At 45.6% G+C, this 63,707-nt stretch overlaps 2 protein-coding genes across 3 annotated transcripts; both read right to left on the reverse strand.

Annotated features, from left to right (window-relative positions):
• Positions 1-4,899: 4,899 nt before the first annotated feature.
• Positions 4,900-20,522, reverse strand: Tvp23c (trans-golgi network vesicle protein 23 homolog C). 2 transcript variants are annotated; one of them, XM_052196091.1, is made up of 7 exons: positions 20,378-20,518; positions 18,186-18,268; positions 16,407-16,551; positions 14,850-14,939; positions 13,702-13,833; positions 8,285-8,413; positions 4,900-5,984 (listed from the first exon to the last, which is right to left on the reverse strand). In XM_052196091.1, exons 1-7 carry the CDS (start codon positions 20,387-20,389, stop codon positions 5,958-5,960), a joined length of 618 nt encoding a protein of 205 aa, XP_052052051.1. In that variant the 5' UTR covers positions 20,390-20,518; the 3' UTR covers positions 4,900-5,957. The 2 variants fall into 2 exon arrangements, with proteins under 2 accessions (XP_052052051.1, XP_052052052.1); XM_052196092.1 differs by lacking the exon at positions 8,285-8,413 and having other exon boundaries at positions 20,378-20,522.
• A 1,877-nt stretch (positions 20,523-22,399) lies between these two features.
• Positions 22,400-58,137, reverse strand: Fbxw10b (F-box and WD repeat domain containing 10B). The gene is made up of 13 exons (XM_052196800.1): positions 57,453-58,137; positions 54,357-54,527; positions 51,918-52,118; positions 51,687-51,814; positions 49,642-49,764; positions 44,266-44,375; positions 41,985-42,185; positions 39,514-39,635; positions 34,472-34,620; positions 32,926-33,068; positions 27,227-27,385; positions 25,826-26,073; positions 22,400-23,426 (listed from the first exon to the last, which is right to left on the reverse strand). The coding sequence occupies exons 1-13, from the start codon at positions 57,964-57,966 to the stop codon at positions 22,633-22,635; spliced, it is 3,063 nt and encodes a 1,020-aa protein (XP_052052760.1). The 5' UTR covers positions 57,967-58,137; the 3' UTR covers positions 22,400-22,632.
• Between the last annotated feature and the right edge of the window lie 5,570 nt (positions 58,138-63,707).

Consider the following 63,707-nt stretch of genomic DNA (forward strand, 5'->3'; position numbering starts at 1 on the left):
AGCTGAAGGCCTTAAAGGCAAGAGAGTTCTTTTCCTGAGGTCCTTGAGGCTGCATCAGCCTACCACCTGCCCTACAGGTTTGGAAGTTGCCAACTGCCATTATCACTAAAGTCAAACCCTTGATCTAAACCTCTTTGTGTTTGCACTTCTCTCTGGGAAACTCTAATGTGAGGAGATTGCACGGGCAGGTCCTGGGTGCTATAGGTTAAGGAGACCTTGTATGTAGTGCTTAACGGTGTTACCCTAGATGGTTTAGATCCGAATCTTAGATCGTCTAGCCTAGCTGTTCCAAGACCTTGGATCTATCACTGCCTTCTCTAAGCCTATGGATGTAAATAGCTGTCTCCCTCCTGGAGTCACTGTGCTCATGAACAGGCAGCTGGTAAATAGGAAGCCCGCATTTAACCTCAGCTCTGTCCACTCATCTTGCCCCTTAGCACTTGAAACCTTTAACACTTTTGCTACAGACACCACAGGGTGTTATATTTTCTGTCTGGATAACTGAGACGTCCTGAACTCTGTAGCCTCGGCTCAGTCAGTCCCAGGGCTACATTCTGCTTGGTGGCGGCCCACTGGCCTCCATGCCGGCTCTTCCGAAACTTCCGGTGCACCTTTCGTGGGAGTCCCAACTTCACCTGTCTCTACTTTACATGACCCTGGGAAAGCTGCAGACCCTCCAGTCAGTCTTCTCACTTTCCAACTGAGATCTTGACAATATCATGGAAAGCACAAGCCATATGGGGTTCCCGCGTTTCTGTCTGAAGCACCTCACTAGGCATGCGCAACTCAATAGTTGCTTTGCTATACTTACTCAAGCGGGTACGTTGTCACCACACTGGTCACTCAGCAGCTATCCATCCATTAACAATGATTTCAATTAGCTGAGCAAAACAGGAGGAACGAATTTAGCCCTGCATCATTTGAAGGCAAACTAGAAAGAACTCCACCATTTCCCACTTAGACCTAGCAATCGGCTGCTAAAGTACCCAGCAATTCTATGTACAGCATACATTGGTATACTGCCACCTAGTGGACCAAATGCGAGTTACACAGAGAGACCAACCCGCTGTGAAAGGAATCATCCTAGAGCTACCTAAAACTGCAAAGACAAGATTGTGCGCATTCAGGGTGATATGGCCATACACGGAATGTAAATAATTAATTTATTAATAATAAAAAAAACTGCAAAGACGTTACCAAGCTTCAACTCCTGTTGGGGAACAGGACAGAAATCAGGATGTGTTTCAACTATAAAAATAATTAGGAACAAACAAGTGTAATGAAGTACCAGTTCATATCTTAGATCTCTCAAAACCTTCACAGGGTTTTGGACTGAGCTCTCCGCTAAAGTTTAAAAAAAAAAAAAATCAAGTCAGAGTGCCTTCTGCCAGCTGTCCACACCAAGCCACACATACCTCTGACCCTCTGTGAAATCAGGGGAGGGTTAAGCGATGCCTCGAGTCAGCAGGTGTAAGCGTCACAGCCAGTCTTTCTTCCTGTTTTCTTCAGCGTTTCCCTTCTACCGAGTCCTTGTGTTAACAGCAGGGCACGCCGGACCTCTTCTCATCCCGAAGGCTGCCCCACTTCATAACTTCTGTGTTTCACCCACTTTTTACCATCCCTAGCCTGTTTTAAGCAAACTAAGAACTAAGGTCCACATCCTTTCCCATAACTGACTGTTTGGCTCCATTCAGAGCCTCAGAGCATTGTCCTGGGTTAGAATTAGAACCTAAGATCAGCCGCTCACCGTGGGGTTGGACTTCCTGAGCTCTGGCCTTTAGCCACCTAAGGAAAAGTTTCCCATTCTGTTTACACGACCACCAACAGAGATCACTATAGGCTTCGGACTACTCTGAACATTTTACAGAGATCCTCTGGTTCAATCCTCAGGAACTATTCCTCTGTGGGGTGGAATCATGCATGACCTAACCTCCTGCCTCATGGTCAGCGCTCTGATAATTTGCAGTCTCACCCAGATGGAGATGTGAATCCAGTCATGATTACATTTTGCTTAATACGACAGCCCCTGCTTGCTAATGATGCTGAGTGGAGGGACCAATTCACCGGACATGGACTGAGGAAAGCACTAGGTCAGTCACCAGTCAGGGTAACACCCGGGCAGACACCAGTGCTCCACGCTCCATCCAGATGTGCTTCGTACTATCAGCAGGGACATCCTGTTGTTTCTAACTCCAATCGTAGTCTTCCCTCTTATAAAGACTCTGTTGATCCATTCAGCTGGGTTCGATTGTTTTGACTGTTTCTTCCTCTTTCACTCACGCACACTGGCTACTGATTTCCGCAGGTCTTGGTATTCTATGGCTCCTTTTTAAAGTCTCGGGTGACCATCAGCATCTTCAGGATAGACGCTGATTTTTCTCCCCTTCCAAGAAATCCAAGAAGCTGTTTGAAAACTGGTGGAGAGGGCTGACAGGGTCCCAGAAGGTCCAAGCAACCTTCACAGTAACCTGTCTGCTTTACTAGGGCCACCAGGCTTTGACACAGGGGAGTGCCACTAGCGCGAAGATCATTACACTATCCCAAAGCTAGCTTGGCTGTGTCTAACCTGAGAGTATATTTAATTTGGTTCCATATGCTGTTTTCTCCCTTTTAAATTGAACTTATATTTCATATAGATCAGATTTCATATTAATTCTCCATTTCTCTTGAGAACCTGAAAGTCCTGGTGGCATGGTCCCACATCTGTGACCATAGGCTGGAGGTCAAAGCTTGTCAACTCAGAAGGGACAGACTTGGCAGCTCTCACCCAGCAAAGTCTTTATGGCCCTACCTGAACAGTGACACAGTGACCTCGCAGTAAGGGACAAGGAATCCAACTTCTTTGGAACAGGAAATGGCATCAAACAATGAAAAGTCGCTGAGCTGAGACTTTAGGAAATGTTTTCTCGGGCCAGTGAGTCAGCTCAGTGGATAAAGGTGCCAAGTCTGATGGTCTGAGTGTGATCCACAATATCCACTGGGTGCAAGTTGTCCTGTGACCTCCACCGGTGCACATGCAAACACCAAACACATACAACAAATACTAACTAAGGTCTATTGGTCGTGCAATTATGCTAAGCCGACCGTTCTGCCGTGCAGTGTTTGCTGTGCTATATAACCAATTCACCAGGAGGCCACTGGGTTCATTCTACACAGGTTTTTTGTTTTGTTTTGTTTTTTTGTTTTCCTTGCTAGCAGTCTGGCCCCATTGTACGAGGCAGAGGGACTCTGTTGTCCAGTCTCCACATGGTACATAACGGTCCTTTCCTTCCTCCCTCCTGAGGTTATAGGGGACTATCTTAGTGTTCAGTCCCCTCCCCTCCTCTTTAAAGAAGGAGGGCCCCTCTTGGCTACCACCCTGGGGCATCTAGTCCCAGCAGGACTAGGCACATCCCCTCCCACTGAGGCCCAACCAGGCAGTCCAGGTAGGCAAATGGGACACAAGGTTAAAAGGCAGGGCATACATACACTGTGATAGTCAGTGTTCCTTCTCTTCTGTGCACTCCTCTGTTCACATGTGAGTCGGGAGCAGACACTGGGGGCTGAGGGATACAGCCGTGCTCTCATTCCTGCGGGGGCAGCCACTCCAGCCATCGGATGCAGGCTGATGGGGACCGGAAGAAACCAGCACTTACCAGCAACCTCTCTCCGACCCTTTCTCAACTGGGACTAAGCACGGCAGCTTGTTTAGCACGCGGTGTAGGGAAGCCAAGAAATGCACTCTGGTTCACCACCCGGACTCTGATGACATCACCCTTAGTTTGCCACGGGGCTTTCTAAGGAGGGAGTAGACACCTGCTTCCATCTCCCCAGAGAAGCAATTCTCAAAACACCAGACAGAAAGATGGAAATGAGTTGGGGATGAAGATGTCCAAGCTGTTTCCTGGAAGTGTATCCACTGGCCAGAACCTGAACCTGGTCACAGGGCCACACCGAGTCTCACTGATGACACCCAGGAATCAGTTGCATATATTCCAGCCAGGAAGGAAAAAACTCAGAGGGGGAAACTAAATAGTGGGGGAGGGGGGCTGGGGGGAGTCTCTGGTAACTAACTGGAGGCCTGGAACAGGGGAGGATATAGGCAGTCCATGGAGTTGATTATAGCTGAGATTCCTACCAGAGGGGGATAAAGAGACTCAAGTGGCCACCTCCTGTAGCCAGGGAGTCTTGTGGAAGAGTGGAGGACAGATGTGAGCAAGGAGGGGTCAAGGACACCCTGAGAAACCCACAGTCAGCTAACCCAGAACATGGGGGCTCACGAGCCTGGGCCACCAACCAGGGAGCAGCAGGAGCTGGACCTAGGCCCCCACACATCTGTAGCAAAGGTGCAGCTTTGTCTTCATGTGGGTCCCTAACAAGTGGAGTGGAGGCTGTCTTGGTTCCTTCCCATTGGATCCCTTCCCCCTACCTGGACTGCCTAGTTGGGCCTCAGTGGGAGAGGATGTGCCTAGTACTGCTGGGACTAGATACCCCATGGTGATACCCAAGAAGGGCTCCTCTTCTCTAGAGAGAAGGGGATCCTGCATGGTCCAAAAGCAAATCCACACTGGTTTAGAATTTCAGGCTCAAAAACATGGTTACTCCCAATGGATGCTAGTTAGCCTCCCAATCCCCAAGATTTAGATCTTTCTGATCAAATGAAAACCAATCTTTAGTAAGTATAGCCATCCTTGTCAGGTGGATCGGTGGATGGAGGTAAGTTTGACTGCAAACAAGCACTTAATAAACTCATCCAAAGGAAGAGAAGGCCTTTGGAGTACATTTTTCCTCCCCAGCCTCGTCCCGCTTTAGATTCTACAGATGTTCCTGTGATTGTGTCTCCTTGAGTAAGTCAACAGTCACAGGTCAGTCTCCTCAAAGGTGTCGCAGCGCCATGACTAAATGGGACCACACATCTAATGCCCTGTAAACTGCAGTTTTATATAAATATAAAGTTACACACCTGCCAAGCTACACTCTAATAAAGACCCTTATTCAATAAGCAAGACATTTGAAATGTGCCAACAATGGACAAATGTATTCACAACATAATCTAAAGATTCCAACAAAATTTTCAGTAGCTACAAAAAGAATTCAGCTGCCTACAATAATTTACATTTGGTTTAGTCTATAGTATATTGCTTTGTCTTAGGAAATAACCTTAATACAAACATGTAATTTACAATATCCTCATTATAAAAGAAAAAATAAATTCATACAATGTTTTATAGGCATTTATTTATGCCAAGTACTTAAGCAATTACTCTCATTATTACATAAGAATAATATCCTTATTAACAGGTAATATTTCATTAACTTAATGCAAAGACCACTAAGAGATTTCAGACAGTTCCAGAGTGATCTATGGCCACAAAACACAGCAACAGCAGCCCCTGTATATCCACCACAGCTACAAAAGACCTTGAGCGAATGACTTATTACCAACTAAAAAAATTTTAGAAATCAGTTAACATTAGTGCCCAAATTTAGCTTTTACTTGCTTATACAAGTCTAAGAGAAGTAACTTTACCATAAAGAACAAGTTAAAATTAATAACTATTTCTAATTCATACATAAACCAGCATGTTCACCCTTACCACTGAATCAAAACTTACCTCAAAAGGCAATGTACAGAATGCTATGCAAACACAGACGTGTGAGACAGACTGAACACCTTTCCTACGTTCTATGGATCAAAATGCACAGGGCCATTCACACGTGCAAAGGACACACGCATTTGGGACTTGTTGCTGTTACAGGACTGTCTATACAGACATACACCCAACACACACTCTGACACTGTTTCCAGAAAACACATACTTTCTAGCCCCACGTGGTTTCCTTCCTTTAAGTAAGCTTTAAGTAACAAGCACACTCCCCACTCTGCAACAGCCTGAGCTCTAAACACCAAGACTCTTGTCCGTCGCCCAGAATCCAAGACACAGTCTTCATCTGTATGAGGCAGTCTTCGGCTCTACTCATGAAGTCTGACCATCTCCAGTGTTCTGCAACAGAAACTTAATATCAGCATTATTTCACTTCACATACCATGGAGCTCACAGTACCACACCAAGGAAAACTGCATTTATCCCTGTGCCTGCTCCTTCATTACATTATTTTCAACACCTTATTATCATAATTTCCATGCTTAAAAAGTAGACACAATGTAAAAGAAAACCTGTAGATCCCATCACCCACTCAGATGTCCAGATTGGCATACTAAAGTGTTGCCAGATTTCATGAGAAAAAACATCAATATTTTACCAAGGTTCAATAGCCAAGTCATTCCCGTCTAAAATCACTACAGTCAGATGTGCTGACGCACACCTCTAATCCTAGCTGGCACTCAGAAAATAAAAGCAGGTGGATCTCCATGAGGTTCAAGGCCGGCCTGATCTACATAGCAAGGTCCAGGCCATCCAAGGTTGCATAGTGAGGCAATGTCTCCTAAGTCCCAAACCAAATAAACAAAAAGAAAATCTTACAATACTGAAAGCATACGCCAGGCAGTGGTGGTGCACACCTTTAATCCCAGCACTTGGGAGGCAGAGGCAGGCGGATTTCTGAGTTCGAGGCCAGCTTGGTCTACAGAGTGAGTTCCAGGACAGCCAGGGCTACACAGAGAAACCCTGTCTCAGAAAAAAACAAAACAAACAACAACAACAAAAAAACTGAAGCATACACAACAAGTGGACCATAGCAATAATGATGTAAAAATCCAACAGTAAATATCATGTCCCTCTGAGGGTTCGGCATGTAAAGGTGCCTCATACAATCCCAAACTGGATGATCTAGGCTTGGTGTCCATGCACCATATGGGGGAAGGAGAGAACTGAATTTGTCCTCTGACCTTCACATGTATGCTCTTGTACCCACAGGCTCACACACATACCCCTACATACATGTGTATGTATATGTATTTACACACATATGGGCATTATGTATATATACACATAAACACACACAGATACACACCAATAAACAAGTGTAATTTTAAAAGACTATCTGTTCTCCCTACTCCTTAACGTCTATAACAGGAAACTGCGATGTAGAATGAGAAGAATGACTCTCAGAGCACAGGGGGCCACAGGCTCTGCACTCCTGAGCAAGGCACCTCACCTCTCAGAAATCCTGTCTGTTACTCAGAGTAATGCTCAGACATCAGTTTATTAGACATGCTAACCACGACACCATGCCCACATCTGCTGAGTAAGAAGCCTCATGGGTGGAATCTGAGACCCACTCTCCTTCCTAACACTGACACTACCCTAAACCTCACTGAGGATATTCACATAAAAACCCAGTGCCTATTCCCTAGACATTTAACCAAACCTGTAACCATAACTACTTCATTATCCCACAGAAAACCTCAATTTCAACCATCAAATTGGAGAACTATAAAATAAATGATCTTAGAGGGAGCTGGAAAGATGACTCAATGGCTTAAAACGCGGCTGCTCTTACAGAGGACCAGGGTTCAATTCCTACCACCCACATGGTTGTTCACAACCATCTAGAGCTCTACTCTCAGAGGATTCTTCTGGATGACCACACCTAGCTTCTGTGGTCAACAGGCACAGGTGTGGTGCACAGACATGCTAGGCACAGCACTCATACACACCCAAAATAAGTATAAACAAACAAACAAACAAGCCTTGTGTTGGGGGCGGGAGGGTGGAGTACTTTAAAGCAGCACTAACGATAAGGTCCCTCCCTTTTTAATCTATTTGTGCTTATAAAGCCTGACACCATGCAATATACATTCTTCAAGACCTTTCATTTAAAACAACCTTCATTAGTGAAATGTAACTGAGCTTGAGATAATCTATGAAAATGAGTGATTGTCAATGATAGTTTATTTCTCTTGGTTTCAAAATAATTTTAAGAACTAATGATACATTTCTGGAATGTCCTAAAAGCATCTAAAAATGGAATAAACTATCCCTGCTGTTAACTCATGCTAAAATAATTGTGAAACTTAAAGAGCTACAAAGCAGTCGGTGGACTGGACAGACAGCTCAGCAGTTAAGAGTACCAGTCGCCCTTCCAAAGGACACAGAGTTTGATTCCCAGCACCCACATGGCAGCTCACAACTGTCCGCAAGGCCAGTTCCAGGGCATCCAAATAATGCTCTCTTCCAGCCTCTGCAGGCACTGAGCACGTGCGGTTTACAGACACACAGACAAAACGCCCATACATGAAAAAAGATTAAAATGATTTAAAACAACCATTTGAAAAAAAGTAAACTCTACAAGAGTCAGACATCATTCTATCAGTCAGAGATCACAGCCAGAGAACACCTACTTGTCTTAGAAACTGCTTTCCAAGATACGACGTAGCCATGCTGGTTAAGTTCTTCTTGCTGCCCACTTTACACCGGATATAACCATATAAGTTGGCACCCTGCAGCACCACACCCATGATCACCACAGCCTAGGAGAGGCGGAACAAGCGACAGTTAGTGGCCCCAAACCGACTTTTCCTACACTTTTAAATGAGACCTAGTAGACTGGTGATAAAAGGAAGTATTGTAGGTCAGAGGTTGAACTGATGAGAGCCCTCAGCCTGCAGAAAGCACCTCACTGCCACTGCCACTGCCACTGCCGCTGCTCTGCACACGGCACCCATCTTCCCCGGGAGTCGCCATTTTCATCTGAACTTGTAGCAGCGTTTCTGTTGCCTTGATAAAACACAATAGTGAAGACAGCAGACAGAAAGAAGTCTTCACCTTGGCTGATGGCTCCAGAGGTTGGAGTTGGTGACGGTGAGGCAGCTCAGGCAGGCATGGTGGCTGTAGCACAAGCTGAGGGCTCACACCCCAAAGCACACGCTCAAAGCCGAGAACAAACAGGAGTAGGGTGACGCCTTAGAGCTCTCCAAGCCTGTACCCAGTGACACACTTATTCACAAGGCCACAACTCTGAAGCCTTGCCAAACAGCGCCACCAACTGGCGACCATGTGTTCTAACTCCTGAAACTACACTATCCACAACCACTACACTATCCACAGTGAGCCTCCTCTTCCCTCTCAGGTTGAGCACACTGGGCAGGTCAGGGAGATCTATGCAGCACACTGACTGAGCACATGTCAGCTGGTTCATGAGAAAACTCCAGGCTGCTCTCCCACAGCAGGAGGAACGTACTATGTAAAGCTGCCTGGCCCTGGGACCACCCCGGACACCTAGAACTGAGAGGAGACAGGAGACGCAAGCCTGCTCTTAACCAGGATTTAAAAAGAATCAACTGATAAGTGATGTCCTACAATGAAAAACACTACAAAAATCAGCAAACAACTTCTGTCAACAACAGAACAGTTCAGATCTCATGGGCCAAAAATCAAGGTCTGTTACTCAATTCTATTGTTTCTCAGTTCTACCACCTTTAGTCCCAAAGCCGCCGCAGGCAACATGCAAACAGACCAAGCTGCGCTTCAATAGCAGTGTGCAAGAACAGATGTGTGCTGGACAGGCCTGAAATCCACAGCGTGCGTGCTCCTGCTCTACAGTCCTACAAGTCCACGCAGGAAACGCCTCCGTGAAAAACAAAACAGCTAGACAGGATCTTGATTCCCAGATCATCTCTCCTTGACCCATGGCAAGCTGAATGACTAGTTTTAAGCAAAATTTAAATTACTAAATAACTAAAAGAATTGGTTAAAATTCTAGTAAAGGGGTAAAAAGAAGGAGGGAGGCATCCAAGAAGGGTTGAGGAGAGAACCTCTCAAATACAAGAAGAGTTCAATTAAAGTATCTTTATGAAACTTATTGCTATACAATCAACATAAGCCAGTAACTTAAAAAAAAGAAAAAAGAAAACAAGTATATATAAACATGTATATATAAACCTAATCAGCCAAGTTGGGAAACACTGGAAAAGACCTAACTAGCTTATATATTTTAAGGGTAATCTGAAAGAACTTTATTAAAAATGAAAACCAAAAAGAAGCAGAACTTATACTCTCTGTTCTAACCTTACATCTCCTGGAAACACACAGAAGAGTAAAGACTTGCCAGATGCCTAAGTAAATGTAAAACCCCGTGTCCCCTTCAGTGACCTCCCCAGTGCACACCGGGATGCTCTTGAGCATCACATGCCAGCATGCCATGGGGCGGATCCACTTGCAGACGCAGCATGGGTCCTGCTGAAGCACTGTAGTAAATGAATTGCTAAGTTGAAGATGGACACTGAAGTTACACATCATAACCTCCCTCTCCCTGAAAGGCAAGTAGGCTTTTAAAATGATTCTATTTGTGTATGTGCGTACATGTGTATGTGCACGTGTATGTGTAGTGCATATATGTACATGTTCATGTGTCCGTATGCATGTGTGTGGGTACACATGCATGTAAAGGCTCAGGTCAGCAATGGGTATTTTCCTACTCATTCTCCACCTGATTCCACAGAGCCTCTCCCTGAATCCAGAATTTGCCAAGTCGTCTAGCCCGGCTGGGCACTAAGGCTGAGGGGCCGACTGAGATCACAGACACACGGCTGCTCCAGCCTTTATGGGGAAGCTCAGGGCTGAGCTCACGTCCTCCTGCTTGAGCAGCCAGCACCTCACCACCTGAGCTGTGATCCCGCCCTCAAGCAGAATTTTAGGAAAAACCAGTGTGGTGGCTTGAATATGCTTGGCCCAGGGAGTGGCCCTCTTAGGAGGTGTGGCCTTGCTGGAGGAAGTCTGACACTTTGGACTTGGAGACCCTCCTCCTAGCTTCCTGGAAGACAGAAAGTAGTTTTCTCCTGGCTGCCTCTAGATCAGGATGTAGAACTCTCAGCTACTCCAGCACCATGCCTGCCTGGAGGCTGCCATGCTTCCCACCATGATGATAAAGGACTGAACCTCTAAACCTGTAAGCCAACTAAATGTTGTCCTTTATAAAAGTTGCCTTGGTTGTGGTGTCTCTTCACAGCAATAAAACCCTAACTAACTAAGACAGCCAGGAAACACAGAGAAGAGCTGCTGGTCAGAGAAAGGGCCAGCCTGTGCCACTCTGCAAGAAGCTCCACAAGAAATAAACTAAAAAAGAAGCACAAAGCCAAAGGACATGCACAGCTGTAAGAGAAAAAAATGCAGAAATGCAAGACTGGACCGACTCTCCTTTAGCTGAGGCCGTGGCAGAAGCAGAGGCTCAGACAAGTGTCCACAGCCAACCGGAAGACAGAAATGGCACTCCCTAGGAGGTAAGCGACACACAGCTAGTCAAGGGAGCAGGCCTCCTCCCACCTGGGTGTGCTGACCATTAGCTGGAGCAATGCAATTCAGATAATGGCAGTGGCCGCAAGCCCAGGTAAACACATGGAAGACATCAAGATCCCCTACAGGACAACAGCATGGACAAGATGGTCACAGAAGAACTGCCACTGTGAGTGTCAGCAAAATGGACAGAGTACAAGGAAAGCCACTCCACAAAACCCCAGCAGCACACAACAAAGCAGCACGCTGCCAAAGACACGGCAGAATCCATGCTGGAAGGGCTGGAGCTTCCGGTCTACAGAAGCTAAGCTGAAGGTGAGCGTCATGCCACGTGAAGGTTAGCATAGAGCAAGACATGAAGCTGCCAGGCAGGAGGCACAGCAGTCTCAGCCCCCCACCCCACACCAGCAGGTTGCAGCTACCAGGCTCTGGCACCGCCCACCACTCCTGACGTCATCACGACGTCCCAATTCTACTTTTTAGTGCCTGTCAATCATTCCTCTAGAACAGGAGTTCTGCAAGACTACCTTGCTTGTCTAGTGGTTACATCCCACTCCCCAAGCAGCTGACAGATGGAGAACTCCTAAAACCTTTGCTGACCAAATAGAAAATAATGAAAGAGTAGAGCAAGTAGAGAGTGGGGAAAGCACATAGGAATGACCACGGCAGACAGACAAGCAGTGCTCAGTTACACAAGCAAAAACACAGAACAAGAGCTAAAGCTTAACTGATGCCAATTTTCCTGTTCAAGCAAAATATAAGCTCGCACAGTGAATGGGCACAGGGTATCGGAATGGTTGGTACCAAATAAATGTAGACATGTCCTGTCTGTGACACTTTTAGCATTGGGAGAGAAGGAGGGAAGGAGTGAAGGAGGGAGAGAGGGAGAAGGAAGGAGGAGGGAGGACAGGAGGGAGAGAAAGATCATCAAGGAGAAAAAGAATGACTCATTGAATACTCACATGGACATTTAAGTTTTTTCCCTTGAAAACTCAGTAGCTGAAACCAAACTGAAGTAACATAAGCAAGTTATCCTTCAAGAGGAGTCAGAGACATACACTTTGGCATAAAGAGCTACAGGTTACTTTTAAAAATCTCATCCCACAGGAGAATGCAACACAAGAAATTGCAATAAAAGGACGTGCGGATTGATGCCCGTAAAAGCAGATCCAGTCAGCATAGCCCTGGCCAAGCACACAGGCACTGAGCTCCAACTCCTACAGTGGCACACTCCTGTAATCCGAGCGTCCAGGCAGAGCCTGGGGCCAGCTGGTGAAAATCAAAGCAGCCACCTGAGGTTGTGCTCTGTCTTCCACAAAGCACATGTGCACACACCCATGTGCTGCCTTCACACAAACACAGGAGCACATGCATACCCACAAGCAGATCAAGACCAAAGAATCAAAAAGTACTTTAAAGGGTAATTGTTCTCAATTGTAACAAACAACATAACACAGGAACAAAAATGGAAAAAAGACAGGGACAGAAGAGTGTTTCTTTTCATCTACATCAAGTCTTTAAGTAAGTGGTTCTCAACCTTTGGGTCTCAACCCCTTTGGGGTTGCATATTAGATATTTGCATTATGATTCATAACAGTAGCAAAATTCTGGTTATGAAGTAGCAATGGAAATAATTTTAAAAGTTGGGGCTCACCACAATATGAGGAACTGTATGAAAGGGTTACAGCATTGGCAAGGTTGAGAACCATCACTTTTCAGTAAAAACATCCAAGTTTAGTACTTGGAGTGCTAAAGAAAAGTACTATGCCTAAATTAAAACCACAAGTCAAGACCCACAAGTGAGAAACCATAATGCTGTCTCCACTATACTGCAAAAAATCCAAAAACTGAAGACATGGCCTAATTTGCAAAAGATACAAATATATAGAGATGACTACAACATAAAAATGAAACTATGAGTATACACACACAAAACCAAGTTGCCACAGCAAAACAGGGACCGAAGACACTCTCGCCTGGGGAGCAGGAATCTACTTAGGGCACAGGGCACGAAGCCTGTGCCTGTCAAATGCAGCAAGCTCGCAGCTTGGCTCAGGGGACAGACTGCAAGTTTCAAACACAGCAGGAATATTTGTCTCATATGCTCTTCCACATCCTCCTAAGTCCAGAAGAGAGAACCCAATGTCCACTCCCTTGACCACAGTGAGTGGCACAACAGTGACAACGAGTTCACACAGCGACTCAGCCAGTGAGCTGGACGCCCCAAGGGTTGCCCTGACCCAATCACTGTGAGGCCAGCACACAGTTGACAGTTGCTCTAAGCTCCTGGGGTGATCTACTAGCCAAAATAAGTAAGCAGAAGAGGTTACCATCCAGTTTCCTTATAAGACCACAACAACCACTGATCCCAGGGAAGGTGGCACATGGCTGCACCCAGTACTTGGGGAGAAAACAGAGTTGAGGACCGGAACTCAGAAATACAAGCCCAAGCTGCCCAGTCAGGGCGGGCCTGCTGGGAGGGTGAGATGATGGCTGACTGATGTCATCCCTGAACGCTGATACTCACCAGCCACTTCACTCTGAAGGAAAAGAGGGCACTAAAGGCAAAGATCACCCACAGGACTGGACAGGCGATGAGTCCCAACCAGAAGATTCTTGACTCGGCCTCAGAAATGGTTTTGTTGTCTTGAGGAGTTGACTGCAAAAGCAAACAATACAAACATCATTTCAACCGCAGATGTCGGGTTTATCAGTAAAAAAGGTGCTTTTTAAACAGAGAGCACATTGCACTCAAATTCAAAGTTTAATAGAGGTGATCCAAGTCCACAGTTAAAACCAAATGCACAAGTCAGTGGCTCTGACACTAAACGACCTTAATAAATGAATTATTAGACTTTGCTTTGGCTCAGGAATTTTGCGTGTTCAGGACAGAATAGGAAGACATGGCCTTTCACAGCCATGAAACTCAATCCTCTTGCACTTGTGCCGTTCACTCATAAAAAAAGCTTTTCAAGAGTTAAGGAAATCCAAGAGTCATCTCGGAGACTGCATGTCCCAGCGAAACCCAGGAACTAACGAGGAACTGAGTTATTTCCAAGGCAGACTTATGTCAGGAACACAAGCTCACTGGACACACTGCTGCTTTCTGAAAAGTAGTACTTCTTCTAAGCAGTGGACAAACAATTAACTGGTAGTATTGTCAAGATTCTTATTCTGTGTCTCCAAAACAAATTTCCACAAGAAAGTGAAATGTTCACTATTTGGAAGAAGCAGGATGATCCAAAACAAACAGGTTCCCCACAGTTACGAGGGCACTAAAGAATAGGTGGCTTAAAGAATAGACCAATCGTTCTGACCCTGCACCCAGATGCAATCTTCTTCCTGACAAACAGGAAAAGACCATGGAGGCAAAGACAGAACAAACAACGGGAGGAAGTGTCTGCTGAACACTGAAAGATGCCAGGTGATGCCTGGGAAGGCAACAAAGCTGAGGGCAACAGGAAGAGTCACCAGCAGGCTGACAGGCAGCCTGCCCTGCTTTCAGGATCCTGGCCTGTGTCTGCCTCGTTTCTAGACAGAAGCAGCAAAAGCACTGTGCTCTGGCGGCTGCCTGACTTCGTACCAACAGGGCAAGTGATATGCACCGTGCTCTCAGCCCTGACTCCTCCTCCCTTCGGTACCCAGAAGGAAACTGCACACACTTTATTAATTTACCTTTCTGGACTCAAACACCCAGTGGCTCTTTCCATCCTCATCGATGTGATTCCACCAACGTAGGCCGACCATTAGTCTACCCGTGACATTCTGGGAAAGATGTATAAGAACAGACATTTTTTATGTGATTATTTAAAGCATTATAAATCCTGTTAGTATACTGTTTCGCTAATTCAGTTCTCCCCAGAATAGCCAGTTAACCCCTACATTCCAAGCCCCACTAAGGACTAAACCAAAATGGCCAAGAGCAGGGTGCATGCAGCTTACAGGATAAGCAACAGCATACCCAGAGCAGCACCCTTTCTCCTCCCTGTCCCTTTCTTCCTCCACATCCCAATTTCCTTCCTTCTTTCTAGTTTTAATTTTAAGATGGGGTCTGTCTTAGTTAGGAGTTACCATTGCTGTGATGAGACACCATGGCCTAAGCAACTTGGAGAAGAAAGGGTTTATTCTGCTTACACTTCCAGGTCATAGTTCATCATCAAAGGCAGCCAGGCAGAAACTCAAGCAGGGCGGGAACCTGGCAGCAGGAGCTGATACAGAGGCCATGGAGGGGTGCTGCCTACTGGCTTGCTCAGCCTGCCTTCTTAAAGAACCAGGGACTATCTGCCCAGAGAAGGCAACAACCATAAGGGTTGGGTCCTCCCTGATAAATTACTAATTAAGAAAATGCCCTACAGGCTTGCCTACAGACCAATACTTTGGAGGCATTTTCTCAACTGAGATTCCCTCCTCTCTGATAACTCTAGCTTGTGTCAAGCTGGCATAAAATTAGCCAGTACAGAGTCTCATATCATAGCCCTAGCTGACCTAGAACTCACTATGTAGACCATGCTAGCCTTGAGTTGTGGTCCTTCTGCTCCGGCCTCCCAAGTGCAAAGATCACAGGCACACAGCACAAAGCCCATCCTAGGTCCTAGTTCTTCTCACCTTTCAGTGCCAAGTTTCTTTGAGTTTGAATTGGTCTGATATTATCTAATGTCACTGTTTCCATTGACTCTTTTTGGTCAGAGTTTGATTTTGACTCAATCTCAGACTTCTTATCTTCAGAATAGGATTTTAACCAATATATATTTTCTTAAGAATATAATTTTTACTACTAAAACAAATGTGCCCTTACTTCCAACCCCATTTGTAAGCATCAAAAATGTTTCAGATATTGAAAAATATCCTATGGAGGCAAACCTGCCCTTGGCTGTGAAGACTGATCCCAAGTCCCAAGTACCTGGAGCTTTTACAAAATAAAAAAAGAAAAGGATACTTCTTAAACATTTGCAAACTATACTGGAACTTTACATAGAAACTATACCCAGAATACTCATAAATTGCATCAGAATAAAGTATGTAGACCCTGCAGCTGACAGTGCTATTCTGTAGCTCGCAGGGCACTACAACTGAGCAATGCTCATGTGATCCGGCACACCTGGCACTTTACACACTTAAGGACTAAAGTAACAGACGAACTAACATCAGTCCACAACGCTGTCCTGATCCTTTCAGTTTATTCGTTATTTGAATTCATATTAAATACAATTTTAAAATAAAAACAGAACCTACCTTCACTGCCCAAAAGTCGCAGGACAGCAGCAAGATAATTGTCACCATGCAGGCGATAAAGCTGCTGCTGAGCAGCTCGCAGAGGAGATAGACCACAACCGCACTGACCCGGAAGAACAAGTGGAAGAAGGAAGCCACCGGGTGTCTGAAAGCCAAGGCACAGGAACGCCGTCACGCGTCACCGCAAGAGCCAGCAGAGCCGTGACCATGAGATAAGGGGAGGAGAAAGCCAGCAGCTTTCCCTCAAGTCCCCACCGCTAAACTAGGTTCTATTGTCACAAGAAAAGGTCTTACCTGAGCTGACTCTGACACCTCATTGAGTAAAAATTATCAAAGCCCCCATCCAGACCTTACCAGCTTAGATTATCAAGTCACAAGAGCACCAGAGTGAGAAATCACTGCAAGCATCAAGACAAAGTCACCGTACAGTTTTGTCTCTTCCTTTTCCTCCCCCTGCCCCTTTGTGACAAATAAGGTCTCACTAGGTAGCTCAGGCTGCCCTCAACTTCATCTTCTCCCAATCCTTACCTCCAAGAGTGCATGCATGCATCATCATATATGCATGCATGGTTTTTTTGTACCTTAAATTTTTTTAATATATTCAGTTGTGTGACTATCACTACAATCTAACGATATTTTATTACTCCAAAAAGTAAACCTGTCCCCACTGGCAATCATCCCTCTCTTCTTCCCAATCCCCTCAGCCTAAGCAACCAACCATCTTCTGTCTCTATAGATTCACCATGTGGATCACTCCATGTAAGTAAAATCATGCGATATTTTGTCTCCTGTGACCAGCACCTTCACTTAGCACAGTGTTTCCAAGATTCAAGTAGAATTTTTACTTAAGTTCATTTCTTTACAGGAAATACATTTAGATGTACATTTAATTTTGTTCTACTTATACAAGATGTAGTTCTAAAATTTACAAAAGAAATCAAAATGTACCGACAGAAATTATAGTCTCTCTATTTTTATGATTTTTATCTTTTTTTTAAGCTGAGAACTGAACCCAGGACCTACCCTGGGTTCTCTACCCACTGAGCTCTACCACTGAGCTAAACCCCATCCCTTACAGAAATCACATAAAAAAAAAATGGGGCATCTTCAGAAAACAGCAGTCAGCACAGACTTTAGAACATCAGTGTTCAAATAACTGATTTCCAAGTTTGCTAATTTGAAAGCTCAGTGCTGAACAAAATCTGCATGCCAACTACTAATCTCAAGTTTCCCTACGTCAAGTCAACAGCATAGAATTCACACACATGCCTAACCTACTCTGCCTTGTTTTGAAGTTCAGCCCCCACCATCACCCCCTAGAGTGTAATACCGGTGGGTGATAGAGGTGTGGGAAACCCTAAGAGGCGGGCCTAACTAGAAGGAGTGGGTCACCTCAGGCAGATTACGGTTCTTTCTATTTCTAGACTGCCATGAAGTGAACTGAACGGTGTTGCTCCAAGACACCCTCTGACACAATGTCCTGCATCACCAAGGGCCCAGGAGCAGAGCCAAGCAGAAGGCAACCATGCACTGAAGCTTCCCAACACCCACCCCCCTCATTTTGTCAGATGTTTTTTCATATCAAAAAGAGAGACAGGGAACTAAGGAGGCAGAGACAGGCAGATCTCTTTGGATTCCGACCTAGCCAAATCTACACAGTAGGACTATGTCAAAACAAAACAAAAACAAAAATACAAAAAATGTCAGCACAAACCCCATCAGCTAGCAACAACATCTGGACAGAATAGCCAGTAAAATATCTCCAACTCAACCTTGTACCTGATTTTGGATTTTCTTGGTCTACTGGTTGTCTCCTCTTCTGCATCAAACAGTGAGACATCTTCAGTGTCATCATTACTGTCCTAATAGGAAATTAAATATCTATGAGAAAAAGGAAAGTCAGTGCTTGTATGCCTACTACACACAAAGAGAACCCCCTGTGAAGAAAAACACCAGCCTGAGCCTTGAAAGAACAAAGAGGAGCAGATGGTGCTCCCCAACACCGACATCAAAACTGAAGCTCCTGGGGGTACACTTACATGGTTTTTGGCTCCTTCACAAAACCACGTGACTGTATCCTGTTTCCATGACTCCTCACAATGCTTTCTCTTCCTACCTGAGGCTAAATAACCACCATCATGCCTCTAGGACTTGTTCCATAGCTTTCTTCCTATTCTTTCAAGTAGCTCTTTCTATTAATATATAAAACCTCTCACACCAAATTAGTGACCTTGGAAGAGGTATAAAGGGCTCCCAGGAGGATTCCAACACCTGCAGAATGCTGCTCCTAAGATGACTCCTAAAAGACTGCTGGGTTTCTTCTAACATTCTTCTTGAACTCCTAAGAGCAGGTCGGACTGTAAAGTGAATGAAGTAATGGAAAAAAAGCAAGAACAGATACAGGAGGGAACGGAGAAGAACTTCCAACTAGAACTGATGAGACAGAATTCCAAGTATGCACATGGGTTTCAAGAACAATGAACGGGGTGACATCCAAGATGTTACTTGGGCTGTTTTTACTTTAAGATTATAGAAAGTTCAAGTGTGCTGCAATGCAGCACTTGAAAGACTGAGTCAAGACAGTTATAATCAAATCAGTTGGAGACAGGTGAAAAAGAAACAGAAGAAATTAAAGCATGTCTTTGAGCTAACACACACAAGCTTTTACAGATGGGGGTGGGGCATGGAAGGCTATCAGCAGTGCAACCCGGAAAACATGGGTAAATCAGCTGCAACCCAAGAATGGAGCACCACAGGATCCACAAAACAAACAAAAACAAACAAACAAAAAGAACACCACAAGAGTATATATGTTTAAGTCTGCAGAGAAGTTTTAATGCACTAGTTGCCTGGGGAAGAGAAGGTAACAACTAAAGAAATGTCAAATGCCCAGCAGGACGACTTCCCAGGCAGACTTAAGAGTAGGAAGAAGAGGCCCGGTTGTCTTTCCCCAGCCTCCTTCCATCTGATCTGAGTGCACCTTCAGAGAGCTGAGTTAAAACCACCAGTGGATTTTCTCTATTCCACATTTCCACCAAGTAAACTTTTCTTATCTCAAATTCTAGTTGGCCCATCCTCAGACACTCAGTGAGTCACCGTGTCTTTGTTATTATGATCCGAAAATATGTTGTTCCCTAACCTAACCTCTCCCCCACCCCCTATCTATCCTGCTCTTTGCGGATACCATCTCCTCGAACAGCCTGACAATGCAGGACAAGAAACCTGTGTGATACAATCTACATAGGAGTTCACAGTAAAATTTTAAGGGAAGAAAATATATTATGTGTACTAATCTTTGGCCAAAAGCCAGCTGGCTACACTGATCTCTACGGGTACAAATGCAATGACCAGCCGGGGGGTGGTGGTGGTGCACGCCTGTAATCACAGCACTCTGGGAGGCAGAGGCAGGCAGATTTCTGACTTCGAGGCCAGCCTGGTCTACATAGTGAGTTCCAGAACAGCTAGGGCTATACAGAGAAACCCTGTCTCAAAAAACCAAATCCAAAAAACGAAACAAATGCAATGACCATCTTGAGTATCTGTGTTCAGCGTGATAACAGCTGCTGGAAACCAGGCTCTGGCAATCTCTCCCTACAGAACCTCCCTGCACTTGAGTGTCAGGGCCCTACAGGCCATTCCCCTCATCCGGTTAGGCTATGGATGGAGAGAGGGGTTACCCCGACCTCATACCCAGAGATCCCTGCAGCCAGTGTGCTTCACTCCCGCTGACGACCCGCCTCTACATAACAGGAGGCCCCTGTGCCTCCGGGTCACTGCAGCACCCTATCCCTCAGAGCCCACAAACCTTCTAGCGACAATTTGCCCGGAGCCGGCCCTCCTACCCACCCAACTGCCCTTCCTACAGCTCAGGCCGCGGGCGGGCATACGGACCCCTCAGCCTCGGGGAACTGGGTAAGACCCCCGGCCCCAACTCAAGCACCGGCACCCGGCGCTCAGCCGCCCTCCCTCACCTGCGACAACATGACGACCCTGCACCAACCCGCCCCCCACTTCCGGGAGCCAAGGCAGGACAGCTGCTACGCGATCCAGCTCTACAGCCAACGTCACAAGCACACCGGGAAGTCACTTCGTAGGTGGGAGCAATTCCCGGGACCGGAAGGTGGTAGGCGGGTCCATACCGCGAGGGCGGAGCTCGATAGTGGGCGGGGCATGAAGAGCAGGTCACGCAGCGAACCCGCGCAATAGGAGGCGGGGATGTGGGCGGGGCCGAGGCGGAGGTAGGCGGAGTAGGAGTAAGCGTGGAGGCAGGGGCGGCACCTCTAAGGGGAAGTTCCTCTAAAGGGAACTTCCTCTAAAGGGAAGTTTCTTGGGTTGTGAATGGAAAATGTTTTTTGCTACCGGTGAAGTACAAACTGTGAGTCATTACCACCAGCGGGGACGCCCTGAAAGAGGCGGAGCTTTATTTTGTCATTTAACCTTGTAAACGTATTGCATTTTAGTATAGTCTTACTTTCGCGATTTAGATTTTAAAGATACTTAAGAAATAAATGTGTCCTTGGGAAGGAATAAAAAAAAAAACGGGTAAGAAAAAGACAAGAGGACTAGCGTAAGCAGTGGGGGGTACTGCTGTAAAGGACATAACCTCAGACCAAGCACAGAGGCCAGGACCATGCATCTGCCTTCTATGTATCAATTATCTCTATGGACATCCTTTCTCAGCTGTAAAATGGGAAGGACGGTGATGGTTTTACAGAGCATTTAGTAAAGTGGCACAAATTTGTTTTTATTAGTTTTAAGTCACCTGCTGATGGTGCGATCTTGCCTAGACCTAAAATTCAGAGAATTTAAAGCCATCTTTGCAACTGTAATGATAGCCATATTCTTTTTGCTCAACTATGTCAGACTGTTGGAAGGCTCATGCAATGTCCCTCTCACCTTTTCTTAACTGAAGGGACTCTATTCACAGGAGCCCCAGTTTTATCTGGTTCTTTGTCAGCACTATGTCAAACACAGCATCACAATAATGAAGAAACATCAACCTAATTCCCAAAAAGGAGAAAGCTGGCACATCTTCCTGTGAAGGTAGACAGATGACCTATGTCCTAACCTGCTTGGGCAATGTTTTTGGTGACCCGCCCTGTGTTGTAGGGTTGTGTGGATTTTTTTGTTTTTTCTTTCTCACTTTTTATATGAATGCAATCTGAATTCATTACCATATTTTAAAATTTAGAACATTTGACAAGAAAGTGAATTTCCCACTTGTTAGGAGGATTTTTGTTTTCATTTTTGGAGGATTTGTAGGGGTGTTTCCTTGCATGCTTTTGGAATAGGGTGTTGGAATAGGGTGTTGCCTCCTAGTACCAGCTGACTGGATACTCAGCCCTCCTGCCTTACACCCCACCCCCAAGGACTGGAACTTAATGATGGGGAAAGTCTGCCTGGGATGTTGAGCCTCTGTGTAGAGACTGTATACTCTTTGTTCAGGCCCTGGGCCTTCAGTAAGCATATCCACCAGTGAGCTGATGAGCTACTCTTTTCAAATTTACCTACTTTGCCTTTGACACCACTACCACCCCCAAATATTTAAACAGGAGCCTCAATATACTTGATATTATTATTGGCTCTTTTATAAAAAATACGCTTCATTTTCTTCTGATGGAGAGTGCTCTGACCAGTAAAATCCGCAGTGTTCTAACACAAGTCTGCCTTTTGAGCTCCCCGCATCCTTTACCCAAACTGAGTTTTAGTCTTTGCAAAAAATAACGGGAAATTTTTATATAGTATCCTGATAGCCACTATTAAAAAGTTTCAGGAAGCCAGGTGGTGGCGGCACACGCCTGTAATCCCAGCACTCCAGCAGAGGCAGGCGGATTTCTGAGTTCGAGGCCAGCCTGGTCAACAGAGTGAGTTCCAGGACAGCCAGGGCTATACAGAGAAACCCTGTCTCAAAAAAACCAAAACCAAAAAAAAAAAAAAAAAAAAAAAAAAAAAAAAAAAGTTTCAGGAAGCCAACGATAACCCTAAGTTGCCAGGGGCCACCTCTTCACAGACACCCATCAGTGGCCTCACCTACACCTCACTAAGTGGAATGCTGGTGCATGCAGAATGCTGTCTCCTGCTGTCTTGGTGTAAACCTTTCCATTCTTTGATCCATAGAAAGGTTCATGTGAATTGTCAAAGCAATGTCAAAAAAGAAAGGTCTAGACACCAACACTCACTTGGTTTTCTGTTTGCTGTAATGCTGCTGTAATTTCCCAAGCCTGGTTTAGATAAACACATTTTGTCCAAGTTCGGGGGCTGCTGTTTTCCCCTCCTTCATGAAATTGTCAATCGGCAGACCTTTGATCTTACGAATCCATGCAGCTTTGCTGGCTTTTCCTGGGTCGACCTCCTTAGTGGACGCGCTGGCTTGATATTCCTTCATCTTGGCTTCTGCAAATTCTTTTTCCTCCTTCACAGTCAACAGCATGAACCCAGTGTTCATTCTAAGAGGATCGAGGGTCGTGTAGAAGCGAGGCCGTTCTTTCTTGAGAGACAGGGTGGCAGTGCCACCTTGAGGAGCCAACATTCGGTTTGGTTTAATGACCTGCATGCTGGTCAGGGGCCCTGCACGGCGAGTCGCCCCATCAATTGAACTGGTCAAGTGCTCGTCACCCCTTAAGCTGTCAGAGACCTTGGGGCGGATAAGATTGGGCTGGGGTACAGTGGCCTGGACTCTGGGACTGTGCAAGGACTTTTTCAAGTTGGGCTGAAGTTTCTGGATTTCAAGGGGAATGTTGGTTTGTTTCACATCCATAGGAAGATTGCTGGAGCGCAGCTGATCAACTGCGTGTTGAACCGATTTTCCCTTGAAAGTTAGGACTTTCCTTGGATATGGAATTGAAGGCCCCCAGGCATCAATGACTTGAGTTCTGGGCCTATGGGGATAGGCAAACTCTTCAGAATTGTGGGCTTGTTGCAAGGCATTGACAGTCAGAAGGAATCGATCAGGTGTCATAGGGACTTTCCAGAACTTTTGCAACGGATGACTGATTTCACCTACAGGATTTTCCATATCATCTGCTCATTCAAAGACAAAACAAAAGCATGTCAGCATTCTGTGAAGAGGAGGGACCATCTATACATAAACACTGAAGCCAGCCAGGCGGTGGTGGCGCACACCTTTAATCCCAGCACTTAGGTGACAGAGGCAGGCGAATTTCTGAGTTCGAGGCCAGCCTGGTCTACAGAGTGAGGACAGCCAGGGCTATACAGAGAAACCTTGTCTCAAAAAAACAACAACACTGATGCCATTCTAACTGCGAGGCACACTGAGGTCTTGTTGTTGAAAAGGCATGCCATCAGACATCCTGGATGAAAGCAGTCTATTTGACAGTATACCTGCCAATCAATAGCCTAAGTTCCTACCTGTTGCCTATTCCAGAGAGTGGGATTCCTCCCTTGTTCCCTGGTTTGGGAACCACCATCTAGACCTAAGGGTTTCAAATGTGTGACTAAGACAATGTTTTTTTCCCAAACCTTCGTGTAACTGTATTTTCTGATATGTATATATGTTTCAGCATCTTTCTAAGTTTAGGCATTTACTCAAGATCTACATCCAGGACAGCTCCAGAGAAGCAACCCACAGATGTTCCAGTCTACTCTCTCAGATGCTTCTATTGGGCCTGCACCTTCCTACCTGCAAATGGTCCCACAGACCCTGAATAGCAAGGAAACAGCCAATTCTCCTAAGACTGGACCAACATCCCCATTTCCTATGTTTCCCAGAGACACATCACCCCAAAGTCAGCAGGAAGCAGCTAAAGATCTTGCTTTTCCATCGACTCTTTCTAGTTTCTCTTTTTTTTTTTCAGTTACTATCTTTTATATTTTTTTAATTAGATATTTGCTTTACTTACATTTCATATGCTATCCTCTTTCCTAATTTCCCCTCTGAAAACCCCCAATCCCATCCCCTTTCCCCCTGTTCACCAACCTACCCACTCCCACTTTCCTGACTTGCATTCCCCTACACTGGAGCATCAAGCCATCCTCTCACGGATGTCCTACAAGGCCATCCTCTGCTACATATGCAGCTGGAGCCATGGGACCCTCCATGTGTACTCTTTGGTTGGTGGTTTAGTCCCTGGGAGCTCTGGGGTACTGGTTGGTTCATATTGTTATTCCTCCTATGGGGATGCAAACCCCTGGAGGAATGTTAGCTCCAGGCGGCATTCCTTCTAGGCAACAGCCAGCTAGGCCTGGCTTGCTATAAAAAGGAGTTTGGCCTCTCTTTGCTTACTCTGACTGACTCTTTGATCTTTGACCCTTCTCTCTCTCTCTCTCTCTCTCTCTCTCTCTCTCTCTCTCTCTCTCTCTCTCTCTTTCTCTCTCTCTCTCTGACTCCTTTCTCCCTCTCTTCCCTTCCCCCTTCCCCCTTCCCCCTCTCCCCTCTCTTCATGTTTCCTGCTGGCCTTCTTACTCTATGTCTCTGACTCCTTCTCCCCTTCTCTCCTCTCTTTCTCTGCCTCTAATCCCTTCTCACCCCCACCCCTTCCCATGCCTCCAAATAAACTATTCTATACCAGACCTGTTATATGGCTGGCACCTTGGTAGAGTGAGGGATACCTCAACGTGGACCTGCTGAGGCAGCCCCTCCCACCGCACCATACCTACAACACCTATCAGGGGCCTTACAAAACATAACCCACATGATTTGCTCTTTAGATGTCATAAATAGCTTAAACAGTATACATGCCCCCCTAGACAGCCACATAAGCCTTACAACTATCATTTTCAGGTGCATCTTCTCTCTCAGAAGTCTAAAGATAACACAATCTTTATCGAACATTTTTTTCTGTGTATAGTTGAAGGGTTTGTTCCCGGGTTTTGGCATCAATGAAAGGTCATAAAAAAAGAGAGGGGTTTAAAGAATGTGGCAGAGCAGTGTGGGGGAAGGGGGTGCCTAGGCGGGGCCCATACCCAGGCACCTCTTCCCCCTGAGGGACCACACACACACAGATATGGTATAGAATAGAGTTTATTCAGGGCAGAGAATGGGAGTTAGAGAGGCAGAGAGAGAGAGAGAGAGAGAGAGAGAGAGAGAGAAGAGAAGTGGAGGAGTGGAGGCCGGCCATGACCATGTGGAGAGAGGGGAATGGGGAGGAGAGCCCAAGGGGCAGAGAGGTGAGAGTGTGATGAGAGAGAGAAAGAGGAGGGGCAAGTAGCCCCTTTTATAGTGGGCCAGGTCTATGGGGCGGGGCATACCTGGCTGTTGCCAGGTAAGTGTGGGGTGGAGCTTAGACAGAATACCAACAATAGTAACTTTGGATCTGTCTCTTGGGGATATAGTAAGTAATGACTTAATTAAATGTTCATAATAGTTCTTCCCATCTCCCCCCTTCAACACACACATACACACACACACCCTGTCCATGCCCCTGGCGATCTCCAAAGCCATACTGACTTTGCCACTTTACCTGAAGATAGGTTCTTGGTTTGCTTCAGGTGAGCCCGGGACTTTGAGAACTCCTGTTTACTAGACACGGAGTCTTTCAGGCTGTGCGCCTGAACGCTAGACTTGGAGTGCACGTCCCCGAGGCTGGCCTCTTCCCTTTCCTCCTCTTTGTCCTTACTCTTCTTTGCTTTGCTTCTGTCCGAGCTGTACTGCCACTTCACATTTTCAAACTGGAACACGAGAATGCTGCTGTCCGTGTGGGCCACCATCCTGGAACCAAAACGAGAGAGTGCCCACGGAAGGAGCATGGAGACCCCCAGAGCAGACGTGGCAGGTGGGTTTTATCCAATCCCTAGGCTGAGGGAGCTGTGGCCAGGCAGTGACCACAGGAATGGGCTGGTTGGGGTAGGGGTGGGGGTGGGGGTTGCATCAGGGAGGGGTGAGTAGTTTATAGCTGTTTGCTTTGTGAATTAATCAATCGTGAAAGGGACTTGTGTGTTCTGATTCCTCCACTGCTCGGGTTGGAAAACCTCTTCGGTGAATTAATAGTTCTGGAGTACCTAGTCCAAGTACCTAATCCAAGTACCTAGGATGCCCAAGTACCTAGGGGGATACTCTCCATTCACAGGTGTCAGGAAATTCACCGTGTGCTTCTTTTGAGCTCAATATCTAGACTCAGTGTTTCTATTTTTACCCTTGATATTAAAAAATAAATAAATAAATAAATAAATAAATAAATAAAATCCCTCTCAGTGGGGAAGTGTCCGCCCTACTGAACTTCCACACCTTCCACACAGAGCTCCACCTGACTTCCCAGCATCCTCCAGGGTCTCTGGATATAGTTGAGACAGTTTATAAAGCTTGGTGTCTTCTAATGCCTCTAACTCTTCGCTCTCACACCACAGGTTTGGAACTCAGGTTTCCCACCCCACCCCCGGGGCACCTCCCATCCCCCACTCGTTTCTTTCTTTCACTTTTTTTTTTCATTTGTAGAAAACAAACTGCTTTCCTCTGTGTGTCTAGATTTCTTAGACCCATAAAGAATTGAAATACATTCTTCCCCCCTCTGTGTGTATGTGTGTGTTTCCTCCCTAAGTGCTGTAATTTTAAGACTTTAACCTATAATGTAAACTCTGGAAAAGTGACTCGTTTGGGCTGGAAATGCTGAAACAGAGTTTGAGGCATCAGGTCCCAGTAAGGAGTCTCTTTTTACTCAGACTTAAAGGAAATCCTCCGAGCTGGGCATTATGACACACTCGAGAGTAAAAACCGCTCTGCTCTCACGGGGCCCTGATCCCTACGTCCAGGCTGGGAGGAAGCAGAGCCTGCTGCGCTTTGTGGTAGAGCCAGAGTCCCAGAGGAGAAGGAAACAAAGATCACAGAATGACTCAAGCCTTGCCCTCCGAACCCACCTACCACCCACCTGTTGCCCTGATAAAAGAAGGATAGCACAGGGTCACCTCTGGCATCAACTTTTATCACCTTCAGACAATTCCCATTGAGGAAATTGTAAATTCGGATCTTGCCGTCTCCACAGGCGCTGATGACCCGGAGGTAGAGGAGAGACACCTGCAGCACCTCCCTGGAAGGGAAGAGAACAACAGACAACACCTGCCTTGTGGAAACAGTCTGGAGCACTCTGGGGTTGGGAGGTAGGAGCCATCCCTGGCCTTTTGTAATTCTAGATTTATATCGCATACCATCCCTCAGACATTCTGTAGTTATACACAGTTTAATTGCAGGTCGCAGAGGACAGAGGTGCTGCTTCAGGCTTTTGAGGGGCAGTTGGGGAGAGACGCCCAATACCTCAGTTGGCCGTTTATTTTTTCATGCAATTTGATTCTTAGCTATATATTTATGCTGAGAATTGAGTTTTTTTTAATTCCTTGTAGAACCGGTTTTTGTTTAATAGTCTTGTTATGTAAGAACGAAGGATCAGCACCATCAGCAGCAGCAGCATCCTTTTAGTTTTTCAAGAAAGGGTTTCTCTTGTGTCGCCCAGGCTGTCCTAGAACTCACTCTGTAGAGTAGGCTGGCCTCAAACTCACAAAGATCCTCCCACCTCTACCTCCTGAGTGCTGGGATTAAAGGCGTGCTCCTCCAGTGCCTGGCTCAAGGATTATTTTTATATGAACAGACCTCTTAAATGTATAGATTCTCTTTTTGGTCTTTAATGAATGACTTTCATTCCTTCTGACAGTGAACATCCTTAAAGAAAATTATTCCTTGACATGAGGCTTGTGTCTTTTTTGATGGCCAGTGGGCAAGGAGGGAGTAAGGGAAAACCTCAGATAAATGCTCTAAACCAATCTTTCTCCAATTACAGGGTTCAAGTTAGTTTATTCAGTTCTGATCATTATAATGACTTTTTTATTGATGTCCTTGAGAAGTTGAATTCAATTGCATCAACTTGTTAGATGTCACAAGCAAAGCAAGCCTATTAGCCATGCTAGCATTCTGTCTAAGCTCTGCCCCACAGTTACCTGGCAACAGCCAGGTATGCCTGACCCACTATAAAAGGGGCTGTTTGCCCCCTCCTTGCTCTCTTGCTCTTGCTTTCCCTTCCCCCTCTTTCCTCATTCCCTTCTCCCCTCTCTCTCCACTTGCTCATGGCTGGCCCCTACCCCCCCCCACACACACACACACACTCTGCCCCTACTACCCTCTTGACTCCCCTCCCCATGCCCTGAATAAACTCTATACTATACCATGTGGCTGGTCCCTGGGGGAAGGGATGCCTCAGCATGGACCCACTGAGGCACCCTTTCCCCCATACTTCACCACACCTCCATAGAACTTACTCCTCCTCTTTATCTTTCTATACAACAGTCATGATCTACCCACCTAGATCTGCTATGGCTTGTATATGGGTTGAATGTGTCCCCAAATGGTTCATGTGCTAGAATCCTGGGTACCAACATTGAGAGAAACTTATAAGAGTTTTAAGCTGATTTAATCTACTGGAAGCTGATTAGAGCATTTGATGCCTGGCCCTCACACACTGGTTAGTAGTTGAGGAAGACATTGTAAGAAAGCAAGGCCACTTTGTACAATCTGTCCTTTCTGGGTCTCCACTGTGTTGAAGTGCTACCAATGAGGCTCTCACCACAGGCTGGACAGACAGGACTGCCTCATCTTCAGCATCCAAAACTGTTAGCTAAAGAAGACTCTTTCCTTTACAACTAACCCAGCTTTGGGTAATTCATTAAAGTAACTAAAAATCACCAGCCATGGCCTAATTCATCCGCCACTTTGTCGAAGAAGGAGAAGGAGAAGAAACAAAATAGATTTCTTTCCATTTCCTTCCCACTTCACCTACCCAAGATCCTCTTGGGAAAAGCTCATGTCATATTTTCCATTGAATGCTCAATATATAGCATGGTGTATGTATATATATATATGTGTGTGTATATATAGGTGTTTTCAGAGTATGGTCATTGCTACAAAATGTTAAAAAATGTTAAAAGAATAACATCTACTCTTTTAACGGCCTTAATTTTGGTTGATCTCAGGCCAGATGAAGACTGTTCAATGCCCTAACATCTATCAAAAAGGAAACAGCAAAGACCACAGAAAGGTTCATGCTCAGCCCATCTACAAAGAGCAAAGAGGCCAGTGTGACTTGGATCCCCCCCCCCTAGGTGGTGGGGAAGATGTCAGGCTGAGCTTTTATTCAAACATTTGAACACCCAACAAAGTTTCAGCATTTTGATACCTTAAGCAACTCTTAGTCTTCCCTGTGCAGTAATCTAACACTGAGAAGATAGAAATTCCCTGTGCAGAAGGGTTCCCTTACTGCCTCTTTCTTGACTTTGCTGGGCTGGGCCTACACTTCCCCCAGGCTCCTGTGACATTTGGTAGGTTAGCCCATACCAGTATATCCTATAGTTACAATATAGGCTTAGGAGTTAGAAACCTATGACATCTAACACCACCTCATACTTGGTCTATATGCCACTGAGGAAGCACCTTAACCTCTCAGTCTTTCCTCAGGTTCCACACACACACCACACACCCTGTGGAAAGGAATATTAATTTCCACATGTACTATCTGCTACAATTAAATTAACTCATTTAAAAAAAATGAGTACTTTGTCCAGTACCTGGCAGGATGTAACTAGGTCAAACCCCTTTTAGGCTTTCTCTTGCCTATAGATGTCTCCTGCTTTGCTCTTGCTTTCTGAAATTTACTTGGAGGAATTACACCAGTGGAGATGATGGACACAGGAACTACAGAATTCCACCCTTCTGTAACAGCAACAAAAACTAAAAATTCTGTCAGAATATTTTTTTTTTCAGAATCTGGAAAACTACAGAGGGCTTATGGTATCCCTAGAAGTATTTAGACAAGAAAAAAAAATGACCTTAGAGTAGATAAGAATGCTGTGCTTTATACTGTGTTAATTGACCCTAGTCCATTCACTATATATGCAGCCATGAGAAAAGTAGCCACAGTCTTGGTACGAGAAGGAACCCAACAGGCTGTGATCATGATGAGTTATAAGTGCTGTTGAGTAGCTTCTTGGAAGACTGTCTTAAAGGCTTATCTCTGTTACCTAAGAACTCTTTCGGAGCTGGATCTGCTACCTGTTTGCTGGAGATGGTCACAGGTAGATAATTGGGCTCTTGCTAACCTGAGGTCCTAGAAATGCAGTAGGGCAAATGATACGCTAACTAAAAAGTAAGGAAAATGCTGGGGAATGAGAAGTCAGGACCATATTCCTGGGAATTTGATGTCCACACATGTCCAGAACTCATGCTTAGGAAAGGTCCAAGATAAAAAATGAAAATACAGTACACTCAGGAGGATGAAGCAGGAGACTGCCAGCTTGGGGCTTTATAACAAGACCCTACATAGAAACAGAACAGCTAAAGCACTGATATGCACATTTCTCCAATTGGTAACCAACTGTTTTACCTTACAACTGGAAGGAAAACAAAAAAGAAACCCAAGCAGAAGACAAGAAATAATAATAATAATAATAAAACACTATAGCATAAACTAATTGGGTTATTTTTTTAAAAAAAAATCCAGCAAATCAATATAACAAAAAATTAAACCTTTGAAAAGATTAGCAAAGCGTGATAGACCTCCCAACAATTCTTTACTAAAACTTGCCTAGGCTGGGAGACCCCCCCCCAGGCTCAATTCCTAGCACTGAAAAAGAAGTAGAACAAGAGAGAAGGTTCAAGAATGGAGGAATGAACTAGGGAACATTTTTGCTGATGGATGGAAAGTTCTATATGTAGGTAATGTACAACATTGTGAATATACTATAAACTGCTATAGACTAATGAAGTGAATTTTGTATAATGGAAGCTATGTCTCAATTATAAAAAAGTTAATTATCGTATGCATTGTGGAAAAGACATGGAAGTTTTTTGGGGTTTTTTTTTTTGTTTTTTTTTTGTTTTAACTCAGAGTATAAGATCACCATCTTTTCATGCTCTGTTTTGATCTTTTATAAGATCAAACCAACTTTTCATGCTCTGTTTCTACTCTCATGACCTTCTCCCACACTATAATCAAAATCACAATTTTAGTTGAACACACTGAATTAAAGGAGTTGCCTTTCTCTAGCGCCTCCATACAGCAACTGTCTACCATATTCAACCCGATCCCTGGAATCCTTCAGAAAAGCACTCTATAAATAAATGCTTGCTGCCAAACAAATACTTTTGAGCAACTCCTGTCTAGCTAACTCCATTACAGAAGGGTGGAGGAGCACGCAAACAAGGCCTTAGCTATATCCTCCAGGTAGTTACGGTCCTTCTGTGTCCTTGCCCGGTATCAAGAACCAATATGAGGCTGGAGAGATGGTTCAATGATTAAGAGCCCTCGTTGCTCCTTCAGAGGACTGGGAATGGTTCCCAGCACAAGCATGATGGTTTACAAACACCTGTAACTCCAGCTCCAGGGGGTCCGACGCCCTCCTCTGACCTCCACAAGAACCAAGCGTTCACATGATGCACATGCATATATGCAGGCAAAACACTCACACATAAAATGAAGTGAGTAAATCTAAAGTCTGTAAAATACAAATGTGAATGTTGGTGGTGACATCTGTGGAGAGTGGCAGTCTCTGAAGTTGTCTCCTGGCAGACAGAAGGCCCCTGGGTTAATGAGATGACAAACTGTGAGAGCTAAGTCTTACTGGGTGCTATTTAGAAAGATTTAAAAACATACAGTTAATACTTTTCAGGGACATCATAAAGTTGACTCCCTTGTTGAGGTCGCAGCTTGATTGTCCAGGTGGTTCACTGAAAGACTTCCCCACAATTTCCTGGGGATTAGGTAAATCCACTGAGCACAGGCATTTCTTAGTATGCACCTGCTAATGACGTAGGTACCATGTGCCACAAAGAGCATCCGGATGTATACACACATCTTACATCTTATACCACATGCCTCTCACAAGGCTGGTGTATATGGAGTGTCGAGAAATCTAGAACCGGACTTATTAAACGACTATCCTCACATAGATTGCCCTAAGGAACCCACTGACTCTTTTAATCAAGTAATATAGCGTTTTGTTTCTTGGCACTTTAATGCACTGAGGGTAAAAGGCATTATCCCCAGAGTCTATAAAACCCTATAGGCACAGCAGAATCATTAATTGGCCTCGATAACCCTTCCAAGTGAGCCCAGCTGTGACTTCAGAATACTTAATAGGCACCAAGCAGCCATCAGCACTAAATCTGGACTGGAACCGAAAAATGAAACCCATTTGCAGACCTGGAACGGAACCTGGTCTGTAAACTTTGAAGTATAAACTTCTCAAATGTCTTTTGTTATTTTTAGGCCTTGGCACGTGGGTCCTTTTAAGGTTTTGCAAGCACATTTCCCTGGCATAAGGACCAAGTTCAAGAGTACTAAGTTTAGAGTTGGCATCATTGGGGACAATCTGCTAGTGCACCAAATAGCTAACAGATGTGAGTTTTACTGCGTGTCACATGTTTTCTTGAATCTCAGCACTTGGAAGGCTGAAGCAAGATCACAAGTTCCAAGCCAGCCTGGGCTACACAGGGAGACCCACTCTCGCTCCACCCCACCACAGCAGCAGCACGCAGAGAGGCCTGTCCCCTGAAGCCTGCACCCCTCACCCCTCCCCCAGCACCTACTTAGGATGCTTGAAGGCCATCAGGCAGCGCTCGTACTTTCCCACCATGCTCCAGGCCATAACCAGGCCGTCAGCACCTCCAGAGACAAGATGCCATTGGTTAAAGAACAGGCACTTCACGGCTCCCTCGTGCCCGGTGAGAGTCTGCAAGAAAAGATGCCAGGACTTTCAGACCCTCTCAAGTTAGACCGTGACTCCTCCGCTGGCCAGGGTTGGAGGCGTCTGTAGCGGAACCCCGAAGCTATATCCCACTTCTCCCGTGACTGCCCCTCGTGCAGCCTGTCCTTGGCTGACTTCTCCTCTAAGAAGACAGGAGAAGCCCATGCCTCCCTCCTGGCAGGTGGCGTTCACTTCCATGCTCACTCAGGAGGAATATGACTGAGGTTAAGTTCTTGTTCTGGTTGGTCAGTGGCTGGGGCAGGCTCCATCTCCCTGCAGCACAGAGAGGCCTGGGGTCCCTCTTATCGACTGTCGTCCTCAGCTCTTTGCCACGACTCAGAGGGCATATAGGGGCAGTCTAATGCCTGCAGCTGAGGTTCAGCCACAAACAAGACCGGTATGGAAAAATCCTGCATTTCACTTGCTACCTCAAGCAAGATTTTACTAAAGCCAGGAGTCCAAATCCAGAAAAAAAAAAAAAAAAAAAAAAAAAAAAAAAAAAAAAAAACCATGCTTGTGGACACATGATGTTGTCTGGATGCACCCCACAGAATCCACATGTTAGATATTGAATCCTCAGATCCATTAGTTGATGTTCACACTTCATAAACCTCTGGAGGTGATAGCATTGTGATGCTGTGCTCTCAATAATGTATTGATCTGGTCAAGGACTTGTGTCCTGTCCCAGGAAAGACTTTGTTATAAGAGCAGTGGTCTCTGGAATTCTTTGTCTTGTCATCCAATGGTCTCCACCATGGCATGCCCCATCCCAAAGGCCTTTCCTGGAAGCGGGGACCGTGTTCTTGGACTATGCGCCAAATAAATCTCTATTCTTTATAAACTATAGCTTTTGGGTGTTCTGTTAAGAATAACAAAATACTGAATAGACTAGGACAATTTCTAATGCCTTTCCAGCACTTTTTTTTCTTTTGCCTTACTAAACTAATTGGTGGTGGGGCTTCCTTAGAAAAAGAACAAATAATTTATTGAAAAAAAAAAGTATTATTTTCCAGACAACCAGCTAGGCCCATGGTAGGATATTCTAGGAGTTGACTCTGCCAGTGCTAGAAGGTTACCTGCCTCTGCCTCTCTTAGAAAGCCCTGGGGCTCATGTACTGTGACCGTGCAGAGTCATTATGCAGCCTTCATCCACCCACTGTTTCACAGTGTGGAGCATGATGTGGGGAGTGGGGTGTCCTACGATCCTGACCTACTTTGACTGTCTGTGGAGACCCTTCCTTGGCTGATTCTGGGTTTTCCTGGTTGCTGGCTATATAACCCAGTGGCTTGAGGATGGTCTAGGGAGCTACATGGAGGAACAGACCTCCATGCCCTTTGAACCCGTTCCCAGTGTTCCTGCTCCAGTGACCAGCGTACTGCCCACTCACCTTTTGCAGCTGAGCTGTAACAAGATGCCACACCTTGACTATGCCTCGCTCACAGCTGCTCACAATGTAGGTCTCACTGATCTTGGCGGCCAAGATGGGATCTTTGTGTTTAAAGGTCTTCAGGCACTTCCCTGTCTCTATGTCCCATTCTGACAAGGAGAGGTGACAGAAGAGGCAAGGAGGGGTTGGGGAGAGGGAGAAGATTACAGTGAAGTTCTGCTTGTCTTAAAATGGCGCTTAGTGACTCTTCCCACACAAACCTTCACCTGGATGGTACCCCTCCTGCAGTGACATGGAGCCCCCTGACAACTGACCCTTGAGAAAACCAGCAATGCAGAGGACCTTCTCTCTGACCCTGGAACTCTCTGACCCTTGGAGCTGCAGTGCTAGACAACCCCAATAAGCCTGGATTGTCTTTGCTGCTGGGCAGACTTCATGAGAACCAAGGCAAAGCTAGTGCCTTGAGCTTTCCCGGGGGCTCCCTTCCGGATCCGCAAACGGCGAGCTGCCATCCCCTCTAGGCCAGGCTTTCCTGACGCTGACAGGCGTTGGGGTTTGTGGCATCATTTTCACAGACAAGGGTGGGTTTGATGCTGCCGCTCTGCAGGCTGTGTTAGAGCAACTGCACTGTAGTTCACTGGAGCTAGGTGGAGACGGGAGGGGATGGATATGTGAGCAAATAGAGCTACAAGATGCTCCAAGTGGAGGCCACAAGTTCCAGGGGTGGATGCCAAAAGTCCTACTTCTCCAGCCCCCAAAAGTGCCTCTGTCCTGAGGTGACAGAACAAGTAACCAGTAACCTAAAAGAAGGATAGCCAGAGCTGAGACTTAGAAAACTAACAGTGAGCAAGGAACTACGGTGTCTGCTGTGGGCTGCTCTCATTGTCTCAGAGCAAACACCATTTCTTTTTTTTTAAATGGATATATATATGGAAAATTATATATGTGTAATATATGGAAATATATATATAATTTTCTATATTCTTTGTTTACATTCCAAATGCTTTCCCCTTTCCCGGTTCCCCACCCCCACCCCCATCGGTCTCATAAACCCTCTTCCCACCGCCCATTTCCCAATCACCCCCCCTCCCATTTCCCTGTCCTGGTATTCCCCTACAATGCTGGATCAACTCTTTTCAGAACCAGGGCCCTCTCTTTCCCTCTTCTTGGGTACCATTTGATATGCTAATTGTGTCTTGAGAATTCAGAGCTTCTGGGCTAATTAATATCTACTCATCAGTGATTGCATTCCATGTGTATTCTTTTGTGATTGGGTTACCTCACTTAGGATGATATTTTCAAGTTCCAACCATTTGCCTAAGAATTTCATGAATTCATTGTTTTTAGCAAACACCATTTCTACTTCCCACCGTGCAGATGAGGAAACTGAGGCCTGGAGTTCAGGAACTTCCTCAAGTTAGAAAACGACCAAGTGGGAGAGCTGGGAACTGGAACGAAGGTGTCTGGGGCCTCTGTTCCACTGGGACTTGTGTGTGCTGAACTCCACGCTGTAAGTGTGCTTTCCTCCCCTCCCTTTCCCATATGTACATCTTGTCCCATTTATAACATCACCAGGGATGAAAATAAAAAAGTTAACCAGACAGTGGTGGTGTACGCCTTTAATCCCAGCACCCAGGAGGCAGAGGAGGCAGGCAGATCACCATGAGTGCCAGGCTAGCCTGGTCTACAGAGAGTTTTCTCTACAATAGCTAGGGCTACAGAGAGAAACCCTATCTCAGAGAGAGGAGGGGGGTAAAAGATTTGTTGGTAGAGTGCTTTGTTTCAAGGAACTTTAAAACCATGAAATTACTTTTTGTTCCTTCAAGGGTGTCCTAGTTCGTAGCCCAAGTAGGTGGCAGAACTCTTGAAAGACCAGGCAGGCTAGGGGCCACAGCCCAGGACAGAGTGATGGAAATGGTATGTTTCTAATTGTGGATTTAGACCTTTAGTTTGTCCTTTTAAGATGCTGGACTCAAATATGTACAAACTCACTCAATTATTTTGGTGCCCTTTAAATTTTATATGTGAGGTCTGACTGCCCTGTCCTCAGTCCAGCCCCACTGTGTGGTTCTGCGGAAGCGTGCAGCCTTCCTTACAGTCCTATGATACCATGGGTCATAATGCTGGGACTTGAGCTCCTACCCTGTACCTCCAGAATTCCCCAACTGGGGACCTTGGAGACCAAGACCCTCAGATGGCTTCCAGGTTGTGGCTGCTCTTTTGTCTCAACCCCTCATCTAGACAGTTTTTCCCATGGCTTTTGCAAAAACCAATGGCTGCAAAGATTTTCATTTGGGGATGGGTAAGGATATATACAGCAGTCGGGAGCATGACTCCTTCTTTCACTGAGTCTGAGCACCTCTGGGTCCCTTTCCTATGTTCGTTCTCTCTGCCTATCCCTGACAGGCAGTGATTCCCTAGACCTCTGCTTTCTCTTCCTCTCTCCTGCTTTCCTGAAGAAATTTCATCCACACTTTGTTATTATGAGTTCACTCCACCATATTTATATGTTCCACATCCACCGGTTTAACTAACCACCAATCCAAATATTTGGTGGCCAAAATGGCATCTGTACTAGACACTGTATACATGAATGTACACATAGACATTTTGTCACTGGTACTAAACAATGTTGAAACAACTATTTAATTGGCATTAGCCTTGTACTATGTGTTATATATCAACTAGAAGTAGTTTAAAACATACAGAGGGGTGTACAGAAGTTCAGTACAAGTATTGTGCTATTTCACATAGTAGGATGTGCATCCTCAGATGTGGTTGGTATCCAGGGGAGGAGCTCCTGGTATCAGTCTCCTGTGGACACAGAGGAACAACTGAAACTGCCAAGAATCAAATCCACCTATCTAGAGCCCTCAGCCAGGGTATCCATTTCTGGGAAATTCTCACATGAAAGTCCTCAGAAATCTCTCCTTCGTTGTATTTGCTCTTGAAGACTCCTAGAACATATTACCACAAAGTTTCTGGCTAAAATAGAAATGTATTGCCCTTTATAGATGTGAGATACCATCCCACATGGCTGATGTCAAGGTGTCAGCATAAATATCCTACCCTACAGGGGGAAGCCGATTTCTTTGTCCTTCTCTATGGCCTTCTGGAAGCCACCCTCTCCCTTGGTTCATGATCCATTCTTCCACCTTCCATGTCAGCAATTTTCCACCTCTTCAACAGTCACATCTCCATTGGATTACAGTCAAGAACACTTCTCTGTTTTTTATGAAACCACACAAATACATTGACCCACCATCAATAATCCAAAATAATCTCCACATTCTAAGGTGGAGATATTAATTTAATCATATTTAAAAGCAATCTTTTTTGCATCCCAAGATGTATTAGTCCATATGTCATTGCTTTAACAAAACAGCTACCATGTGTCTATATGCCAATGCTTTAATAAAACACCTATCATGTTTATTTATGATAAGATTTTATTCAGCCCAAAGGCTCAAGGGTTCCAGGGAATGGTACTAACATCAGCTCTGGCTTGTTGATGGCCCCCTTAGCTGTATCACCTTATGGTGGAAACGTGTGTGTGTGTGTGTGTATGTGTGCATAAAAACACTGCCAAACTGGATGTCAGCAGTCCCACAATCCTTTGTGCGGGCAGTGCCTTTGGTTGGCCCAAAGACTTCCCAACCAAGCCCCTATGTCACTTCCATTTGCTACAGAGGTGACCAAGCTTCTGACACATGAATCGTTAGGGGAACACAGCCAAGCACAAGATAATAAGATAATCTAGTCACCAGTTCCAAGAATTAGGGTGTAAACACTTTAACTTGATCTTCACTCTGCCTGCCGCACTCAGCATGTCTAAAACTGCACCGACCACCCCCCTCCAGTTTTCCCTTACTTTGTTCTCTCTTCATAGTCTTTATTATTTCTATCAATTGAGTTTTTACATGGCTGGAGGCTTGGGGGTTTTTACAAGGCATCACTGCTTGCTTTTCTAGCTTTCTTTTTATATCCAGTTAGTGAGAAAGTCCTGGCAATCACCCCTCTGGAAGTCTCTCTTCGACCTGGACTGCGCTGATTATGAAGCCACATCCATCTGAGTTCCCTCATGCTCCTTGTTCTCAAGGATTCTGAAGATACTGCAGCAGTTTTCTAGGGTGCAAGGTATCCTAATTTTTCCTTTCTTTCCACATAGTCACCTTTTTTCATGTTCCTCCAAACTCACATCTGACTTACTATACACATTAGATCATGTCAAGTCCAAACTGAAAACATACCTATGGCTTTAAGGTTCAGTGTTGCATCATGGTGCAGGAAATGCCCTCTAACCAGTCCCCGAAAACAGCTTAGAAGACCAATATTCAACACCACACACAGCAGTCCAGCCACACCAAGTAACTGGAAGTACTCAGTTCAGTCTTCCCCACCCTCCTCTGTCCATTCTGCTTGGAGGATCTTCTACTACCTGCCCTAAGATCACACTCAAATGGTATCCTGCTGATGAAATTTTCCTCCTTTACTCTTCTTTCTATGTTCCCTTTGAATGCTGCCTGTGGTTAGGAGCACATGACTGAGAGCCAGGCAGTCCAGTTCAAATCCTACTTTTTCTCTTTGTAGCTCTGATTGTGATTACTTTCCTGTCCCAGTGATTGTGATGGTAGTGCTTGACAAGATCAAGAATGACCTGGGTGATGAACCTCAGAACATGTGTGTTTGGGATTATCTTAATGACATCAATTAAGGTGGAATGACCCACCCACTGTGGGTGGTAGCATCTCCTAGGCATGTGATCCTCAATTGTTGTTGAATGGACAGATTGACAGATACATGAATAGATGTGCAAATAACAGAATAAAAACTAGTTATAGAAATGAGTGGGTGAGGCGGAATGTGTTTGAAATCCCAGAACCCAGGAGGCAGTGACAGGAAGATCATGAGTTCAAAGCAGCTCAGGCTATATCAAGAAACCCCGTCTAAGGTGGAGAAGGAGGAAGGAAGTGGGAGAGAAGGAGAGGAAGGGGAAAAGAGAGGAAAGAACGGGAAGAAAGAAAATAAGACAAATTTCTTACCTTTCACCTGTCCATCTTTTGCTCCAGATACAAGCCTGTTCTTATATACATCCAGGCAAGTAATTGTCCCCTGGTGGCCATAAAAGATTCGTATGCAAGCCCCAGTTTTTATATCCCAGTATCTGCAGAAATGAAGGCATATTTTAGAGGTTTTTCTGAAGGTCCAGAGGATCCTACTGTATAGGGTTCCTTTAGATAGCTAGATAGTTGATAGTGTCTTGTCACTGTTGGCGTCAAGTAAGATCATTCTCATAGAAAAAGTAAATCAGCACAGTGTGCACTTTAGAACTAGTAACAGGTAAGCACATCAACCTACAGAACTCAAAACCATTCCTCTATCTGTAACCAACTGGAAAGCAAAGGGGTATGATGCCGTTCTGAATGGACTGGAGCTGTGAGGCTTAGTAAGAGTGCGCTAGAGTGTTATAAAAGAGAGTTTTAGACAGAAAAGAAGGAAGCTCTGGAGGTAACTGAGTAAGAAAGAAAGACAAGGGCCTGAGTCTGACCCCTAGAACCTACATAATAAAGAGCTAGCATGGCGACCTGTGCTTGTAGCGTGAGCAATGGGCAGGGGGCAGAGCCGTGGGGTTTACTCACCTGTCGGCCTAGCCTGCTAGGTGGGTTCTAGGCAGTGACACTCTATCTAGATAGGTACACATGGAGAAGGATTCGGTTGGGGCCGTAGCTAGAGTTCAGGACCTTGCATTTGTGAAAGCCCAGGTTCAATCCCCAGCACTGGGGCAGAGGTTAGGTAGCACCCCAAGGAGGGGGAGGGAAGACAAAGATGAAACAGAGTAAACTAATGGGTGAATAAACGGAAATGAAGCCTCGTGCAGACTGATAATGATCGCATGGTGTGAACTGTCACGTGAAGGCAGCTCAGTCCCCTCCCTAATGTTCAAAACTGAAAATAAACCAGAACAACAACGACAACGACACAACAACAACAACAATCTCAGAGGATAGCCACAGACAAATGAGATAAAGAACTTACCCTACCACATATGCAGATTTAAAAACCAAAGTAATTGAAACACTGTTGAGCAAGGAGAGCCACACGGAAGAGTGAGATATAACCGAGAGCCTGGAAGTGTCGAGAGAGAGAGAGAGAGAGAGAGAGAGAGAGAGAGAGAGAGAGAGAGAGAGAGAGAGAGAGATGCAAGTCTTAGGCCACAGCTGGCCTTGCAGACCAGCGGGAAACTGTTTTCTCTTATTTTTGTTCTTTTTCATGAATGATGCTGAGATGGTTGGGGACACAAATGAAGAGCCTCTTAAAACAAGAATGGATTGTAGGTAGACTGAATACCTGAAGGTGAAAGGCAAAATAAGATTTTTAAAAAAAAGGGCTTTTACAAAGGCACCACAAAGCCAGCCGTGATGCTGCCTATAATCCCAGCATTCAGGAGGCTGTGGCAGGAAGATTGCTGTGAGCCTGGGCTACGTAGCTAGACAGTTAAAAAAGAAAACAACCACAGCCCAAAGCTCATGCACTTGGGCACCAGGTGACATAGCCAAGATCATCCCTGGCAGCTCTAGACCTGAATACCAGAAATCACACACATATTCATCTGCACGAATATCCACCAGGTAAAACCCCATGGCTTCACACCAATAGGCCATGACTGCTAAACACACCCCGTGGGGAGTCTTAAGGCAAGTCCAGGTCAAGACCAAGTGTTTCCAAAGTACAGTTCCATCTATGTTGAAGCAAAGGTATGAGCAAATGGTTGGTATTTTTGAAAATATATAAGCAAGAAGCAAAATCTATAAGGAAATGTAAGACAGTGATCAGTATGGAACTTTGGGCAACATTACCTGTCTGGAAAAAAAAAAAAAGAAAGAAAGAAAGAAACAAGGAGGAGGAGATCACTCATAGGCCAGGGAAGGGATCTTTCCCGGTCTGAGCAATGGGCATAGGAATATTTATTACATTCTTTAATATGAGAGGCTGAAGGGATGGATCCCTGCGCCCATACCAGTCAGCTCCCAGTGGTCCAGCTCTAGGGGATTCAACAGCCTTTACTATCCTCCAAGGGCAGCTGAACTCAGCCGTATACCCACCCACAGGCACATCCTCATACACATAATTATTTTATAATTTTTAAATAAATTTCTAAAACTAAAATATTTGAATTATACTCAATTTAAACATGGTCTTGCTTCCATATTATATTTCCAACCCATAAAAAACTAAGTTCTTTTGAAAGAATTTATTTAAAAAAAAAATTCTGATTTTCAACACCAACGTTGAAAATCTACAACTTACAAATCTACTTTAAACAGTAAATAAAATCCTGGCCTGTGTCTTGTAAAAAGAAGCCTGCTTTTATAGGTATTCTAGAAGTAATGTGATTCAGGATAACCTATACATAAATATAAAAGGGACAGAGCATTCTGTGCTTGTGTCTCCAAAAGTTACCTAGTTTAGGCTGGCCCTAGGCAGGACAGTGATCATGACCAATGGCTCTCACCTGATGCTCAGATCGTAACTCCCACTCAGGAGAATGTTGTCCTCCTCCGACAGGAAGAGAGCCCTGACGCTGCCGGCGTGGCCTCGGAACTCAATGGGCAGCTCCTTGACCTGCATGATGTCCAGGAGGTGGATCTTCCGATTGGACGATATGGCCATTAGATCTCCCCCGCTATAGTGGATGATTCTGTTTTGGTCAAACCTGGGTTTCAGGAGGTGGTGGAGATGGATTATAGGAAAGAGTTAGTGTCCTTCCCGGGCCCCCACAGCACCTGACTTTTGCCTACGGCGGTAGAGTAAGAACTTCGGTGCCTTTCAGAAGGCGAGGCCAAGTAATGATGGGACCTGATGATCCCTACCTCACTCTGCAGAAGTCTGTGTCAAGGAGGATTAAACACTGAACACATTCATAAATTTATATTTTTAAAAATAGCTTATGTATGCTAAATCCCTTAATATCAGATTAGTCTGAGCGAAAGTTCCCAAACTGAATTGACCATGGAAGTCTGTTTCTCACAGAAAATTTCAGGGGGAAATAGTTGGGGAGTCCCATGTGCACTGCATTTGCTCTTCCTGTCTTTCCTAACCAATACCCAAGGAGCAGTTCTTAGGCTTGGAGTTCTGTGCTATAAGTACCAATGGCAATAAAAAAGATTGTGAATCTCCCTTTGCACATAATGAGCTTTATCATCAGTCCACCACTGCCAAGTGAGATGAATTGATTTCCCAATCAGAAAACTATTGTTGAATTGGGTATTACATGAACGGGATGACCAAATAATTTGTCCAACAAGAGCCATCTTAAACTGTGAAGGAGAACGCTGCTATTACACCGCAGTCGCAGAGTAAGGAGGCAATCACTTTGAACAGGAGGAAACTGCAAGCAGGAAGGCAAAATCACTTTGAGCAGGAGGAAATCTTGGGATTTATCTCCTGATTCCTTATGTCACATCTAAAGTGTGGCACCCCCTACACACATGTAAAGAGCAGCTGTCCCCACACAACTTGTCAAGCTATCCCTATGCTGACCAAAAAATAGGATTCAGGCAACTCAGCAAAACCTTGTGAATAAAGAGAAAGGAACTAGGCCAAAAAAATATGGGGAGGGACTATTAAAATACTTTCTTAAGGCTGGGGTTATAATTCTGTGGCAGGTGCATATGGACCTAGCATGTGTGAGGCCCCATGTTCTATCCCAGCCATATATATATGTATGTATGTATGTATATATATATACATATATATATATACACACACACATACATACATACATACATACATACATTGATACATACACAAAAAATAAAGCCTTTTGTGGCATATCTAGATGATGTCATGTAGTTCCATTATTATAAATACATTTTCATATTTAAAATAGATACCAGAGCGTTTTACTGAGTTGTGTGACAGAAATGTATTATATATCCCCATTTCCTTCAAGTATGTGCTATGTGTTTAAAACCATGATCCTGGAGCTTATAGTTCAATGTTGTACTGGCTAGGATTATGTCAAGTTGGCACGAGTGGGAGTCATCTAACAGGAGGGAGCCTCAATTGAAATTGCCTCCATAAGGCAGGCTGTGGGCAAGTTTGCAAGGCGTTTTCTTAATCAGTGATTGATATGAAAAGGCCCAGTCCATTGTGGGTGGGGATACCTCTGGGCTGGTGGGCCTGGCTTCGGTAAGAGAACAAACTGAGGAAGCCGTGAGGAGCAAGGCAGTAAGAAGAATTCCTCCATGGCCTCTGCATTAGTATCTGCCTCCAGGTTCCTGCCCAGTTTGAATTCTGGCCCTGGCACCCCTCAATGGATGCTGCTTCAACATATGTAGACTAAATAAACTCTTTCCCTCCCAAGTTGCTTTTGGGTGTGGTGTTTCATCACAGCAATAGCCACACTAACTAAGACAAATACTAGTGGCGGTTGTCTCTCAGTGACACGGACACAGAAGACCTGTATTTCTCCATACACTGACTGGGATTATAGGACTCTTCTCCCAATCAGCATGTATTAGTTCTCAAGTTGGAATCAGACAACAGTAAAACTGTAAAGAACAAAGATTTCATGTGTGTAACCTGTCAAAAGTCTGTTGATCAGAATATCTAAAACTAATGAAGATGGGTCTTGCAGCAGAGAATGGTGCAGGTTGAACAACAGGTTCTCATGCCGGTTCAGACCTGGAGCCTAGCCGGAGGAACCCTGCCTCTCAAGCCAAAGACGGTCCAGAGAAGCCTAAGGGGCCTTCAAAGGTCCAAAAAGATCTAGCTTCCCACACCATACTTACGTGTCAGAGAGAATGCGGATGTTGTAGGTACCACAGAAAACATTCCTTTCCTCCATCTGGACCAGCTGGGTTTCCTGGTTCTGGTAAGCAGTCCACAAGTTGTAGTCATTCTAATGAAGAGATAATAGAGGAAGAGTCATCATGGACTTTACCCAGAGTCTAGATGCACCATCCCCATCCCCAGTCTCCTCTTCTCTTCAAGGATGTAGTTACTATTTAGGGTTGTTGGAGAGAGGCCCTTAAGTTACCTGTCCATTAGAAAACACTGAGATGAAGGTACTAATTCATGTCTGAACTCTGTATTTTCTACAGTTTGAGTCTATGCACTTTTGTGGCTGAATTCCAAGTGCTGCACTATTTTCCTGAAAATGAGTTCACACGGACATGCTCACACAGGCATGCTCACACGGACATGCTCACACTGACATACTCACACAGGCATGCTCACATGGACAAGCTCACACAGGCATGCTCACATGGACAAGCTCACACGGGCAAGCTCACATGGACATGCTCACACAGACATGCTCACACGGACATGCTCACATGGACAAGTTCACACGGACATGCTCACACGGACATGCTCACACTGACATACTCACACAGGCATGCTCACATGAACAAGCTTACACGGGCATGCTCACATGGACATGCTCACACAGACATGCTCACATGGACAAGCTCACACGGACAAGCTCACACGGGCATGCTCACATGGACAAGCTCACACAGACATGCTCACACAGACATGCCCACACAGACATGCTCACACGGACAAGCTCACACGGACATGCTCACACGGACATGCTCACACGGATAAGCTCACACAGGCATGCTCACACGGACATGCTCACACTGACATACTCACACAGGCATGCTCACATGGACAAGCTCACACAGGCATGCTCACACGGACATGCTCACATAGGCATGCTCACATGGACAAGCTCACACGGGCAAGCTCACACGGACATGCTCACACGGACATGCTCACACGGACATGCTCACACGGACAAGCTCACACGGACATGCTCACACGGACATGCTCACACTGACAAGCTCACACGGACATGCTCACATAGACATGCTCACAGGACAAGCTCACATAGGCATGCTCACACTGACATACTCACACAGGCATGCTCACATGGACAAGCTCACACAGGCATGCTCACACGGACATGCTCACACAGGCATGCTCACACGGACATTCTCACACTGACATACTCACACAGGCATGCTCACATGGACAAGCTCACACAGGCATGCTCACACGGACATGCTCACACAGGCATGCTCACATGGACAAGCTCACACGGACATGCTCACATGGACAAGCTCACACAGGCATGCTCACACGGACATGCTCACACTGACAAGCTCACACGGACATGCTCACATAGACATGCTCACAGGACAAGCTCACATAGGCATGCTCACACAGGCATGCTCACACTGACATACTCACACAGGCATGCTCACATGGACAAGCTCACACAGGCATGCTCACACGGACATGCTCACACAGGCATGCTCACACAGACATGCTCACACAGACATGCTCACACGGACATTCTCACACTGACATACTCACACAGGCATGCTCACATGGACAAGCTCACACAGGCATGCTCACACGGACATGCTCACACAGGCATGCTCACACAGGCATGCTCACATGGACAAGCTCACACGGACATGCTCACATGGACAAGCTCACACAGGCATGCTCACACAGGCATGCTCACATGAACAAGCTTACACGGGCATGCTCACACAGGCATGCTCACACTGACATGCTCACACAGACATGCTCACATGGACAAGCTCACACAGACATGTTCACATGGACAAGCTCACATGGACAAGCTCACACAGGCATGCTCACATGGACAAGCTCACACGGACATGCTCACATAGGCATGCTCACACTGACATACTCACACAGGCATGCTCACATGGACAAGATCACACTGACATACTCACACAGGCATGCTCACATGGGCAAGCTCACACGGACATGCTCACATAGGCATGCTCACACTGACATACTCACACAGGCATGCTCACATGGACAAGATCACACTGACATGCTCACACAGGCATGCTCACACAGGCATGCTCACACTGACATACTCACACAGGCATGCTCACATGGACAAGCTCACACGGACATGCTCACACTGACATACTCACACAGGCATGCTCACATGGACAAGCTCACACGGACATGCTCACACAGACATGCTCACACGGACATGCTCACACATGGACAAGCTCACACAGACATGCTCACACGGACAAGTTCACACGGACAAGCTCACACAGGCATGCTCACACTGACATACTCACACAGGCATGCTCACATGAACAAGCTTACACGGGCATGCTCACATGGACATGCTCACACAGACATGCTCACACGGACAAGCTCACAGGACAAGCTCACCTGGACAAGCTCACACAGGCATGCTCACACGGACATGCTAACACAGGCATGCTCACACGGACATGCTCACACTGACATACTCACACAGGCATGCTCACATGAACAAGCTCACACGGGCATGCTCACATGGACATGCTCACAGGACAAGCTCACACAGGCATGCTCACACAGGCATGCTCACACTGACATACTCACACAGGCATGCTCACATGGACAAGCTCACACGGGCATGCTCACACAGGCATGCTCACACTGACATACTCACACAGGCATGCTCACACGGACAAGCTCACACGGGCATGCTCACACGGACATGCTCACACAGGCATGCTCACACAGGCATGCTCACATGGACAAGCTCACACAGGCATGCTCACATGAACAAGCTCACACGGGCATGCTCACATGGACATGCTCACAGGACAAGCTCACACAGGCATGCTCACATAGGCATGCTCACACTGACATACACAGGCATGCTCACATGGACAAGCTCACACGGGCATGCTCACACAGGCATGCTCACACAGGCATGCTCACACTGACATACTCACACAGGCATGCTCACACGGACAAGCTCACACGGGCATGCTCACACGGACATGCTCACACAGGCATGCTCACACAGGCATGCTCACATGGACAAGCTCACACAGGCATGCTCACACTGACATACTCACACAGGCATGCTCACATGGACAAGATCACACTGACATACTCATACAGGCATGCTCACATGGACAAACTCACACGGGCATGCTCACATGGACATGATCACACTGACATACTCACACAGGCATGCTCACATGGGCAAGCTCACATGGGCATGTTCACGTGAACATTCTTACATGAGCATGGTAATACACCAAATCACAGTTGCCTTTGACCAACCATCACACAAAATCAGGATTTTGTATTTACAGTCCAGGTAACTGATAGCATGTCAGTGCCTTAGAGTCCAGTGTTCAAATACCCTTGACCCACAGTGCTTACAAAGCAAACCACTTGCCCACACAGAGCTCACATCACCTTACAGATGACATATCTGAGACTCAAGGAGGGGACATGAGTTTTATCAAATCTCAACAAGGCGATTCTCTTTGCCTCTCATCTTCCTTTCTTCCCCCTTTCCTTCTTCCTTCCCTCCAGCCATTCACCACACAATTTCTAACTGGCTCCAGCCTGTCAGACATGAACATTTCTAGTACAGATGACTGAAACAAATTTTCATTTCCATTCCTCTTCCTGGCCCTCAGAAAGCTGGAGTCACACTAGACTGGTAGGATAAAGAGAGAGACTGTCACAAGAACACCCTACATCATTGTGTTTGCATCAGACAGGCCGGAGAGCATCCCTTGTTGAGCCTCTTTGAACCCTAGCCTTCTCCTCCATGACTGGACTCATCCTCAGATGCCTTCATCCCTTGGTTCTCTCTTCTTAATCTTTAACCACATGGATGGTCTGCAAACCTGCCTTATCTCCAGGACTCATGCAGCTTGTCACACATAAAAGAGAAACATACTTAGAAAATGTGTGTGTGTGTGTGTGTGTGTGTGTGAGAGAGAGAGAGAGAGAGAGAGAGAGAGAGAGAGAGAGAGAGTGCGCATGTGCGTGCAACACACACACACATACAAATGCTTAAAATGTGTCTCTTGTCACTAAGCTGCATGGAGGCCCTTGAGCTCTCTGAGCCTCAGTTTCTTTATAGACACAATGGGTACGTGAACAAACTCAGAGATGAAAGCTTACAGGTAAAGACTGGCAAATGTCTTTTCTTAGTTTACATTATTTGTGGGGGAAAAAAACAAAAAAACACTTTTAACTGGCTGCTATCAATTTTTTTTTTTAAGGCAAAAAGTTCCTTTTGTTTTTGTTTGTGTCTAAGCCAGCTCAAGCTGGCCTTGAACTCACTATGTAACCTAGGCAATCCTCCTGCCTCAGCTGAGATTTCAGATGTGTGCTACCACACCTGGCAATACAAGAAATTTTACCTAACACCAATTTTTACCTTGTCCTGAGCATTCCAATGGACTGGGAGGTCAGATTTTGAAGTCCTCGGTGGCATCATCAGCTGGAGCTGAATAGCCATCGGGCCTTTGGAAGGGCAGCAGGCTCTCGGTTAACCCTAGTCTCACAGGCAATGCTACCATGACCTCCTCTAGATTCTCTGCCTGGCTACACACACACACACACACACACATACACACACATACACACACACACACACACAAGTCATCTCTAAATTATACTCCACAGGTTCCCTATGGGAAGCCAAGTCAAACCACCCCTCACTGAGTATCTTTTTGGTGCCAACTGAATAGTCTTTAGAATAAATGGAACTTCAATAGAGAGGAAGGAGCAGACATGGAATGATCGCAGGGGTAGCTACAATGCCTAGGTAGTAAATGCTCAATGTTCCAAATTTCTTCCCTTTGTTCTTTTGTATTATCGCCTACATACTGGCTAGGGAGCTATAGGTAACTGATTCCCCCTCCATCAAGCAGCAGAATGAACCCGGTAGTGAGGTGAGAAACCTGGCATTCTAGACAAGCCTTAGCCCTCTTTCCATGCCCTTCCCATTCCAAAACATCTCGAGTAGCCTGGAGATGGGTAGACTCCTAGGACTCGGGAACCGGAGGCATGGCTGCCACTGCTCCTAGCCCCTAAAATCTCCACCAGATGATTTACCGCCATTGACACAGACCACTGAGAGGACAGCCCAATGGATCCCACTCGTGCAGCAGGTGATGGCATCAGGGCTTATGTAGGAGGGACTTATGTGTGGGTAACAACACAGATGAACTTTGACCTTCTCAGGAAGTGGCTCCTCCCAAGAGCCTCTGTCCTTGCCTGTGGGTGTCAACCTTCAGTGGCCAACAAGAATATGACGCCTTCAACTACTTACCTCAGACAGCACTGAAACTCACCTTTGTTCTCAGTTTCCACTTCTGATTTTTTGACCGTGAACGCTTCCCATCATCCACTATTTTGGGAACTGGGATTGAGACTTTGTTGGCATAATTAGGATCTATTCCCCTTGTGTAGGACCCCTATGCAGTTAAGAGAGAAAGAAAGACTATACTTGGACATCTGTACCCTTGTGTATATTATCATACTATCTACAATAGCTAAAATATAAAACGAAGGTAACTATCCATTAAAGATGTAAACACACACAGCTGCACACAAACACATACACATGTGCATGTGCACACATACACACACACACACAAAGGAATACAAAAAAACATTAAAATGAAAGAAATACTATATTTGCAATAGTTTGCATGGAAGTGGAAAACATTATATTAAGTGAAATAAGCCAGGCACATAGAGACAAATACATAATCTTGCTTGTATGGAATCTAACAAGGTTGATGTCATAGAAAGTAGAAAGAATAATGACTACCAGAATAGTGACTAAAGTGGTGCCTGGGGAGCAAGGGGTTATGGTCAAAGGACACATAGAGTTAGACAGGAGGAGGCTCAAGAGATCTATTGCCTGGTAAGTTCACAATAACCAATGATAATAGATTGCATTTTTAAATGCAAAGCTAAGTGCTCTCTCTATGGTGTGAGGTGATGCATTCATTAGTGACATTTAACCATTCCATAATGTAATACACTTCAAGCCATTGTATTCTGCATGACAAATATAAAAATGATATCTGTCATCTCAAGAAAAAAATATTTTGTGGTGCAAGGGACTGAACCAAGCACTCTTCTACTGGGATACATCACCCAACCTTAAATATGTGTTTAAAACACACACACACACACACACACACACACACAGAGACAGACACACACACAGAGAGACAGACAGACACACACAAAAGAAATGATCCCTCTTCGTTTCTACTCTCCCGGAGAAAGTGGGAGAACTAGTTGTGGAGGATTTTCTGCCTCTCTGCTTTTGGGTTGGCTTGGGATCTTGCTGTTGGAGAGATGGCCATTCAAAAGAGCTACTTTATGGTAAGTTCACAATAGATAAGGACAATAAGTTTAGTCTTTAAAGTGCAGAGTAATGTGTTCTCTCTACTGCATGAGGTGATGCATTCATTAGTTAGTGACAGTTGACCATTTCACAACCTAAACTTCCCAGAGCCTTGCACATGCTAGACAAATACCATCCCGCTGAGCTGGAACCCCAGCCCTCTGAGGACGAGGAAACTCCTGAGAGATTTCTGTTTAAAAAGAATTTCTTTGTACATTTGCTTGTTTGTTTGTTTGATTGTTTTGTGTGTGTTGAGAGGGGAGACACCTATGCCACAGCATATGTGTGGTCAGAGGACAACCTGCAGAAATTCTGTGGGGTCAGGAGATTGAGCTCAGGTCATCAGGCTTTGTAGCAGGCACCTGTACCCACAGAACCATCCTCTAGGCTACCCCGGAGGGTTTGTCCCTGCTGGGTGTTGTGGATCGCCCTGGACTTGTATTTTGATGCTAATTCCAGTTCTCAGAGGGGCTGCAGATGGGGAGTTGCCTTGTGAACCTTCTCCCCACCTTAACTTTTCAAATAAAGGCTTGAGCCAATGGTTGGGCAGGAGGAAGGGGAGGAGCTGAGAGTTGAGGGGAGGAGCCACGGGGCATCAGCAGGACGAATAGGAGCTGCAGAGAGAGAAGCTGGTGGCCTGGAAAAACTGCAAGTTATATAGGGTAATATAGATAGAAATAGAGTAGCGTAGTGGGAGATCTGTCCAATCTAGGCTTCCAGCAAGTTTTGTTACTGATTGAGCTGAGATTTCTTTTACTTACGGAGAACTGGGTTGGAAACAAAGTAGCAACAGCTGGGTACAATGACAATAGAAGGACAGATAAGGACAGGCAGGGAGGCCGGAGCACAGGGGAGTGGCTGCAAATATGGATAAGAAGCCATTTTTGGAGTCTACCCGGGAGACACAAAGGTTCAACCTTAGTATGAAAATTAAACTGGTCCCAGACACACACACCCCTTTCAGACCCAAAGTACCTGCAGGAGAGCAATCTGGTTCTGAATGAAGGAGTGCATGGACTGGTCCACCTTGACCTGCTGGGCCAGAGTGGCCCAGTGCTGGCTTACAAAGATACACTTGTTCAGACTGTTCTTATCCAACATTCCTGGGAGAAAAAGACAAAAGATGGACCCAGAAACATGACTCCCCCACCCCAGCAAGGCCCAGAGGAGAAGTCTCTGAGCAATCCCCTCATCTACCCAGCATACTTAGAATGTACTTGGAGAGGTGGAGAGGCAGGTCACGTATAAAGTCCCGATATCTGCTGGACCCAGAAGACAGGAGTTGAACATGATCCAGGCTCAGCAGCAGGTTGCACGGATCATCTCCCAGCCTGGCCATGCCCGCTTTTCCAAAAATCTCTTTATTCATCTCACGGATACACTGGAGCGAACTCTTCCCTTTTCCCTCTAGAGCAAAGCCAGAGAAGGTAGATGGTTGAGTCTGTAGTGAGTCTGGCCCCTGAACAAATCCACTGCAAAGCTTGCCCCCAAATAAATCCCCCGTCTACCCCGAGGCCACTGAACATTCTAATCAGCCTCTCTCCCACCTGAAGTGGAACCTCCTGATTCAAATGTACAGGTGCTTTTCAGTTCAAGATATTTATAGCTGCAAAGACTGAAATGGCCTCTTGTCCTGAATTTCCTGTAAAACGTGCCGGTGAGGCCCGGGGAGAGAGCTCAGTTCATAAAGTGCTTGCTGTACAAATAAAAAGGCCTGGGTATTGCTCCCAAGCACCAGCTTAAAAGCCAGGTGCGGTGGTATACATCTGTAATCCCAGCACTGGGGAGGCACACACACACACACACACACATGCACAATGCTCTAGTGAAAAAAAATTGAAGCAATTTAATAATCAGGAAAGAGAATGAATTAAAATTGCCAGGTTAGAGGTTTAGCTCAGTGGCAAAGCACTTACTAGCAAGCAGGAGGCCCGAGGTTCAGCCACCAGCATCACAAAGACACTAAGACCGCTAAACCATTGATTATTGCTGAAGCTACACGATGGTCACGTGACTAGATATTATGCTGTTCTGTGTACCTTTAAAATTGGAAGTTTTCATTTACAAGGTATTTTGTATTTCTCATGCTTATTTTCATGGACTGTCATGAATGACACACAGTGTTTCACATCATGACGGAGAGCATGTATGACCGAGCCTGAGTATATACTAGGCTGTGCCGTCCAGGTTTCTGTAAGCAGGCTTCATGAGGTTCACACATGACAGAATCAACTGACGATGCCTTTCACACAGCACATCCCTAACTGGGTGTGGTGCTGCAGACCTGCACCTCCACCACTTGAGTGGCTCAGGCAAGAACTACAAGTTCAAGCCCAGAGTCAGCTACAAAGCAAATTCCAGGCTGACTTGAATTAGTGTCCACATGGGTGACTGCAGGTGCCTGGCTTCAAAGATCAACTTGGAAAGATCTTCAGGTCTGGAATCACATTCCTCACTGTTAGGTCTCAAACCTGAGACAAAGGGCTCACTGAGGTGTCCATTAATTATCAAAGCAGACGCTGGCCACTGGCTTCGCCCAGCATACCTCAGTCTACCTGTTACAGGGCCCTCCTTGCAGTTATATCTGAACTCTGCAGCCCAGGGATTGAGCTTGGCTCCCCCCACCCAACTCCTCTAGCCCCTATAACTCAGCCATTTTGGCTATTGCAGTCTCTTGGCCCAAGCCTCCCTGGTTGTCTCTTCTGTCCTCTCCCTCTCCTCCCGTGGCCCATCTCGGGGTCATGTTCACTCCCGACTCTCCTAGATGTCCTGCCTCTGGCTCTGCTCTCCCTTGTGTCTACAATAAACCTTCTCCTCCTGACCTAGGGGCTCTCTCTCTCTCTCTCTCTCTCTCTCTCTCTCTCTCTCTCTCTCCATTACTTTCCTCACAAAACTGGATCCAGTGCTTCAAAAACAATAACTGGACTGGACTCTAGAGGGCCACCATGTACCAAGCCAGAGCCTGGGAGACATAGGGCACACTGGCCTAAAATGGAGGGGGAAAAAATGAAGGAAGCTCTAGAACATTCCTTTCTGATCTCTATTTCTAGGAGTATCTCAGAGACACCATAGAGGTGAAAGCAAGAACATTAGTGGTGATACAGTTTTTATCCTTTTCCTCTTACCAGGTATGAGGATTATATGAGAAAAAAAAAATCCCAAGAGCCCAGCGCCTAATGAAGGTTAAGTGAAGGTTGGTTTCTAACATTTGATGCCCCTGCTTTCTCTGGCTTTGCCAATACATCCAACACCATTGACAGTTTCCAAGTTCATCTAAAGAAGCTCGTGGATGTCCTACAGGGTCATGTCCTGAAAAGGTCATCATAAGTAAAAATAATGTCACGGTAGCCCATGCCTGCGATCATGGTAGGACAGTGAGTCTAGGAGTATTGTGAGTTCAAGGCCAGCCGGGGCACACACTACGGCTGACTCCAAAAAGCAACAACAAAATGCTTTAGCTACTCTATAACCATCCAAAAGAAAGAAAAAAAAAAAACAAAACAAAACTTAAGTCAAACTATTGATATAGGATGCCATCAAGTCACAAAAGACCCAACAAAAGGTTTTTTTCTTTTTTAAAGCTGTAAGGTGAGCCACCTAACTCCGCCAGGGCTGTGTCAGATGTCTTCACCGAGTCTGACTTACCAGTTGTTTCTCTGTCCACATTTTCCATCCCGGGCTTATTACCTAAATGTTTGGACATTGGGAATGACACAGGTTTGGGTCTAGCTGACCAAGAGACATATGAGGTGTCCTGTGTAGCACTGTAGTTTTTCTCAGGAAAGAATATCACATCCGGGGAGTCGTCTCGGAGGCCTGAAGGACAAAGAGTAGACATGTTTGCTTTTGAAGGAAGTATGTGAAGGGAAATGACAAAAAGAGAAAAGGTCTTATCTTTCCTCATTCTGTTGGAACATAGCCAGTTCCCTGAATGTCTTGGATCCAACCAACTGCAAACTGATAATAAAAAATTAAAAACCCACATCTACGATAGACACTCGGGGAGTTTTGTCACTGGTCTCTGAACAGTACAGCAAAGCAGCTGCTGTAGCACTGGGTCTGTGGTCGGTTTATAAATGAACCAGAGGCCCTTTAACATTCCTGGAAAGATTGCATAGGTTCTGTACAAATAAAAGATTATTTTATGTTAAAAAGAACATAAGTATCCATGAACGCTGCTGGCATTGAATCAACAGTCCCCCCCAACATACACACAGACAGTTACAGAGATAAGAATGTATGTTTTGATTCAAGGCCTCTGAGTTTCCAAGGAAAAAAATCACAGAAAGCCTCCACTGAGGCCCTGCCAGCAAATCTATGCTGTGGATTTTGCTAGCATTCTATGCTTAAGGATGCAAAGTGTCGCGGTCATGGAAGGAGCCGCAGGAAGGGCCGCTTTCTTCTGACACTCTGGCTGACTTCCTTCAACATATAACTGTCCTTGTATCAGACTAGAAATTGCAACTATTTAAAAAATATCTGTTTTTATTATTTTTGATTATATCTCAGGGTGGAGCTATATATGCTTGGGTGCAGATGCCCTGAGAGTTCAGAAGAGACATCTGCAAACTGGAGCCTTCCCTTATCTACTGAACTATCTCTCCAGCCCCAGAACTTTTAACATTTTTAAGAGAGATGCTCTACTACAATTAAACTTGCTACAATCTATAACTAGGCTTATACAGCCCCGAGGTAAACAGCGGATTCCTACAGCATGGGATGGAGCTATCACAAGAGAGGTATGGACGTGGCCTGCACTTTGCACAGCAGAGCACACTCAAGTGGAAGGTGTTGGGGGCAGATGCAGGCTTTCTGCTGCCACGCCATGCCAGGTAACCAAGCCCCAAGGCTCATATTCCCCAGACTTAGGGAGCCGCACACCAATCTACCTTAGTTTTAATGCTCTTGGATTCTCTCAATTTTTCACCAGTGTCTTATCCTTTATGTCCTTGATACTAAAGAAACAAAGAGAGGAGCTGCACAGGTGTCTCAGCTGCTAAAAGCACCAGTTGCTCTTGCAGGAGACCACGGCTTGGTTCCTCGTAGTCACGTGGCAGCTCGCGACAGTTTGTAACTCTAGTTCCAAGGGTTCTGACTCCTTCATTTGGTCTCCACAGGTATCAGACATTTACCTGATGCATATACATACCCACAGGCAAAACCACAAAAAATAGATATATCTTTTTTAAAAAAAGGAAAAAAGAAAGAAACCAATGGTTTCTTGTGTAAGGATCTGATTGCATCCTAGGTCATCTAGCATTGGCATTCCTTTAGAAGTCCTGTGCGGTGGGGCATGCCTGTAACCCCAGGGCTTGGAAGACTGAGGAGGAAAGGTCTTAAGTTTCTAGGCCAGCCAAGAAAAGCAGACCATATCTGTAGCGCAGGGAGGGACTCATTAGTCTACAAGTTTGACGACAACTCAAATATCCTTCGGGACCAGGAATTACCCACCTTCAAGAGCTCAAACTTCAAAATTTCCCTAGAGACCACCCCTCCCACTCTTTACCACCACTGGCTAAAACCTTCTCTTCTCTGACCTCTGACCTCTCCTAATCGCAGGTCTCTGGCTTATCTTCTGCTTCCTTTTGCTGCCCAGAACCAGTCAGTCAAACCCTTTCAAGACTTTCCTGTCAATAGCCAGGACCAAGAAGGTTCCCAGCTGGGTCCAGCAATGTCTGTATAGCCAGAATCAGTTTGACACGGTCTGAGACCAGCTGCTGGGCCAGGCTTTGACAGAGAACCACGGTCTGTATTTTTATCAAATCCTATTGGAGATTTGGGTGCAAACTACTGCTTACAAGCTCCCAGGCAATGCTGGACTTTTAGCCATGTTCAGCCTCTAAAGCATCTGACTAAGATCTGGTTTCATGCTTCAGCAAGCAGCATGGTAAGATGAAAAAAAAAATTTAAAGCTGTACGTTTTGATGTTTGACTTGGTTTCTGCCCGTGGCAATTGAGACACAAAACACAGCTTCCCCCATCACATCCCTCCTACGCGCAGTCAAACCCTAGTGCAAGAAAGACATGACACCAGTTTGCAGTGGTCTGGGCCCAAGGTAGGCAGGAATCTGTGTTCAGTGCCCAGGGTGAAAGGTCTGCCCTTCCTTCTGCATTTCTCAGTGGATAGTTTTCTGGAATGAAGTCCCACTCAGCAGCTCCTCCTTCGGCAAACGATAGGATGTCAGGATAAGGTTCACAGTACCATACCAGCACTCTGGGCAGCCTCTGCCCTTCCAAGCCTGTCTGCACCTGTGACCCCCTCCAAGCCTGTCTGCACCTGTGGCCCCCTCCAAGCCTGTCTGCACCTGTGGCCCCCTCCAAGCCTGTCTGCACCTGTGCCCCTTCCAGGCCTGTGTGCACCTGTGCCCCTTCCAGGCCTGTCTGCACCTGTGCCCCTTCCAGGCCTGTCTGCACCTGTGCCCCCTTCCAGGCCTGTCTGTACCTGTGCCCCCTTCCAGGCCTATCTGCACCTGTGCCCCCTTCTAGGCATGTCTGCACCTGTGCCCCTTCCAGGCCTGTGTGCACCTGTGCCCCTTCCAGGCCTGTGTGCACCTGTGCCCCCTTCCAGGCCTGTCTGCACCTGTGCCCCTTCCAGGCCTGTCTGCACCTGTGCCCCCTTCCAGGCCTGTCTGCACCTGTGCCCCCTTCCAGGCCTGTCTGCACCTGTGCCCCTTCCAGGCCTGTCTGCACCTGTGCCCCCTTCCAGGCCTGTGTCTGGTCTGTGGGGCCCTCTGCTCTCACCTGAGATACTGTTCCACTCTTTCATGAACAGGACTCTGATCACATTGGCAGCAGTGAGCAGTAAATTTGAGTCACACATCTGCAGCAGCAAGAGAGTATAATTTGCCTTAGTCCGGTGGGTGCTGTTGCCAAACCAGTAGAGGATCTCCTTCATCTTCTGCTCCACCGTTTTATCCAACATCTGGTTCAAGGAGTACTTTACGACCTCCTCCTCCTTTCCCCCCTTCCTATTGACTTTGATCCGAGACCTGTTGTAGATGAAGTCCTTCCCCTGGGTGGTCTCTAGGATATTCTGGAAATACTGTAACAAATACAGGCTATTTAACTGCCCCAAGATGCTGACTAGAAATCTCCTCTGGGATATGTCGTTGACCCTCCGGAACCACTCTTTGGTGGTAAAGATCTTCCACGCTAAGACACAGGCCTCACACTTCTGGCACACAGGGACCCAGTTGGGTCCCTTTTCGCAACGAAAATAGGGAGCCTGCTTGAGTTTTGATTCCGTGTTTTCCATAACTCTGAGATGACCAGTTCATTTAAACCTTGCCCGTTAGCAACACCACCAAACACCAGAGGGACAGGGTAAGCAGAGAAATAGTCTTTTTGGAGCCTCTTCGGGATGAACATCTGGAGAAAACGTAAGCCACTGCGATGGATGGTAAACTGATCTGACCCAGAAACTGCCTGTAGAAGTCTGGCTTTTTGTACTGACTTCCTTGGAAACATGGCTTTACCGTAAATCTCCTAACCCTGGCACCTCAAAAGTAGAGACAGTTGCTGTATATTCTGGAAGAGCAGGTCATCTCATTTCCATAGCAGCTCTGCTGTTAACCAAATGTAAAATAGAACATACCCCCCTTTTCTTTTTCAAAGTGAGCATCTTTCAGTTGCTGTTATTAAGGACTTTTAAATATTCATAAATACAAACTTAGGTGTAATCTTCTTACATTGGTGGCTGTTAGAGTCTGTTCCAGGACCCTGCATATTATGTTCAGTCTTTGGTTATCACCAGAGTAAAAGCACACATGTTAACAATGTTGTAAGGTATTTAATTACTCAGTGCTAGCCATAAATCCACAGAATTTTCTGGTGCGGAATTTTTAGTTGTCCCAAGGATATGTTGGGAGTTGACTTCTAAACTCAGTCAGCTGCCCACCCATTAGCAGATCTCATCATAGCTTTGTAGTGAAGACTATGCAGTCTGGGGTATGGCTTCTGAGTCTGGGCCCCAGCTCAGCTGCTCCTTGCTCTACAAACACCAGCAGGTTGTTTCATCTTCCTTAGTTTCCTCGTCTGAAAGTTGAGATGGAGATGCTTTCTACTTCGCAGGGGATAAAGTGAGATACTGTGCACATAGCACTTAGGACGCGGGAGAACTAAGTGAGACACTGCGCTCACAACACCAAAAAGACTCCGTAGCACAGTGTAAGTGAGTGTAAGCCCTCATTACACACTTTCTCTCTGTTGTTGCTGTCATCATTGCAAGAGTCTCCAATTATTCATAGAAGATGTGTTCTAAGACCCCCAAAAGATGGCAAAAGCCACAAGGTAATATCAACCCCTAAATAATGTGTTTTCCTACACACTGATAAATAAGGCTAAGAAAAGTTCAGCAATAACTGTCTTAGTTCCCATTTCGATCGTTTTGCTAAAACACCACAGCCAAAAGCAGCTTGGGGAGAAAGGGTTTATGATGCTTCCACTTCCACATCGAGGTTTAGCACTGAACGAAGCTGGGGACAGAACCTGGAAGCAGGAACTGATCAGAAGCCATGAGGAACACTGTTTACTGGCTTGCTGTTGTGGGTTGCCTTGGTGCCATTTATATTTTGACATTAATTTGCTTCCTCAAGAAGGGCTGCCCCCTGAGCCGGGCAGTGGTGGCGCACTCCCACGTCCTAAGTGCTGTGTGCACAGTATCTCACTTTATCCCCTGCAAAGTAGAAAGCATCTCCATCTCAACTTTCAGACGAGGAAACTAAGGAAGATGAAACAACCTGCTGGTGTTTGTAGAGCAAGGAGCAGCTGAGCTGGGGCCCAGACTCAGAAGCCATACCCCAGACTGCATAGTCTTCACTACAAAGCTATGATGAGATCTGCTAATGGGTGGGCAGCTGACTGAGCCTAGAAGTCAGCACTTGGGAGGCAGAGGCAGGCGGATTTCTGAGTTTGAAGCCAGCCTGGTCTACAGAGTGAGTTCCAGGACAGCCAGGGCTACACAGAGAAACCCTGTCTGGGGGGGGTGGGGAGGGGAAGAAGGGCTGCCCCCAACCGAGGAGTAGGTCAAGTAATCACTTACTCAGGTGATCTCACTGACCCATCTCCCTGTTCTAACTGATCAAATAAAGGCTAGAGCCTGTGACTGGCCAGCGGAAGGGAAAGGTGGGACGGGAGGTCTCAGAGGAAGGAGAAGGAGAGGGGATGGAGGAAGAGGGAGGATGGAGGAAGAGGAGGTGGAAGCCAATATGGAGCCTAACCACGTGACATGGAGAAGCTGCAAGCAGCAAGGGGTTTCATAGCTGGGGAATAAGTTAATATAGTGATAGATCTGCCCAATCTAGGCATATAGCTTACAAATATAATAACTGGGTTGTGTGGTTTTTTAATACAGGCTTATTGGGGTAAGAAATTACCACAACAGTTTGTTCCTTGTGACCTGCTCGGCCTGCTTGCTTGCTTCCTTTCTTTCTTTCTTTCTTTCTTTCTTTCTTTCTTTCTTTCTTTCTTTCTTTCTTTCTTTCTTCTTTTTTCTTTTTATTTTGTTCTGATTTTTGAGACAGGATGAACTCTCTCTGTAAACCAGGCTAGCCTCAACTCAGAGATCTGCCCACCTCTGCCTCCCAAGTGCTGTACACCATCACCGCTGCTCAGCCTGCTTTCTTATATAACCCAGGACTACCTGCCCAGGGGTGGCACCACCCCCAGTGCGAATGGCCCTCCCACATCAATCATCTCAAGAAAATACCCCAGTACAGGCCAGTCTATTGGGAGCATCTTCTGCATTGAAGCTTCCTTTTCCCATATGACTCTAGCTTGATTTCAGTTGACATAAAACCAAGCATGAACTAGAACAATGTATCATAATGTGTGATAAAGTATGTGAATGATGTTTCTCTTTCAAAATATTACCATTTTACAAGACTATACTGTCTTCCTTTTTAAAAAAAAATTACTATTTTAAAGACAGGGTCTGGCTGTGTAAGCCAAACTGGCCTCAAACACATGTTCCTTTTGCCTCTTCCCCACAGCTGCTGAGATCCTAAGCTCACTTTTTTGGGATGCTATTAATAATGGTTTAGACTTGTTGAGGGACAATTAAAACCTTGGAACAAAATTTCCCATGATTTGGAGCTACTGTAGTGTTGTTGGGATTATCTGAGGCAATCAATGTCCACTACAGCATTTGTGTGTGTGTGTGTGTGTGTGTGTGTACTACACTCAGATGCACACAAAGAAGGTGTTGTGTGTTTGTACTTGTGTTTGTGTGTGACTCTTTTAAAAAAAAATCAGCATGAAATGTACATTTTACCTGCTATCTGAGATACGTTCCCTTCAGCCCTGACTTAGCGTATCCCCCAGAAGTAAGAACTTGGACCATTAGAACAAAACACACATACATGCAGTTCTTCAAGGAGACTTCTGCTCCCTTACATCCTGGAAGGAGATAAGGGCCTCCTTGAGCTTTGTAAAATATTCTACAGCAAGCATAACCAAACCCCAAGAGTTAGAGGGTGTGAAGAAAGAGTATATAAGTGCCCACTCTTCTCATCTTTCAGCTTTTCACAGACTGAAAACTTTAAAAGAGCTAATAAAGACGGGGAGTACAGGTCACTGGAAAAGACATAACAACAGTCACTGGTGGGTGTTGAGATAATTCTCCTTCATACAAAACTAGGTTCCTGTCTCCACTGTGTGGTCCTGAGCAAGCTTCACAGCCTCTCTGAGCAGGCCTTAGTTTCCCCACTGAACCAAAGGGAGGAAAGCAGATGTGTTAGACTGGCATCTAGGTGTAGATAAACTCCATTGATTTCTCTGCTGTTATTTTCATTACTACTCTGGTATATGGTATCTTATGGATTTCCAGGGCCCTGCCGAAGGCTAGGACAGTTGGAGGAAGGCAGAGGAAACCATCCCCTGGAGTGGCTTGCACCTGGAGTGGGTGGTCACATATCAGGGCTGGGGTTAGGGACTAATGAGGTTAATTCTAAAAGCCGACCCTCTTCTGTATAGAGAGAGCTGGAGAATAGGCAGGAGGCATTGAGATCTAACTCACGACAATGATGACAAAGCAGGGAGCTAGGAAGGAGGGGGGCCCAAAGCACACTGTCTGGATACACAAGAGCAGGTGGAATTCCTGCACACGTGCCACAGCTAAAACAAGCAACTTGTTTTTAAAGGTCTGACTAAATCAGAATTCTAATCTGTGAGACTGCCCTATTCCAAGAAGCAGTAAGAGTCACTCCAGGTTAGACCTAAGCATGTGTTGCTTTATTCCATCATGGTGAATGACCTGGGGCACATTACTTAGTCTCTCTGCTGTTCAAGACATTTCATCTTCCATCTATGTGACAGAAGAAGCAGATTCTCAGGACTGCCAGGACTGGGTGAGAGAAGAAATGAGAAACAGTATTCAAAAATAGCACTAAAAAAAAATGTGTAAAAAAAAATCTACTTGGCCTGACTTTTCAAATCAGCACCGACAGACCTCATCAGAACATCAACAAAGGTGTCTTGGAAGACAGAGGAGGACTCAGAGCCTCCAAGCGTCTGGATGACTGACTTTTCTAACAGTTCCTACTCTTGCTTGAGAAGTGACTAGAGGTCAAGAAGCCTTCGGCGTGTGTGTCTGGATGCTGCTGGCACTGTTGATAGCACCAGTGCTCTGCTCTGTATGGCGCAGACCATGGAGCTGGCTGCCTGTTGAGAGATCTGTCCTCTTGTGAGGAGTCCAGTATGCCTCCTAGTTTCTGGAGAAACTAACTCCCGGGAAGCAGACAAAAGATATCAGAGCCCTGCCCCTGTATGGACACCTGCTCAAGAGACCCCCTAAGCCAATCCCTGCTCCCTGCTGCAGAAACTGGAGACAACGGGAAAGATGAGCAGTTTTGATTTTTCTTTTTTTCTTAAGAACAATCAAATTTGGTGGGACACAGCTTAATACTTGGCTTTGAGGTAAGACTGAGGTAAAAAGGTCATAAATTCAAGTCATAAATTTATGCTAAGAACAAAACCCTGTCACAAAAGCAAAAAGCAAGAAAGCAAGAAAGAAGGGAGGAAGGGAGGGAGAGAAGGAGAAACAGGGAGGGAGGGAGGGAGGAAGGGAGGGAGGGAAGGACAGAGGGAGGGAGGAAGAACTCACAAGTTGTCCTCTGACCTCTCTGTGTATGCCATGGCTCTTCTCTCTCTCTCTCTCTCTCTCTCTCTCTGTCTCTCTGTGTGTGTGTCTCTCTCTGTCTCTCTCTGTCTCTCTCTCTCTCACACACACACACCAAATCAATAAATAAATGTAATTTTTAAATAAAGAAGGGCTAGAGGGAGCTTGGTAGAGCACATTACATAGAATGCATGAGACCCCAGGTTCAATCCCAGTACCAAACAAACAGGGCACAGTGGCACACCTGTAATCTCAGCAGACAGGGCACATATACCTATAATCTCAGGATTTATGAGTTCCCTGACTAAAAAAAAAAAAAAAAAAAAATCTACTGGAAATAACAGACTCTCAAATGTGCCATGAGTCTAAAGCAGAATTCTAAAGAAGTTCCTCAAATCATCTGTGGTAATGCAAGTGGTAAAAACTAGCAACATTTTTTGAAAAAGCAGGTTTATTTCAAAACATTTGGAGGACAGGATTTGAAGTGTTACAACGAATAAATATTTTTTGGTGTAGGAATAAGTCTATACTCTTACTTAGTTATTACTACATACATGTGTTGAAAAGCTACACTGAATTCCATAAGTATACAGTTACTGTGTGTCAATTATAAACAAAATTCAAGACAAAAACATTTTTTTAAAAAAGAAAAGACGAAAGGGCAGGCTAGAAAGATGTGGTTTTCTCTTTTGAAGAATATTCTTTTAACTGCTAAATCCGAGAAATTCAGACATTGACTTCTGCCTCTGAACTGCCCTTCACTGAGTTGAGCATCACACAGGTAACTCGTGCTTCAAACCTGAGCATTTGGGAGCTGAGAAGAGAGAATGGAGTCTGAAGCCAGCCAAGAATATATCGTGTATCCCAGGCCAGCTTCAGCC

The sequence above is a fragment of the Apodemus sylvaticus genome, chromosome 10 (assembly GCF_947179515.1).
Source record: "Apodemus sylvaticus chromosome 10, mApoSyl1.1, whole genome shotgun sequence".
NCBI classification, from domain to species: Eukaryota; Metazoa; Chordata; class Mammalia; order Rodentia; family Muridae; genus Apodemus; species Apodemus sylvaticus.

What these genes read in the sequence shown, in the direction of transcription:
- Tvp23c (XM_052196091.1), bottom strand. An exon ending in CCAAGAAAATCCAAAATCAG is followed by an intron (nt 16,552 to 18,185) that starts GTACAAGGTTGA and finishes CTTGGCTTTCAG; the next exon opens with ACACCCGGTGGCTTCCTTCT. An exon ending in GGGTGTTTGAGTCCAGAAAG is followed by an intron (nt 13,834 to 14,849) that starts GTAAATTAATAA and finishes TTGCTTTTGCAG; the next exon opens with TCAACTCCTCAAGACAACAA.
- Fbxw10b (XM_052196800.1), bottom strand. Translation starts at nt 57,966, where the DNA reads ATGGAAAACACGGAATCAAAACTCAAGCAGGCTCCCTATTTTCGTTGC. An exon ending in ACCAGATTGCTCTCCTGCAG is followed by an intron (nt 49,765 to 51,686) that starts GTACTTTGGGTC and finishes TTAACTGCATAG; the next exon opens with GGGTCCTACACAAGGGGAAT. An exon ending in ATCCGCATTCTCTCTGACAC is followed by an intron (nt 42,186 to 44,265) that starts GTAAGTATGGTG and finishes CCTGAAACCCAG; the next exon opens with GTTTGACCAAAACAGAATCA.